The following is a 66,490-nucleotide window of genomic DNA, read 5'->3' as shown; positions in this document are numbered from 1 at the left end:
AAGTCCCTGAAAACAAACACCCCCTTAATCATGTGTCTTTCTGTAACAAAAAAAAATCCAAAAAGGAGGCTGGCCTCCAATATTTCTATTTTACATGATGGAGTGAGTATATGCTCCCGTGATGCTCCATTAGTTAATCATGTTCTATTTTCATGACATAGATTAGCTTAATACTTGTCCGTTGCCAGGTAGTTGTTCCTTTTCGACACAGATTGGCTTAGTATGTTGTTTCATGATGTGTTATGGGTATACATGTTCCCGTACCTGATGCGCTCAGGCAACTAAAATAAAAGGGATTATTCGCATTTAGCACCATGAAAGGTGCAAACGAACACACGGCACGCTTGCATGCATGCACAGTAAGGGCGAGCTTGAGTACTCCACCCAAGCAAGGTTGGGTACTTACGAGACGTCTCCAGCATCGGTGTGTTGCTTGCAAACAATCGATGGGTGTTTCTTTCCCCTCGCCTGGCTCTCACCGCAGATGATGCCTTCACAAAATTTACTTCCATGATGAGTAAACCAAACAATAATACCACTGCTACTTGCATTGTCTGATGTGTCCCGGAGGATCGGAATGCCGGTCAACTTCACCAGCAGCACAGCAGCCGTGCGTGAAGAGACACCTACCATATGCGATGTTGACGTCTGGCGCCACTTCGAGAAAAAAAGTGCTCCTACTTCCTCCGTTCCAAATTACGTGTCTTCGTTTTGTCTAGATACAGAGGTATCTATATCGTGACTGACTTTAGATCGTCTCCCCGGCCGAGGGTGCTTTCGTGATTCGTATGTACGTTGCGTGCGAATGCATAGTACACGATCTATCTCTGTTCATCGTGACTGCCTTTATATCCTCCTGAAAAAGCGCCGGAGAGAATGTCCACTATAGAGCACAGCATTTTTGCTTTGTGCAGCGGCGTATGGGGACGCAGTAGAATGCGTGTAGCCGTGGCCCGAGGGTAAAACCGTCAGCCCCACCGAGAAATAAAGAACGGAGGAAACAACAGCCGTCCTCGTCTGTTGACGCAGACACGGGCGTCTGATCGCGGCCTCGAGAGAGCATTTGACTCCGGCCATTGCCTCGGACACCGTGATATCTTTGCCGTTCCTAGTGTAGTGCTGCCCATGGCCAAAGGCAAAAGTGTTGCTAGAGTAGGCAGGTATACCTGATATTTTTTATTTTTTCCCCAAGCCTTTGGTACTAGCACTCCACCGTATGGTCATTTCTCGTGTCCGTTTCTATGGATTCTAGGCTGTGGATGATGCGTGACGTTTCGAGGAAGGTGGCTCGAAGACTTGTGCACGAGAGAGAGAGACTAGTAACTCATTATTGCTGCCAACGGGTCTGTTTCAAGCTTTGCGATGTGAGGAAAATGTCTGCGAAAAAAGATAGGAGAATTTGGACGTGGAAAGAAGTTTCAAAATGATCGATGGATGGTTGTCCGTGGAAAAGAGACGATTTTTTTCTTTTTGCTGCCTGGTCGACCTGGGCGTTATGTGGAGGCGATATCAAAAATCAATTGGCTCTACTGTACACATCGCCCGTGGAAAAGGATGTGAGAATATATTTCGCCTGTTTTGTTGTACTCGTATGGCTGCGGACAAGTCAGACATGCAAATCACCAGACCGGGACTACACGCCGGCGGTCCATCGACCATCCGTCCATTCAAGCCACGACAACGATTATCAAGCACACGTCAACAAAGTTTTCTCTATCATCGCCTGTACTACTACTATTGTTTGAAGAAGGTGACAATTGTTTGGAGAACAAGGTTACATTATTCAGGAGAAAAAAAAGAGAAGCTAGTTTGACATTGCTAAGAGCAACTCTAGCAGACCCCGTATATCTCGCGAACCCGCATAATTCCGGCGAGTATACGGGCTCGGCCCAATTTTCTGACCAGAACAGAGCCCGTATACTGGCCCGGCCTGTAAATTTTTTTTACCGCGGCCAGCAAACCGCTCCCTCCCCCCGAAGCAGTATATCTACGAGTTTGCGGTACGGGTCGAAACCCTATTCCCATGTCGCCACGTTTCGCCGCAATCCCCCCTCCCCCCCCCTCACATTTCTCGCTGCAGGTGAGCCCCCTTCCGCCTCCAGCCGCCATGTGGGGCCGCATGTGAAACTCCAGCCGCAGCTGCGGTGGCAGCTCTGGCGGTGGTGGCGACCCCGAGCGCGAGCGGCGTGTCCGCTCTGACGGCACGAGGAAGCGCGCGGCGAGGAAGTGGACGAATAAGGGCCTTGAGTCGACGTCGAGGCTCCTCCGTCGCGAGACAGAAGAGGAGGACCGTCGGCACGGGCATACGCCCTCCTCGGCCGCGGGCTCTTCCCACGTCGTGAGCTCTTCCTGTTCTGAGGAGGCGCTTCTCCCCGTAAAGAGGGAGTGATCTGAGGAGCCGGAGGACCGCGAGCTTGTCGCCGTAAAGCAGGAGCCGGATGAGATCGAGCGCCGAGGGGTCGTCAGGCCTGAAGATTTCATGGCCGGTGTCGACGCGGTCGCAGCCGTCATTGCCGAACGGAACTTGTGCGATGAGGCGGAGCGCCGGCGCCACGACGAGGAGATCGAAGACCTCTTGCTCAAGTAGGCGGTCGTGGCGAACCTTGCCGCGAAGGACAAGGACGACAGTGGCGGCGCATCCGCGAGGAGCAGAGGCAGAAGTTCATCGATCTCGTCAGCTCCAACAAGGAGGACTGAGCTCCTCCATGGCGTCATCCTCGGTCGCGAGCTCCTCCATTTTGGTACGTCGACCTCGGCCTCGCCGCCGCGAGATCCCCCACCCCCCTCTAGTAGTAGTAGAAGAACGTAGTATGTATGATCTTGTAGTATGTGATAAACTAGTGTTGTTGCAATTTCTCCCGAGAAAGTTTTTTTCAAATTATACAGTTTCATATACGGGGCCTACTCCGCCGCGCACGATTTCAACCTGCAAAACAGTTCTTCGTTGAACTCTAAACAACTTATGCGGGTCGTTATTATACGGGGTCCGCTAGAGTTGCTCTAAACGCACAGCACATTAACTATGCTGAAAACACCTCTCTCTCTCTCTCCCGAAAAAAATACACCGCTCTCTTTATATGTAACGGTTGATGCTTTCATTGTCTATAGTTTGAGGCAGGTGGCACTCCAATTGAAACCAAACCGGTTTGACCTTGCTAAATACACCTGCACAGCAGCTAAAAAGTTTATTAAAAACAGATAGCAGCCGAGGTTTGATTATATCAAATCTAGCAGGAGGAGGTTCTTCTGCACCCACCCTTCACCATCACTATCACCATCTCAGATAAAAACTGCAAGGAAAAAGCATCAGACATGCTAGAACGCAGCTCCTCGCACCTCCAAGAAACCAAACAAGATGCCTCAAAAAAAAACAAGAGGGAAAAAAGCGAAGGCCAATGATGATGGTGATGATAATGTGGGAGGCGCATGCGAAAGCCATTCCTTGGAAGAAAATGGAACGCGGGGGTGGCGCCTTTCTGCTCACGCCGCAGCAGCAGCGCAGCACGCCCCCTTGCACAACTAGTAGCGCTATTACAAGCCGTGACTAATTTCGTAATTAACCCAAATCCATACAGGCCTCAGGCTGGGTCGACTCGTGTTGATCGAGCCAGCTTTGCATTGCACATGCGCTCGATCGCGAGGTTAAAACAAACAGGCACTTACAAGGAGTATGATTCTGTCAACGTGCACTAACAGTTGTCTTGTTTGGCGGTTTACTTAGTTTTGTCCGGCCAAATCTGCCACCGCTTGTTCGTCTGAGGTGATTTTTATTCAATCTGTTCGTTTTGCTCCGGACAGGCAGGGTCCTGCGTCACGTGCTTAGCTAGCTGGCTGGCCTCACTCTGTCACACACCTCACGTGCGCCCGATCTGTATATAATCCGCACATAATACCACCGGGGAACATGCAATACGCGTCCGTACAAATGTAACAGCAAGGTACGGTCGACGAGCTACAGTGTTTCTACAGTTTGCTTGCTGGTATGTTTCCAGTTTAGGGGTGTGTTTCAACTTTCAACTCTACGGTTCTACAAGCTCCAACGGGAAGCTTCCCGATCTCTCGTTCGCTTTTGATTGATGGCCACTAATCATACTACCTGTTTGTTGTAGGAGGGTTAGCACTCTTAACAGCTGACCTTTCACATCTTGACTTGGTTAGGTGAACAGTGGTATCCCCAATTCACCAGGGTTCGAATCCTGTTGCTCGCATTATTTTTGTATTTATTTCAGGATTTTCGGTGATGCGCTTTCAGTGAGAGGAGACGTTTCCGTCGACGACGAGACGCCTACGGTGACTTCGTAAATCTCAAGATGATATGCCGGCTCAGTTTCTCGGAGGTACTCATAGGGGTAGGGTGTGCGTGTGTGCGTTCATAGGGATGAGTGTATGCGCGTGTATATGAGTGTTTATGTCTGTACTGATGCTAAAAAAAAACAGCTGACCTTCGGCGTCCGTACGGTTAGGAAGCTGACGCGAAGGAGAGGTTGGAGAGACAACATTGTACCATAGATCGATCGAATCGCGTAGGGATTGCATGTATACCTGGCCACTCCTCGTGCCGGGCCGGGCTTCGGGCCGGGCCAACCAAAGCCCGACGCAAAAAACACAGGCCCGAGCCCGGCCCGGCCCGGCAGTCAGGCCTAAAAATCGGGCCCGAGCCTGGCCCATCAAACTAAAAGCCCGTCAGGCCTCAGGTCACGGGCCGGGCCTCTTCCTTAAATGGCGAAATTAACGGGCCCGGGCCTGGCCCGGCCCGGGCTTCAGGCTCAAAACCTAGGCCCGAGCCCGGCCCATAGACAAGGTCGGGGCGGGTCAGGTCGAGCCGACCGGGCCGGGCTGCCCATGGCCAGGTATAATTGCATGCATCTTTCAACAGTCCGGCCTTGAATCACCAGATTACCCGCACCAAAGATCAAAGCTCTAGCATACAAACCAATCTGTAGTATTCCCTCCATTTCAAAATATAGTGTGCTCGCGTTTTCCGAGGTTTAACTTTGATCATAAATTTAACCAACGAGACCGACTGCAATGGGATAAAAAATTGTATAATTGAAAACTTCTTTGGAATACGAATTCACTGACATAATTTTTGCTCCCGCCGCAATCGATCTTGATAGTTAAATTTACGGTCAAAGTTAAAGCACGAGGATAGAGGAAGCGCTACATTATGGAATGGAAAGAGTAGCTGTCTCCTTACATATGTAGAGAACGATACTGACCATGCCTATTACTTAATTACTACACCGTATCAACCAATTTAGATCCACAGATCCACATTAGCTGCTCCATCACATTACCTTTAGCTAATTAATTAACTACTGCTTGGATACACAATGGAAGTCACTTTTGTGTTTTCATCCCATTCGCCTCACGCAGTCACGCTTGCTCAAGTCACATTTGTGCCATCGTTCAATTTTTATCTGCTTACAGTTTGAATCCATTAAGTGATAGCGAAATATGAGACGACAAGCGGTGGGCTAGATACGTCATCGCTTGGGCGGCCAAGCGGTCCGAAGTCTTTTCAGTTAGGAGTGCGTATTGCCTCGCCCTCAACGAACGGCTTATGCCTACTTCAGTGGCAGCGAGCAGGGCACCGGACGGACGGCGTGCCGTCTAGGCACTAATATGGAGGTGCCCTGCTCCTCCGAAGGTTCGTATATTTGCTTGGAAGCTTGCCTCAAATTCTCTGGCTACTTGGGCTAATAAGCATACTAGATCCTTGGAAACTTCTGATATATGCCCACTCTGTGCGATGGAGCGAGAGGACACGTTCCATGTCTTCTGTAGGTGTCCGCGAGTGGTCGCTCTTTGGAAGGCTATGGCGAAACACTGGAAATTGCCGGAAATTGCAGGAGTACGTCCCACGGGCGTGGAGTGGCTATTTGATGTACTGCATGAACTTGGAGATGATGATCGCATGCGTGTGCTAACGATTTTTTGGCGTACTTGGCATGTACGTAATGAGATAGTACATGATAAGCCACCACCACCAGTGGACGCATCATGCCGATTCTTGCAGAGCTATGCACATTCGCTAATTGGCATCAAGTATGGCCCTGCAACCGATCAGTTAAAAGGAAAGACTCCTATTGATGTTGACGGACGCCCACTGGTTTTAATACATGAGAAGGTTGCTACTCAGGCTGCTAGATGGACTCCTCCTGTACATGGCCGGGTGAAGCTAAATGTAGATGGCGCTTACATCAAGGAGACGGGTGAGGCAGGTGCCGGGATGATCCTCCGCGACAGCACCGGTGGGATAGTTTTCTCCGCATGCAGAAATCTCCTGAGCTGTGCGAGTCCATTGCAAGCTGAGTTAGCTCTGTGCCTAGAGGGGCTCAAGTTTGCACTACAATGGTCAGACTTTTCGATCGATGTTGAGATGGATTGTAAAGTCGCGGTAGATTCCATTCAGTCACAGTCCATGGACAGATCGATGAATGCAATGTTGGTGAATGAAGTGAGGAAACTTCTTGGTGAAAGGGATAGCTCAATTTCTCATATTAGTAGGAACCAAAATATTGTAAGTCATAGACTAGCTACTTTTGGTCTTGTTGAAGCCCGTATGGCTTTATGGATTAGTTCGGGCCCTGCTAATGTACCACAACTTTGTATGGAGGACCTCTCTCCTAGTTGAGCAATGAAATCCCTTTAACCCCGCAAAAAAAAAGCGGTGGGCTAGATAGTGTTGGACGATCTGGATTGAGGCGGTGGAGAGCTATAGCCATGAAAGCCTCCTCGTGGCCGTTGAATCACTGTCAAAACTCACCTGTTCTTGGCTTCTTGCATCATCATGTCTCCTAAACTGACCAATTCATTAATAAATTATTGTAAAATAATGCCTTCGGTTCATGTTTCACCGTCTGTACGGCCATCTACGGCACCGTACGATAAAGGCATTAGCTGTCTTTTTTGGTTACATCACATCAATTTTCAAAATTGCTCAGATGTTTCTCCTGCAAGCAACTCGACCAGATAGGACAATGGAACTCACAGGCCATCGCGGCAATAATTTGCCAATACACGCATTCTGCATACTGCTTATTGCCACATGCAGATGGCCACATTGTTACACACTCGAGGTTGGAAGGACGAGACTATTCATCAAATTAGTATGAGAAATGATCCACCACTTCATGTCATGCCTTTCTTGTTTCTTTCTCTAAGGTTAGTACCATTTCTATCTCATTTTTTGTTAGATTTGATTATTATTTTCCGCAAAAAAAATAGGCAACCGTTCGGTGTACAAACTATATATGAGGCTGCCTCTAGAAGAGAGAATGCTTAGAGGCAGCAAATTTCATACGTCGAGGATGCTAGTAGGCTGATTACTCACACAAAAATACCTCGACCAAATCATTCCACTTTGGCCGATTGGTCAGAGGTCCTAGTTAACATTGCACGCTGTTGTCACAATAATCCCCTAACTGCTTCGAAATGGAGAAAAAGGGCTCCATATATGTACTGTTTTTTAGAAATATATACATGTATTTCTCGTTGAAGAAACCAGAAATATATGCATGTGTGTTAATTTGTTATTGGCTCGTGAAGGAACATGGTCCAACATTCAACCGGCTATGTACTTGTGTGCATGTTCTCATAAAAAAAACTTATGTGGATGCAACATCAGAACATGTTTGAACTCTAAAGCTGTAGCGGTAAGCAAAATGTGGTTGGCACAACTTGTTGCTCACGTAAGTAATTTATTGTGTATATTGACAAAGACTCGTCACATCCAAATTGTCCAACTTGTAGTAGCTTTGAAAAGTTAAATTCTTCTAATGGCCATCCAGCTTCACACATTAGTTAGAGTAACTTAAGAGAAAACAGTTCCCGATCCACCTGAGTTTTGCGATGACCATTAACAAGGCACAGGGTCAAACCATCCCAAATGTCGGTATTTACCTTCCAGAACCTGTTTTCTCACATGGCCAACTATATGTTGCATTGTCAAGGGGTGTCTCAAGAAAGACGACACGGATTTTAGCCAAGCCTAACACCGAGGTTGATAAATCTGGGAGAAGCACCAAAAACATTGTCTATAGAGATGTTTTAGAGGGGTGAGGTACATGCAATAGTTCGTGTTTTCTTTGCACCTTTGATTTTGTACCTATATAACTAACTCTGAACCTAACACTTTCTCTTATTTTATTTGCAGGTTTTGATCACATCGCACTACATAATAGGCATGAAACAATAATGATGTATATGTGACCTCCGACTCTTTATGTCAGAGTCGTTTATTAGTGTGATTTATTTGTAAAAATCGTTCACATATCAACTGGGCTGGAAATGAAAAAGTACAGACTTTAAATGTGTCACACTTGTTATTCCATTCATGTTCTGATTACTTGCACCATTCATTTGGGAACGTAGAAATTTCAATTTATTCTGTCAATTCCAAAACATAATATTGCTATACCAGCAAAATGTAAGCTGCTGGGATCATTGACAGAAATATAAATGATAAATTGCAAATTTATGATGGCTGTTTTTTTTGCGGGTGAAAAATAATTTTCATTTATCACCCAGGATCAATCTGCTTCTTACATAAGTCAGGCACCTCACCTGAGACTGAAACCCACCATACAACCTAAATAATTTTCATTTATCACTTAGGATCAATCTCCGTCTTAAATAATTATCATTTATGATGGCTGTTTTCTCTCAGGTGCATATGTGATTGTTAAACCTGTCTCAAATATAACTGGTTGAATTATTTAGCGCACATGAACTAACTAAATAAAACTATCCATCTAACATATAAATGGAAGAAAGAAGTGTCAATTTCAGTCTTGACTGGACGTGGTCATCATGGAATAATAAGTATTCTCCGTCCCTAACACTAACAACCGTCGATAAAATAGTAATGTGTAAACACAAAACTGAAGACAACATAAGCAACAATGAACAAAAGGAGATAAAAGGGCCAAGAAAGCAATCAATTTATCTGACCACAAGTGAGCAGTAATAATAATAAAACATTTGTACGAAACTCACCTTGATGGTTTCTTCATAAAATGGAAACCTGTGATGTCACCACTCCCAATAGCTTTGGGCTGTAGTACAATATTTGCAAGGTTACATGGTTTGATCTTAGGAATAGTGGATTCTGTCGTTTTATCAAGCTCAGTCTTGAAACAACCGAAAGCACTTCCCTGGCCCGTCCTATCGAACACGACCAGTGAGGGCACATTAATTAACTAACTGCGAAGACAAAGGATACAAGAATTATATTTCTGTAGACAATGATGAACTTGCTGTACATATAAAAAGGTAGAAGAGAAAGCACACAAAAAATAGAATAAACGTTCTGATGAGCCGAGCCCAATATTTCTGTATAAACATGTATTACGAAAATAACCCAATTAATTCTATATGCGTGGGATATAAAAAAGAAAAAAAAACATGCGTCCTGAGATAAATCAAAGGAGTTGCCAAAAAAATGATAAATCAAAGGAAAGCATGGGGCCTGAGATAACTATCACGATTCCCTTCCCTAAATCAAAGGAGTTGCCAAAAAAAAGATAAATCAAAGGAAAGCGTGGGGCCTGAGATAACTATCACGATTCCCTTCCCTCCTCACGCTATGGAAGTCCTTTCCGTGATTTCCGCCTTACATATTGCCTACAACGAACGATCTCTCAATCAGGAGCCCATACAAGCAACGTGTTTTGCACCGTAGGGTTTCCTTCATCCTCTCTCGCGAAGGATTGCCGCAGCCTCACACCCCCTCCACCGCGCCGGCCTCCTCCACCACAAGTCTGTCCAGCTTGCTCATGAGTCCATGGTGAACTACCATCATTCCCCCCAATGTCTACGTCACAATCCCCGATGGCCTCTACGGATCAATCTGCTATCACTGTGGTAATAATGATATCTCTCTGTAATTACATCATATTCACAATGGCACATCTACAAGGCAGCATAGTCGCTAGAGGTGATCCAACAAAGTGAATCAACATGCCTTGTGTTACCCTGCAAAGTTACAGAGATGCTGTGTGTGACTTACAAAATTCTTTGGGCAACATCCACCTGATTACTAGAGAGAATAGTCTCGAAAAATTTGACATGCCATTATTATTATTCTTATTCGGGGGGGACAAAACAAGATGTAATCTATAGTATAATAATATCATATCTACGATTCTTTACTCATCTTCATATAATATTTGCTCTTTTGTAAGTACTGGAGAATATTATATTATTGTGTGTTTCAGTTACTAAGCGATGAAGAACCAATAAGTACCGAGTAATATTATATTATGTGTGTTTCAGGTACGAAGCGAGGAAGAATCAAATGGAATAGACAACGGTGATGAAGTACAGGAAAAAAAGAGCACACAGGCCACAGATTGCGAAGTCGCAAAGGCATGCTTCCGTTTCAACTATCCCAAATAGTTCTAATTCTCATTATATTATAATACTACATAGGGATTATACTTTGTAATGTTCCTCTCAGGGATTAACCATCAAGGAAACAAGTGAAGAAATGCAGCCAGCTCAAGACAATGAATTAGCACAAACATTCGACACCGAAGGGGCAGAAACTGTAGGGGACAAGCTTGCAGAACTAAATGGAATACCCAACAAAGATGAAGTGGAGAAAAAGAAGAGCACGCAGTCCACAGATTCCAAGGTGACATAGGCATATCTTCTTTTCCAACTATATGTCCCAAATAGTTCTAATTCTAATTATATTAAACCCTGCATACTGATTGTTCTTTGTAATCTTGCTCTCAGGAATTAACCTTGAACGAAACAAGAGAACAAATGCAGTTAGCTCAGGATGAGGAATTAGCACAAACATTTGGCATCGAAGGGGCAAACACTATAGGGGACACAATGAGAGAATCAAATGAAACAGCCGACAAAGAAGTGGAGAAAATGCAAAGCACGCAGTCAAGTGATTCAGAAGACTCCGAAGTGACAGAGGCATCTTTTCGTTTCCAACTATGTCCCAAATAGGTCTAATTATAAGTATATTGTATCCTGCATACCCATTATTCTTTGCAATGTTGCTTCCAGGAATTAACCTTCAATGAAACAAGTGAACAAATGGATGCAGCTGAGGACAGAGAATTAGAACTAACGTCTGGCATGGAAGGGGCACATGCAGGGAAGCCTATCCGACTGCATAACAAACCTAAGAAGGCACAAGACTATGTGGTGGCTCCAGAAGGCACGGACAAATCCTTCTATGCCCTGCTTTTGCTACATTTGTTTTCTTTGTCATTAATAAATGTTGTTACTTACATCATGATAGATTACGCCTGCACCGGCGATGATTGGTCTGTGATTGAAAATATCATGTCTGAACCAAACGATAAAAGAAATTTAGTGAGCATTGATGACTCACATCTCCAAAGAAAACAATTACAACGTCTATTACTCCCAGAAGAATTTGTTGGCGACGAAGTAAGTATATGTAGCTTTTAGACAAGACGATGCTATTTTAACATTAGTTTCTATTTTCTCCTATGACCAAGGTGTGCACTTGATATTGCAGATCATAGACGCATACATACATTGCATAAGTGCTAAAGAGCATCTACAGATGAGGTCAGGTGGAAGTGTGTTCTTAGAGAGTGCATGCATCTCTAAGATGATAAAGGAATTTAGCTCTATACGGGATGAGGCACCAAGATGGGTATTAAACAGAGCTACAACTTATTTGGAACATGATATGGTGAGTCACAGTTCCATACAAATGTTTGTATAGATGGGACGTAAACTAACAAAAACCCTATTTTCAGATATTCATTCCAGTGAACATTGAACACTTCCATTGGTACCTAGCAGTTATAAATACCGGGCAGCGATGCATCCAGGTGCTCGACTCGCTAGGCCCAGGAATGAGCCGCAAAGACCTTACCGCTATGGTTAGTCATTAGTCACACTACACCATCTTTTGATAAGACGATTTCTGTTATTATTCTGTTGTGATGCTAATACTTTGTCATTTATTCACTCAACAGCTCAAAGGACTGGAAAATGTATTTGAATATGCATCGCTTCAAATGGAACTAAAAACTGATAAGTGGAAAGACTTAAACATCTCAACATGGCGAAGGGAAGAGTGTATTAAGAGCAAACTGCAAAGAGATGGGTATACCTTCTAACTCAAAGGCTCAAAGTAATCAACATCATGTGTTTTTTGTATTTCCCCATTAGTTGCATCAGAAAAGAAGTTTCTGCACAATTAACAAAAAATATGCACATGTCAAATTATACAAGCTGAAAGTATACAGACTAACAGAATCATTCATTAGGGTAAATATGTCTCACCTTCCCAAAACGGCAAATTGTTCCAGTCCCACAGCATACATCAAAAAGTAATGTGTCTAAATTGAGATTGGCACAATCACTAGCAAGGGTGTACAATCTTTCTGCAGCAAGAGTATTAACCTGTGTAATTGTGAGTCAATACCAAAGTTAAAACAAAGCCCAATGGGGCAATTTCGAGACGCTGGTAAAATGCGTAACGTGACGTAATACTATAAGCCAGTGACCCATTGAAAGTGAGAGTGGCATTTTTTTCCAAACAAAAATATCTTTAAATTTCAAAGGGCATGTCCGGTTCACATGCTGCGTGGGTGAGATTTTTGTTCTAATCACTGCTTGTTACAGTCATGATCATTTGATGATTTCAAGAAATAATATGAATCCCTATAGAAATGATAACAATTTATTGAGTATATTTAAGTTTTGTAATCATGCAGGTCATCTTGTGGTCTGTGGATGATAAATTTTATGGAGTACTTCACAGGATATATTTTGTCTGACATTCCTACACAGGTACATTTCACTCTGTATCATTATACTTATTCTATGTTCTATCACTATTTAACTCTTATTACTACTTTAATAGGAACATATGACAGATTTTAGAACAAAACTAGCTGTCATCTTAGTGGACTCGGAATTGAATGATGATAATATAAGAAATCGAGACATGGAAGATGACGAAAACAACACAGATCCCACGGAATGTATGATTCTGGATAGACCTCCTGAGAATTTCAAAACATCAAATACATCTGAAGAAGTCGAGCTCATCTCACAGTCATTTATCCTTTCACCGTATGTCAAAACAACAAACGATGATTTAATAGATGAACTGTGCTTGTTCATCGGTATGGTTGATGATGTCGCTCTACTAGAGTAAGCCATATTTTTTAGTTCATTTTGTATTCCAATAAATTACTTTCATGTCAATATAATTGACAGAATTTCGATTTTACAGGAGCGAATGGGTGAAAAGCTCTGATCCATACCCTATTAGCTTAAATTTGAGACAAATAAAAAACATATTGAACAACGATGAATACATGGATATCCATTGCTTTAATATGGCTGTGCGGATACTAGCGCGGCACGAAGTCCAGCTTCTCAGAGACATTCCATCTCACTATATGGATCTGAACTTTTGTGTAAGTTACTATAATCATGTATTACATTTTTTCTCATTGCACTAATATTTTCTCATTCTTATTTTAGTCGATGTTCCACTATGCACGAGACTCAAGTCATCGTGAGAATATGGAAATTGCTACATTGAGACAGTTGTTTCATAGCTGGCCTGACAGTAATGATTACCATATCTCACAATGTGATGTGGTAAGAGTTTAATTTTTATCTCTAAGAGTGCTTTATTTGGTCTTAATTATTATCCCATGTATTTCTAAACTATTTCATCATTGCAGATTTTATTGCCTTGGTATATGTTTGGACTATTTCTATTGTTTGTGTTGGATCAAAATAAAAAGGTTGTTTCAATTTTCGATCCGTTGCCAATACCTACTCTGGGGAATAATGTACTTAAAATTGTGGCTGAGAACCTAAACCGTGCACTAGAAGTTGCAAACCCTGCATTCAAGGATGATATCTCTAAATGGGAATGCTTAGTTCCTGTTGCTCCAACTAACTCACATTGGTATGAATCTTTTAAACGCATTACAATATTAATTGATTCATTCAACGCACATTATATGTTTATTTCATACATGCAGTGCCCTGTCCGGTTATTTGGTTTTTAATTACATGCACTCATTGTGTGATGGAAAACTATATTTTCCCATACCCAAGGTGAGTATTTACACCATTCTTATTTCTTTCTATACACATTGCACATGCAACTTGTTATAACAATGTTGTATAATGCATATGTAGGATGGATTTCAGCTGAGGAAGCAATTTTTGGTGCATATTTTAAAGTACGAAGAGAATGAAGCTCAAAACAACATCCCATACATTGAACGAAGCATCATTGATCGCATCTATAGATGGACCTTCATTGCTTCAAAAGATGGACCTTCAAGACATGCTTAGTTGGGGTTTTTAAAATATATTTTTTTGTATAAGAACTCACTAAATAAAAATTAGATCCAGAATAGATGTTTTTACTATAGACTATGATGCATGGGTTGGATCAGAAATATGTCACACTTCCTGAAAATACAATTTGAGTGACATGATAACATTGTTTGAAATTTTAACTAATGCGTCCCTCTTCAAACTAGAACACAAAATTCTGCTATGAAAATGATTCCTTCAGATTATATTTCAGGGTGAAACATTTCCCAACAAAAAAGTGTTTGTTACTGCTCGTTTAGGGCAGCAAGCTCCCTTCTGGTTAAAAGGATTTGAGTGCAAGGTTGATTACAATGAATGCAAGCAAGCATGCTTCTAGCCTTCTACTGAGCCTTAGAAGAAGCCAAGGAGTATATTCCAAAACCTCTTTTATATTACTTCAACACAAAAAGTTATGTGATATCCTTCTTTCATGTAGATATCCTATTAGGTGAGAGCATCAACAAGGTTTTGTTGATCTATCATGAACCGGTTTAGAATAAATGTTTTTGATGTACATGCTTGTGGTAAGACATGTAAGAAATATTTGGAGTTGCCGATGAAGGTAATCTAGAACTTTGATTTAGTAAACATATATGCCCGACCATCACATCAAGGAAACGTTCCATAGGCAACCCCAAGGATTTCCCAAATTACAAAAATAATGTGGAATGCAACTCAGAATCAAAACATACCCGTCCATTCAGACTTGTTGCTCATTCCCTTCGGCACCTTCTTCTTCTCCTAAATAAAATTGAACCATTAAGGATCGCATCGTCAACACAGCCACCGATAAGCAGATTCAAGGAATTGCGAGTTTGCGAGTCTAGAATTAACTTATGTTGAGGAATGTCGATAAGAAAAATACAATGCACCAAAATTAAGTACAACAAAACAGATTTACCCTTTCACCGTATCAGTAGGTCTAACCAGTATATCATAAATTATAGCTTGAAAGAAATAAGAACCTAGATCAGCTCAAATCACATAATAAAACACTAAGCTCCTTATTATTGATTTGGCCCAGTCACCTGACTGGCCTTGAAAAAAGTAGCTTAAGCACTTGGTGGAAATTGTTTACTATATTATCTCTTAGCTCTCTCGGCTAACCGAAGTCTGCAATCAAATGATACCGAAGAAACAAACAAAAAATAAAAATATATACCTTTTATCTCAGAATCAAATGATCCGTACTTCTTTTGCCAGGCCTGTTCTTACATAAGGTTCCCGCAGAAGATCAAGTTGGTGAGCCATGTGATGGGAAAAAAAATTGCCGCTGCCGAGATCAATGGCCTAACTAACGAAGCAGACACACAGCTGACTGTATCACAAGGTAATTAGGATCAACTTCATGATATATGGCCCTTTTGCTATTACAGACCTTCTTCGCTTTGCTATTCAGAGCTGAATGTATTTCACGATGGTTTTTAATATTCAAACATTCACTTCATTCGTGTTCCTGGTTTTGTACCCAGAACAGTATACTAATATTTATTGTACCCACAAACGTATTCACCCCAATATTGTGTCAAATAAGAATCATTCAGTGATCAGCAACTAAGAAAGTATACTCCCACTTATCACAAAAAAGAGTGTTGCCTTTGTGATTCAGCCAAAGAAGTAGCACTAATTCTATCTCCACTACTGGTATACATTTTTGTCGCTACAACTGTAATCTAATGTCTACGCACAAAGTGTATACATAAAAGAGTAATCGGAGAAGATTATCTCCATGAAAACATTTCATTGGATATGGGACAGGATTCAATGCTTGTGCTTGTCCAGATTATTTGAGTAATGATGTATGCAATTTGTGCTTGTCCAGTTCTGTTCATGTGCATATTTCATATCTCAGTTGGAACTTTGTACATATCAATTGATCTATCACTTCAGACACATGTTCTTTTCAGAATTGCATCTAGATGTGCATATCAATTGTTTAATTGGAAATCCCAAAAGGTTGACTAAACAGTTAAACAAAGAAATAGATACCGAGAGATTTGCATCCAGTTGTGATGTGCAAAAATAGATGTTATAGCCATCTGATACAAACCTCAAATATCCTCACAAAAGCCTGTGTTTCCACATCCAGCATAGACACAAGATTCTCTAAAGTTGCTGCAAGAAATCCACCAAAACGTGGCTGAAATCTCAGCTGGCTTGAACCTCCCTAGACAGGCATTGCAAGTAAATATAAATCAACAAACTGATGATATGTAAGTGATCTCATTTAAAACCATATGCTGCTTGTGATGGTGACATCTCATTATTTCTAAAAAATATGTGTGGTATCCGCAACAACAAAGCAAAGCTACTGCGATCGACAGAATGTTCAGTAAGCTAAGCTACTGCAGATCGACAGAATGTTCAGTAAGCTAAGCTACTGCAGATCGACATAATGTTTAGTAAAAAATTGAAATTTGTAATTAGTAGAACCAGATCACTGTAACCAACTATAAGTACACCCTCATATCCAGCTGTGGAGGGGGACGCATGCGCTTACCAGCTGCGGCTGTGCTTGCAGCGCGAGTTCTGCGGCGGGCGAAGGCCACGATGAGAGCGACGCCCGCGGTGATCCCCACCGCCAGCCCCGTCCACTTCCCCGTTTCGCCTGCTCTCTGTCTCCTCCCCTACTAGCGCCCACTTCTTTGACTGCTGCCCCTCCGCCGCACGACGCGCATATGGGGGCAGCCACGGACGAAAGCGAAGCGCCCGAACCGCTCCATCTGGTGAGCCGACGGGGCCCGGTCTGTGCTCGGGCAGCGCCGGCGCGGGATGGCCGCCGCCGCGGACCCGTTGGAGATGAATCCCGCGCCTCCGCGGCCGGCTCAGACGGCGCCTTGCGCTGGGTCGGCTGCGAGCATGCGGAGCTCGGGCGCCTCCTGGAGCACGGAGGCGAATGGATTCAACGAGAAGGGCCGTGCGAACCTCGCGTCGGCGGCCTGACGAGGTGGGGAAAGGGGGAGTTGGCGACCAGAAGAATGGGGAACGGCGGCCAGAGTATCTCACGGGGGTGAGTTCGGTGATGGGCTTAACCGAGAGCGAGTGACTGTGTAGCACACCGACACCGTTGTAGTGCTACTCATCAGGGGAGTATTTGTTTATCGGCCGTGTTCAATTCAGCTGGGTAGGTATCTTAAATCTTAATGGAGTCTCCTGATGCACATCAGTGTCGAATTACCTGAGCCCAGGCGGACCCCCGCAGTGATAGGTGAAAAATAGCCGAACGCCCTGACTGACCGGTACCCTCATATCTAATTTAAATATATGACGGATATGAGGCGCGACCAGGTGCTTACACAATGTCGTACTGACGGCCGGGTCCCATATGAAATCACCCAGAAACCCAACAGTCTGAAGGGCGTCTCCTCCGGTGGGGGTGCGAACGTCGCGTGGCGCCTCTCCGGCTCGCTGTCCGAGGCCAAAGTCAGGCTTTTAAGTCGGCGGGCATCCCTAAACCTAGCCACAACTTCCTCCTCTCTCTCGCGCCGTCAGCCCGGACACATTTCTCTCCGTCTCCACTTTCCTCTTCCCTCGCCGTCCGATATGGCCCGGCAGTAGAAGACCACATACGCTATGCTAAAACCGGAGCGCTACTTCCAGATCGAGGAGGAGATCCGGACGCGGTGCGTAGCCCGGATCGCAACAAAGAATTTCCAATCATTTGTATGACTTACAATTGGGAATTATATGCTCTTTGCATGAGATTTCAACTTCTCAAAAAAAATAGGTTCGCGTTATTATAGAATTATTTTTTCATAGTAAAACAAATTTTAGTCGAGACGTGCGTTGCACGTGCATGCTTACTAGTTGTGTATATTGACAAAGACTCGTCACATCCAAATTGTCCAACTTGTAGTAGCTTTGAAAAGTTAAATTCTTCTAATGGCCATCCAGCTTCACACATTAGTTAGAGTATCTCCAGCCGCGACCCCAACATTGCCCCCAAGGCCATTTTTTAGCGCCGGCGCTCAAAAAACGGCCCAGTCGGGGCCTCTGGACCCAATTTTCGCTGGTTAAGGCCGAAACTGGCGCCGACGGACCCAGGCCGAACCCAGCACACTGGGGGCGCCGCGGCAATCATTTTTGGCATGAAAGAACGACGGGCCCGCCGAGTCAGTGACCCCCGCGCCTCGTCGTCCTCGCCGGTGGACGCAGCCCCCCTCTCTCACCGTGCACACACAGCCACCGCCGCGGAACTCTCTTTCCCTCTCTCCCCGTGCACGCACAGACAATGGGCGAAAGGTTCCCCGACGATGGGGCGGTGGCCAATGGCTTCGGCCGCCGCTCTCTGCACGAGTGCGAATCCCATCTCCTCCATGAAGCCAACTACCTAACGCCTCCCAACATGCGTGCGCCGGGGCGGTGGAGGATCAGCGGGGCGTCCCCGCCCCCTGCTGTCCAATGTCGAGCACCCCGACTACTTCCAAGTTGAGATCGACCGTCTGCGGGCGTCTCTGTCGGAGGAGGAGCGAGCCCTCCCAGAGTGCGATGCCGGCAATCACGAGGCGTGGGCGGCATACTTCGAACACCAGCAGGCGGAGCGGCTGGCCTCTATCAACAATGCACCAGTGGTGAGGAGGCGCAACAACAGCGACGGCCGCCGCCTGCGGTGGGGCGCCCCGGGCCGCATACTACACGCCGTCCTCGAGTACCTCGAGGGCGGCAACGATCCGCCACTGACGTACCCAGCCGACCCGGTCCCCCGCCGGAGTTGCGGTCCATGCATGCCGCGGAGGATGTTGGGCGGGTCCTCCTCCTACTCCTCCTCCTCCCGGTCCTCCTCCCACTCCTCTGAGTCGCCGGTGCTCTTCAGGCTCAAGGCCGAGCCCGTGGAAATGCCGCTCGGCCGACGCAACCGCGACGTCGTCATCGACGGTTCCTCGGGTCCAGCCTCCCGCCTCGTCAGGCCGAAGACAGAGCCGGGGCTCGGCCCATGAAGCGCGAGCACGACGACGAGGCCGCCTTCAAAGACGGGCAACCATGAAGTGGGTGCGGGATGTCTGGGCGCGGATGGAGATGGAGCGCCAGCACTGCGCCCTGGAGGAGATCACCGCTCGGCGCCGTGGCCGCGACGAGGGAGGCGTCGTCGTTCTCGACGATAGCGACGACGAGGCGCCGCTGCCGGCCAAACCAGTCATTCCGCCAGGGGGACCCCGGGCAGGGGTCCAGCAGGGACGGCCGTTTTTCTTCTTCTTTTTAGTAGACTTATTATTATGTTTTTATATGTAAAAAAACTATGAGCCGTCTAAATATCACCGAATGTACGTCGTGTTTGTTGAAATTTGCCCAACTATGTTTTTAAAAATATTAAAAAAATGAGCGTTTGGGGCCGACCTGAGGCGGCGGCTGGGAAGCCGATCGTCCCCATGCAGAAAATATCGCCGGTTCGCCCCAAGCGGCACCTTTTTCTAGCTCTGGGGGAACCAACGGGTGGAGATGCTCTTAGATGTGTGGTCTTCTATATACCGATGATCGAGTGACTTGACATACAAATTCTACGTGAATTTCAGCTGACCAACTGCAGACAAATACTATTTCCAGTGGTAAAATTAGTGTTAGTAAATGGACGTATCTTTGACCATTTCTCCGTATCCCACAACCAATATACGTAAACAAGTTAAAAAGAAATTGGTGGTCCACGGGATTAGTTAAGCTAGACATAACCTGTCACATCTCCCAGTTGGATTAATAAACTGCTTCTAGCAGTCCATTATCATGTTAATAACACTAGTTTTAGCAGACTTGATGTAGGATCATATGGGGATCCGAAAGGAAAAGAGCCTCTCGGAACTTTCCAGGAAGCAGCGGCCCATGTTCTCACTTCTAAACTAATCACGCCTGATTGGGAACCGCACCAGACTAATGTTAACGCTCCTGTTATATACTAAGGTTTTTTAATAAGAAAATTCCATATACTTAATCATGTTTCCTTTTATGAAATGATTTCCATAAAGGAAGCCGGCCCCGCGAGCATTTATCTTTTACGTGGGTGGAATATATGCTCCAGTGATGCTTCATTAGTCAATCATGGTTTCTTTTAATATAGACCACATAGTAGTTGTCCATCGGAAGGTACTCGCTCGGTAAACTAATATAATATCATTTAGGTAATTAAAATAGTGGCCTAAATGTTCTTATATTAATTTATACAGGGAGTGTTGTTTCATGACGGATTATATGAGCTAGCCATGCTCAATTAATACAAAAAATCTCTCTAATATACTCCCTCCTTTCGGAATTACTTGTCGGATAAATGAATGTATTTTAGATATATTTTAGTTTTCAATGCATTCATTTTTATTCCTTTTCCGACAAGTATTTTCGGACGGAGGAAGTAGCTTTTAGGGCATATGCTAGAAATGCTTTACGATTTTTAATCAGAAAATTATACTTCCCAGCCCCCCAAAAAACATTATACTTAATCATGTTTCTGTAACAAATAAATGTTCAGAAAGGAGTCTGCCGTCCGATATTTCTATTTTGCATAGATGGAGTGCGTATATGCTCCACTGATGCTCCATTAGTTAATCATTTTTCATTTTCCTGGCATGAATAAGCTTAGTACTTGTCCGTTGCTAGGTGGTTGTTCCTTGTTGACACAGACTGGCTTTAGCATGTTGTTTCATGATGTATTATGGGGTATATGCTCCCGTACCTGATGCACTGAGGCAATTAGAATACAAGGGATTATTCGCAATTAACAGCATGAAAGGTGCAAACAAACACACGGGCACGCATGCATGCACTACCTACGTTGCAGTGGGGGCGAGGTTGAGTGGAGCCGAAGCGAGGTACTCCCTCCGTTCCAAATTACTCGTCGCAGAAATGAATGTATTTAAAATTAAAATACTTCTAGATACATTCATACCTGAGGCAAGTAATTCGAAACGGAGGGAGTACTACACTGTACGAGACGTCTCAATCATCGGTGCGTTGCTTGCAAACAGTCGATCGGTCAGTGTTTCTTTCCTCCTCGCTCGGCTCTCACCGCCGATGATGCCTTCACAAAATTTGCTTCCACGATGAGTTAACCAAACAATAATAATACTTACATTGTCCCGGAGGATCGGAATGCTCGTCAACTTCATCCGCAGCACAGCAGCCGTGCGTGAAGCGACACCTACTACTATATGCGATGTTGATCGTCTCCCCGGCCGAGGGTGCTTTTGTGATTCGTCGGTTGCGAGCGATGCATCAGTACACGATCCATCGTGACTGACTTTATATCTCCCGAAAATGCGCCCGAGAGAATGTCTACTGTGGAGCACAGCATTCTGCTTTGTGCAGCGGTCGTATGGGCAAAGCAGTAGAATACGTGTAGCCGCGGCAATAGGGTAGAACTGTCAGCCCCACCGAAAAATAAAGAACGGACGGAACAAAGCCGTCCGTCGTCGTTGACCCTGGCCCTCGCCTCGCACGTCAACTTCAGAAGAGTCTGCCTGTACACAAATGGTGCAACAATCAGAAGCCTCGTCACGGTTTCAAAGTCAGTCCAGCCACAAATGGGTCCTCAGTCTCGCCATCGGTCAGTCAATTTTGTTTCTCTATACCAAAGAGCAAACAAGAAGTCTGGGCGTTATGTGGAGGCCAAGAAACAAAAAACAAAATCAATGGCGGCACACATTGCCCGTGGAAAGTGATGTGAAGAAGAATATATTTCGACTGGTTTGTAGTACTCGCGTGGCTGCGGACAAGTCAGACATGAAGATCACCAGGCCATGACTCCACGTCGCGATCCATCGACCTTCCGTCCATTTGGGTCACGACAACGATGATCAAGCAGAGGTCAACAAAGCCTCTAAATCAATTTTTTCTGTAGCACCATTGTTTGATGGAGAAGGTGACATTATTCATCAAGCTGAAAAAAAAGCTGTTTTGACAATGTAAATGCACACGAGCACATCGAGTATGCCGAAAAGATCCCTCTCCCAACTCAAAAAAAGAAAAAAAGAAAATGAATAATTCTACACCTACGAAAGGTCCTACGTAGGCTTACTTAACCTTCCATACAATTCTCTCCTCCACCTGATTTTAATTGGGGTGGGCCCCAGCTGCTAATCCTGACCCAATTAACAACCCCCACATCATCATTTACGTAAAACCTGAACGTAAGTTTACATATGTGTAGTATTGCCCCCCACCATTTATAACGGTTGATGTTTTCATCAGAGAGAAAAAAGAAGATCCATATATAGTTTGAGGCAGGTAGCATTCTGATTGAAGACGTCCCTCAATTATTCCAAAGCCAAACCGGTTTGACCTTGCTAAATACACCCGCACAACCACTTATTAAAGTTTAAGAAGAGATAGCAGCCGAGGCTCGATTATATCAAATCTAGCAGGAGCAGGTTCTGCTGCACCCACCCTTCACCGTCACCATCATCACCACCCAATAAAATTTGCAAGAAGAAGGCATCAAACATGCTAGTAGAAAAGCCATTTAAAAACATTCTAAGGACCATGTTTATCTTGGTACTCATACTAAAATGGTCGTATATATCCCTAGTTGGTGCAGTGGCCGGGGAAGTAAAATTCTCCCCCATTTTTAAAAGGGAACACCTGCCAATGCGGATCTCCACCCGCCGGCGCCTGACCTTAGCGCCGGGGTGGTCCGCTCCGGTGCCGGCCGGATCTGGATCGCGATTTTCTTGCCTCCGTGCAGATGACGGAGGTGAGGACTCCTCGACAGCCGAGACCTCCGAGGCATCGCGCCGGCGTAAGACTGGCGAGGAGCTGGCCGCCGAGTTTTGGGCCGACATTGGGTATCCTACATCAGCCTCACGAGTATGGGAGAGACCGTCTTCTAGGCGAGGATCTGCTCGGAAGGATGGTGCACAAGAGGTAAACGGTTCTCCGACCTCGCCGGCAATTCATTCGCGGGGGTCGCCGCCGGCTGCATGCCGGCACGTGAGGGCTCCGGCTATATCTAGGCCTATGGTACGGCCCTGGATCGGACCTCTCCCTGCCCCTAGAGTCTCTCCCTCTCGTACTCTGGGAGATGCCATGCCCTCGGCCGGCTTGGCAAGGACGGCGGTGATCACGCCGACGGCGCCTCCGATGTTTCCTGCGACGGGCGTTTCGCCGGATGAGTCGGGGCGGTCGATAGGCCTGGGCCCTCACCCGATCTCAGGTGCGTCACATCCGAATCGTTCTTTACGCATGGTTAATCTCAACCGTTGGTTGTTTCATATGTGGAACAGGGACACTCCTAGCAGAAACCCTAATCTTCCTCGATCCTTTGTGGCTGCCGTCTGCTCGGGGATGGGTCGCGACGCGTCCGCGCCGCCGGGCTCTGGGCAGGTCCGACCTGCAGCCGCCGCGCCGATGCCCTCGGACGCCTCCTCGTCTGGTGGTGCCCCTGGCTTCGCACCTGGCGTGTTCCCCCCGGTGATCCCTTCTTCCTCCGCTCAAAGTGTCATGCCGAACCTTCCCCAACAGACTCCAGCACCGGGGCAGCAGCAACAACAGATGTATCAAATGCAGCAGCAGTTCTTTCAGCAGCAACCGATGTATCATGCGCCGCCGGGGTACATGCAGCAAATGGCGCCGGTGTACCCATATCAACCAGCCGTCCCTTTCTTGCAACAGAGCCATGGTCACCCCACTGTTGTCCAGCCAATGGCCTTTAACGCTGGTCTGGCAAACCCGGCGGCCGGAGTTCAGACAGGGAATATCCGTCCTAGGAAAACGAAGGGAGGAAAAGGAAATCGGCCTAAGAACCGTGCGGGAAACGCCCCGATCATCGCTACTCCACCCACCTTGCCTTATCATGGCGTACAAGGTGCTCCGGCTTTTGTCTCGGGGCCTCTTGTGACTGCTGCTCCTCTTATGGCACCGGCTCAACAACAACATGATGTGGCTCAGGCGGCACCTGCTCCCGGGGTGAACACGGTAATGACCAAGTTGTGGTGTACCAAGTGTCATTCGGCCGGACATATGGCTTCAGATTGTGAAACACAGCAATATTGTTTCATCTGTAACAAGGCGAACCATCCGATGACTACTCGGCGGTGTCCAGCTCTCAAGATGCCGAAGCCGGCGGCGATGCTTTGTGGCTATGGGACTGAGAGCATGGCCTTCTTTCAGATGCTTGACAATGTTTGCAGGGCAGACCTCGCACCACAATCCTCCCCAACGGCTCTTGTTACGATCTCGGGAGGCTCTATCTCGTCGAGCATAGTGGAGGCGGAGGTTGCTAAGATCGCTCAATATCAGCAACAGTGGACGTGGGAGGCTATCCCTCATGGCCAGAATGCTTTTATCATGTCTTTTCCCAATGACGAGGTGCTCCTGAGAGTTACAGGTTTCACGGTCTTCATCAAATCGGATAATGTCACTTTGGAGTTCAAGGCTTGTCATTCCGAGGAGATTCCGAATCGTTTTGAGCTTATTCCAGTTTGGGTGCATGTGCACGGAGTTCCTCACGCTCTCCGGCATTTCTTGGGTCTCTGGGCAGTTGGCTCTGTTATTGGCGCCACGCTTGACGTCGACCTCCTTTGCTTGCCCCGCCGTGGTATTGTGAGGATTCAGGTTGGCGTGCTTAATCTTGATGCTTTTAAGATGAGCCCTGTCAACTCCCTCTCGTCGGATGTGGTTGTTTAGAAGAAGGGCTATGAATTCCGGTACACTCTGGAAGATGATGATTTCCGTGCGGACGCTAATTTTGTGCCTCGCGTTTGGGAGCATGGCGATGATACGGAAGGGGACAAGGAGCATGATCGAGAGGACACTTCAAGGGCTGATGACAAGAGCAAGAGGCCGAAAGCGTCTTCGTCGTCAGCTAACACGGCGGCATCATCTTCCTCGGGAGGAGTGGTTCCGATGCAAATCACCTCTTTCACGACCGTTCCTGCCAGTACACATCCATGCTTGGCATCGCGGCCTTTCTCGGGGGACCCGCCAGCGGCAACGGAGCTCGTGCCTCCCCAGAACCCTCCCTCGCTTGCCATCTCTGCACCGCCTCCACCACCTCAACCGGATGCTTCGCCCATGTCAGCCATTCGGACATGGGTTGATGGGTCTGCGGTGCCCTTGGGGATGGGATCACCGTCGGAGGCTGCTTTGGAGCATCTGACGACACCGACATCGGCTTCTTCTCGGTCTTCTGGTCGTCGGGGTGTGATTTTCTCCCCGGCGGTGCGTGCAGATCATGACATGGCCTTGGCGACGCTTCGGGCGCTGTCTCCTGCGCCGCCGTCGCAGTACGAGGAGGTTGCTCCTACGAACGCTGTCATGGAGGATCAGCTGCAGCTTTCACGGTCTCCCGCCGCGTCGCCGGGGCCGGCGCTGTCCCCTGTGTCACCGCCGCGGGACATGGAGGCTGCTCCTTGTATCGCTGTTATGGAGGATGAGCTGCAGTGTTCTAGGTCTCCCGCTGCTACGCCGGAGCCGTCTACACCACCTTTTCGGCCCTCTGGGATGCGGGTTGCTTCGGAGTTTACTACTTCACCGCCTAGACGTAGCGGCCGCCATGTTGTGGGGGCTGATGGGGCCTCTGCCACTGATGAGGATTCCATGCAGAGGGCCATGCATAGAACGGCATCGCGGAACCTCGACTTTGATGGTACGTCTCCTTGCAAATCTTTTCTATCTTTTGATAAAGCCAAAATGTCTTCAAATATTGCTAGCCTTGGTATTTCATTAGGTAGAAATGACGCAGTAGTTGATTTCTCAGTTAAAGCTCTTAAGCAAATGGAGTTCGACCGGCTTACGGTTGCTCCTAGAATGCTTCTGACGGCGGATCCACTAGTATCAGATGAGGAGGATGAGGAGTCCGATGCCAACCATGAAGGCAGACTCCTTTCTCATCTGGTCAATGATACTACAGAGGTAGACTTTGAAGATACCATGCATGATACGATGCTTTGTGAGCTCGTTGCATCGGTACGTAAGAACAAGTCTAACTCTGGTAGTAAAAAGGGTCGCCCTAAGAAGAAGACCAAAGTATCCAAACATAATAAAGTTTCTCCATGGAAGGAATGTTTTGGAATAGCAGAGGTCTTGATGACTTGGCTAAGTACAAACATATTTCCGATAGTGTTAGGGATCATGCCCTCGACTTCGTGGCAATCTCTGAGTGTAGTAAGCGTGACTTTCCAACGCGTGATTTGGACCATTTTTCATGTGGCAAAGATTACGAATGGCATATCCTGCCGCCTTCAGGGAGGTCCGGAGGTATTCTTTTAGGAATACACTCCACTTACTTGGAACTTCTTTCAACTTCAAAGGGGGAGTATCATATTAAATTCCACCTTAGAAACAAGTCCGATAATTTCATTTGGAGCTTGGTTGCCGTATATGGTGCTGCTCAAGATGAATTTAAAGCGGTTTTCCTCAAAGAACTTGTCAATACCTGTAGAGAAAATCCTCACCCCATGCTACTTGGGGGGGACTTCAATATTTTGCGATACCAGCGAGATAAAAACAATGATAGGTTCGACACTCGATGGCCGTTTCTTTTTAATGCTGTCATTGACAGTCTTGATTTGCGGGAACTCTCTCTCTCGGGGCGCCAATTTACCTGGGCCAATAATAGATCTATCCCGACATTCGAAAAACTTGATCGGGTGCTAGTCACCACAGACTGGGAATTTAAATATCCATTAGCATCAGTGCGGGCTTTGGAGAGAATTAAGGCCTTATCGGATCATGCTCCATTGCTTACTGATTTTGGTCAAGCAGCACCCACTTCGAACCGCCATCAGTTTAAATTTGAACTGGGGTGGCTCACTAGAGAGGGTTTCCCTGAATTGGTTAAAAAGGTGTGGCAACGCCCAACACGGGGTGATACACCAATTCAACGTTGGAATAATCGCATTCGTGCGTTGCGCCAATTCCTCCGCGGATGGGCTAAACACACCGCTGGGATTTATAAGAAAGAGAAGTTGCGACTATCTGTCATGATTGACTCCTTAGATAAGATCGCGGAGGTGAGGCTTCTATCTGCGGCTGAGATCGAGCAAAAAAGTCATCTCAATGAGCAGCTAGCCCGTCTCTTACGCGAAGAGGAAATCAAATGGTACCAACGGTGCAAGAGCGTCTCGTTGGTACTTGGGGATGATAACACGAAGTATTTTCAAATGTTAGACAATTGCAGACATAGAAAGAAACGAATATTCACCCTTGATCAGGACGAGGGTCGCATTGAGGGGGACGCTCCGCTCAAGGACTTTATTACAAAATACTATAAAGACTTATTTGGTCCTTCCTTGGAAACTACGCTGGAGATGGATGAGTCTATTTGTCATGCCATCCAGCAGGTTTCCGCTGCGGAAAATGAATTCCTAACCTCTGCTTTCACCGAGGAGGAAATACGGACTGCGATTTTTCAAATGCAACACAACAAATCTCCGGGACCGGATGGTTTTCCGGCGGAGTTTTATCAATTTTTTTGGGATATGTTAAAGTCTGACCTGGTTCAATTGTTTAATGAACTGCATGCTCATAGACTAGACATCTCCAGACTCAATTTTGGTGAAATTATCCTTTTACCAAAGATAAAGGATGCCAATCGGATTCAACAATATAGACCGATTTGCTTATTAAACGTGAGCTTCAAAATTTTCACCAAGGTCGCGACTAACCGCCTGAATGGGGTCGCAGACCATGTAGTCAAACCAACACAAACAGCTTTCATGCAAGGACGGAACATCTTAGACGGTGTTGCTGTCCTACATGAAACTGTTCATGAGCTCCACCATAAAAAGTTGAATGGGGTCATCTTTAAGATTGACTTCGAGAAAGCTTATGATAAGGTGAAGTGGCCTTTTTTGCTTCAAACTCTTCGTATGAAAGGGTTTTCCGATACTTGGTGCCGATGGGTTGAGAACTTTGTGTCTGGAGGTAGCGTGGCTATCAAGGTGAACGATGACGTAGGCAATTATTTCCAGACTAGGAAGGGGCTACGCCAAGGCGACCCCGTATCACCTATCCTTTTCAACATCGTGGCTGATATGCTAGTTACTCTCATTGAGAGGGCCAAGCTAGCTGGTCAAATCACCGGGGTCATTCCCCATCTAGTAGAAGGAGGCCTGTCAATCTTACAGTATGCGGATGACACCATTTTGTTTTTGAATCACGACCTAGAAAAGGCCAGAAACCTTGTTATTATGTGCTTTTGAGGATCTTTCTGGCCTTAAGATAAACTTTCATAAGAGTGAACTTTTCTGCTTTGGCGAAGCCGCAGAAACTTCACAAGAATATGCTGATATATTTGGATGCCAACTAGGCCAATTTCCGATTCGATATCTAGGTATTCCTATTCATTATTGGCGTTTGACAATCGCTGAATGGAAACATGTTGAAGAGAGACTGGAGAAATGATTGGCGAGCTGGAAGGCCAAACTCTTGCCCTATGGGGGCCGACTAGTTCTGATCAGCTCGGTTCTTACCAACATCGTCCTTTACATGCTATCTTTTTTTCATCTGCCAAAAGGTGTTCTCCAACGCCTTGATTATTTTAGATCAAGGTTTTTTTGGCAGAGTGACAATGAAAAAAAGAAATATCGCTTGGCTAGGTGGAATATATTATGTCGTCCTAAAAGCCAAGGGGGACTCGGAATCCAGGATCTTGAGATAAAAAACATTGCATTGCTCAGCAAATGGGTATACGGATTACTCATTGAGGATGGTGTTTGGCAGGAGATCATTCGTAATAAATACGTTGGGTCCAAAGCAATCTCCCAGGTCTACTGGAAACCAGGTGACTCATTTTTGGAGTGGGGTTATGAAAGCTAAAGAATTCTTTTTCCAATTTGGCACTTTCTCGGTTAGGGACGGCTCCCAGATTCGATTCTGGGAAGACACCTGGCTCGGGACTACTCCTCTAGATGTGCAATACCCAAGTTTATATCGGATAGTTAGACATAAGTTTATCACGATTAAGCAGGTATTGGGACAAGAACACCCGAATATTTCTTTTCGCAGAACGATTTCCGGATCTCGTCTGACTGCATGGAACGATTTGCTGACTCGTTTGGGAGCTGTCCAACTGTCGGCTGAATCGGACATCTTTAAATGGAACCTGCATCTGAATGGAAGATTTTCGGTTAAATCCATGTATGATGCATTGGTTCATAACGAGGTTCCATCTGATAATAGAAAATTGTGGAAGCTTAAGATTCCTCTAAAAGTGAAAATTTTCCTATGGTTTCTCAACAAAGGAGTTATCTTAACTAGGGACAATCTAGCTCGACGAAACTGGCAAGGCTGCAAAAAATGTGTTTTTTGCAATCATAATGAATCCATTAAACACCTATTTTTTGATTGCAAGTTTGCTAGATAGGTATGGGCAATAGTCCAAATTGCTTCGAATCTATATCCTCCACGCAGCGTACGGAATATGTTCGGCAATTGGTTGAGGGGAATAGATAAACAATTGTCTAAGCACATTCTTGCGGGGGCAGCTGCCTTATGTTGGGCGTTGTGGCTCACCAGGAATGATATTGTTTTTAATCATAAAAGTATTTCATCTCCTATGCAGGTAATTCATATATGCTCGCGATGGCTCCGTATGTGGTCTATCCTGCAGAGGCCGAAGGACAGAGACTTTTTTATGATGGCTTCTACCCGGTTGGAGTGCTCGGCCAGGGACATTTTTTACCCTCATGGATGGCGGTGTGACCTTCGGATTGGACCGGCATCACCTTAGGCCTCTTTTATCTTTTTTCGCTACTGCTGGCGTTTTTTGCCTTTTTATTTTGGCTTCTAGTACTTTGTGACTTTGGCTGTGTGCATCTAGCTATGCAGAGGCCGGGTGATCTTTGATACGGTTGTATCAACTCGATATTTCAATTCAATGAAAAGCCCTTTATCGAAAAAAAGTAGAAAAGCAACTCCTGGCACCTCCAAGAAACGAAACAACGGGGAAAAAAGCGAAGGCCAATGATGATGGTGATGATAATGTGGGAGGCGCATGCGAAAGCCATTCCTTGGAAGAAAATGGAACGCGGGGGTGGCGCCTTTCTGCTCACGCCGCAGCAGCAGCGCAGCACGCCCCCTTGCACAACTAGTAGCGCTATTACAAGCCGTGACTAATTTCGTAATTAACCCAAATCCATACAGGCCTCAGGCTGGGTCGATGCATTGCACATGCGCTCGATCGCGTGGTTAAAACAAACAGGCACTTACAAGGAGCATGATTCTGTCAACTTGCACTGATAGTTGTCTTGTCTGGCGGTTCACATAGTTTTGCCCGGCCAAATCTGTTCATCAGTGTGATTTTTATTCCATCTGTTGGTTTCGGTCCGGACATGCAGGGCCCTGCGACGCGTGCTTCGCTAGCTGGCTGGCCTTGTTCCGTCGTCCACATCACGTGCGCGCGATCTGTGCATATATAGTCCGCACATAATTAAGTGCAACTAGAGCGTACGTCCGTACGCATGCAATGCACGTCCGTACATATGTTAATGCAAGGGACGATCGACGAGCTACAGTGTTCCTTCGGTTTCCTGGTCTCTTTCCGGTTTAGCAGTGTGTTTCAACTCTACGGTTCTACAAGCTTCCCGATCTCTCGTCCGCTTATGAGTTATGATTGATTGATGGTCACTTCTATGAGCACCAAGAGAGAGAAACCCACCTGCTAATCATACTACTCTAGTTATAGGAGGGTTAGCACTCTAACACCCGACCTTCGGCGTCCGTACGGATAGGAAGCTGACGCGAAGGAGAGGTTGGAGAGACAGCATCGAACCAGAGATCGATCGAATCATTCTAGCCTCCTGCGTACAGATCGCATGCACTTTCATTAGCCTGGCCTTTAATCACCAGATTACCCGCACTCAAGATCAAATCTCTAGCACACAGACCAATCTGTAGTAGCTGTCTCCGTACATCTGTAGAGAACAATACTCACCATGCCTCACCGCACCAACCAATTTAGGGCCAGTTCTTTTCGCCCTATAATTCTGAAGAACTACGATTCTAGAAACTGCCTACAGAATCGTCTGTCCATAGAATTGTCTGTCCAGTTTTTTTCTGTAATTCTAACCTGTAATTGTTGTATGAGGTTGCTCGGTCGAGCTTGTCCAGTGACATATTGGCTGTAATTTGAGTCACCAATAGGGGTAGTAGTTCAAACCGAACAGTTTTCTTTTGACGGCCCGGCTAGAATTGCCAGAATTGCCAAGTTTCCGCGATTCTCAAATACACTAGCGGTTCTGATAATTCTCAGATGATTCCTGGGGAAGAAACGAGTTCTTTTGCGGTTGTGATTCTCCGGGCGGTAATTCTTTAGAATTGAGCCAAAAGAACTGGGCCTTAGATCCACAGATCCACATTAGTTATTCCATCTCATTACCTAACTACTTAACTACTGCTTGGATGCACAATGGACGTCACCTTTATGTTTTCACCCTCATTCGCCTCATGCAGTCACGCTTGCTCAAGTCACATTTGCGGTGCTTGATGACTTTTTATCTTCTTATAGTTTGGATCCATTAAGTGATAGCGAAATATGAAACAACGTGCAGTGTGCTAGCTAGTGTTGGACGATCTGGATTGAGGCGGCGGATAGCTGTAGCCATGAAAGCCCCCTCGTGGACATTGGATCGCCGTCAAAACTCACCTGCTCTTGGCTTCTTGCATCATCATGTCTCCTAAACTGACCAGTTTATGGATAAATTAATGTAAAATAATGCCTTCGGTTCATGTTCCACTGTCTGTACGGCCGCCTACGGCTCCGTACGATAAAGGCATTAGCTGCCTTTTTTGGTTACATCACATCGGTTTCCAAAATTGCTCAGATATTTCTCCTACAAGCAACTCGATGAGATAGGACAATGGAACTCAGAGGCCATCGCGGCAATAATTTGCCAATGCACGCATTTTGCATACTACTTCTTCCAGGTAGAAAGTGATTGCCACATGCACATGGCCACATTCTTGCACACTCGAGGTTGGAAGGACAGGACTAATCATCAAACTAGTATCAGAAATTGATCCACCACTTCATGCCTTGCCTTTCTTCTTTCTTCCTCTAAGGTTAGTGGTGTTTCTATCGCTTTTTTTGTTAGATTTGAATTTTTCCGCAAAAAAAGAGGCAACCATTGCGGCGTACAGAGTACAGACTATAAAGGCTGCCTCTAGAAGGAGAGATAATGCTTAGAGGCAGCAAATTTCATACATTGTGGACGCTAGTAGGCTGATTACTCGCACAAAAATACCTCGACCAAATCATTCCACTTGGGCCGATTGGCCAGAGGTCCTATTTAACATTACACGTTGTTGTGACAATAATCCTCTAATTGCTTCAAAATGGAGTATGTATGTACTATTTTTTAGAAATATATGCGGTGAAGAAACCAGAATATATGTGTGTGTGTTAATTTGTTGTTGGCTCGTGAAGGAACGTGGTTCAACATTCAACCGCCTATATACTTGTGTGAATGTTGTCGAAAAAACTTATGTGAAAGCAACATCAAGTCTGAACTCTAAAGCTTTAGCAGTAAGGGCATCTCCAGTCGTTGGCCCCTCAGGAGGGGCAAAAAATCGTCCCCTGGGAGCGCACCGGCGCTAAACCGCGCACTGGGGGCGTGATGCCCTTCAGTCGCGGCCCCCACGGGTTTTTAAAATATTCAAATTCGGCGCAAACACAATGCAAACACGGGCGAGTTCATTCAAATTTAAACATATTTTACAAAAAAAGAATAAAACTACCGCGGGCTACCCCGCCGTCTCCCTCGCCGCCCGCCCACGCGGTTCTCCATGCCGAGGAGGCTGTAGAACCGCGTGTAGTCACCGCCGTCATCGTCGTCGTCGTCGTTGTCCGCGCCTCCGCCTCCGCCGTCCCTGCTGCATCCCTCCCTCGGTTGGCGCGGCGGGTTGGACGGTCCGGGGGCGTCGTCGTCGTCGCTATCGAGGACGACGACGCCGTCCTCGTCCTCGCGCCCACGTTTGCGGGCGGCGATCTCCTTCAGGGCCCGGCGCTGCCGGACCATCTCCTCGCGCACGTAGTCGTCGCGCGACCACCGCATGGCGTCCTCGTCGGAGAAGCCGCGCCGGGCTATCTCCTCGTAATCCGGGGGGAGGCTGGACTCCACCTTGGGCTCGACGAGGGTGCTGGAGCTGCGGGTACGCGTGCTGATAGGCGTGTCCTGGGGCTCCGGCTTGACGGGGCGGAGGTGGAGGCAGGGAGAGCCGCCGGACGAGGAGGAGGACACCCCGGTCTCCATGCGCCTAGGCGTCCAGGAGCTTCCCCGGCGGCGTGAGAAGGACGGGGGAGCGGGGTACTCGAGGCGCGACGTGTTTCCGCCCTCGATGTACTCGAGGACGGACTCCAACGTGCGCCCGGACACGCCCCACCACCGACGCCGGCCGGCGGCGTTGAACCTGCCGGAGGGCACGACGCCGTTGGTGGCCTCGAGCTGCTCGTCGTGCCGGCGGCGGAAGTACGGCTCCCAGATTGGGCTGTCGGGGACGTACCGGGGCCCCTCCCTCGCCGCACGCGGCAGGGACGAGCGGATGCGTGCGATCACCGCACGCCGCGCCACGCCGGTGGGTACCGGGAGCACCGGCACGTCGCCGGCGCTGATCCTCCATGCCCCGGGCACCCGCATGTTCGGCGGGACCGGGTACTCGGCCTCGAAAAGGAGGCGAGCCTCGTCCTCGTGCAGATGACGGCGCCCGAATCCGTTCGCCGCCGCGCCGTCGCCTGGGAAACGCTCGGCCATGCTTTCTCAACTGGTGACGGCGAGAGGAGGAAAGGGGGAGAAATGAGCGCGTCGTCGGTGGATGATCGGGGTGAGTCTCTCCGGCGCGCTTGCAGTCGGCTTTTATAGGCGGAGACGCTGCGTGGTAGGCTTGGCCGGCGCGTTACGCGTGGCGTGATTGCGTGGCGGCCGAGGGACGCGTCGCCCAGCCTTCACTGCGCCGCCCGTGAGGCATCAATGGAGGCTGACCGGCGCGGCAGCGCGCGGCAGCTTTGGCATTGGTTCGCGGCGGAAAACGAGGCGATGAGGACGACGAAGGGGCGAGAAGAGAGTAGAGTCGCTGACGCGGCGGGCCCGCGGCTCTTCGCGCCAAAAACGATTCGCCCGGCACCCCCGAGCGACCCCCAGCGCGCCGGGTTCGGGGTGGGTCCGCCGGCGCCAATTTCGGCCCGAGCCGGCGAAAACTGGGCTCTTGGAGGCGCTTTCGGCCCGAGCCGGCGAAAACTGGGCTCTTGGAGGCGCGACTGGGCCGATTTTTTGGTGCCGGCGGACGAAAAAACGCCTGGGGGGCCTTCTTGGGGGCGCGGCTGGAAATGCTCTAAGCAAAATGTGGTTGGCACAACTTGTTGCTCATGTAAATAATTTATTGTGTATGTTGACAAAGACTTGTAACATCCAAATTGTCCAACTAGTAGTAGCTTCGAAAAGTTAAATTCCTGTAATGGCCATCCAGCTTCACACATTAGTTAGATGTGTGATCTTACCGATAATCGAGTGACTTGACATACAAATTCTATGTGAATTTCAGCTGACCGATTGCAGACAAATATATTTCCAGTGGTAAAATTAGTATCAGTAAATGGACGTATCTTTGACCATTAATTTTCCGGTATCCCACAAACAATATACATAGACAACAATAATAAAAGTAAAACAAGTTAAAAAATTGGTGGTCCACGGGGTTAGTTAAGCTAGACAGAGCCTGCAGTCACATCTCTCAGTTGGATTAATAAACTGCTTCTAGCAGCTCATTATCATGTTAATAACACTAGATTTAGCAGACTTGTTGTAGAATCATGTGGGGATCCGAAAAGAAAAGAGGATCCCTGAACTTTCACGGAAGCAGCGGACCATGTTCTCATTTCTAAACTGATCACACCTGATTGGGAACCGCACTAGGCTAATGTTAATACTCCTGTTATGTACTAAGAATTTTAGTGAGGAAATTCCTTATACATAATCATATTATTTTTTATGAAATGATTTTCATAAAGGAAACTGGCCCCGTGAATATTTCTCTTGTATATGGATGGAGTATATGCTTCAGTGATGCTTCATTAGTTAACCACAGTTTCTTTTCAAATAGACTTCATTATTATATATAGAGTCATTTTATAGTGCATCCGGACGATATGGACCGTCCGTTGGAGCGAAATCGACGGTCCAGATCTGATGCAATACACTGATGTCACGTGTATTATATCAGACCCCGAGGGGCATTTTCGGGAGAAAAAATATTTCGAACTGATCTGTTTTTCCCTTCCAAATATTTCGAGGGTATTCTCGGTATGAATTTGAGGGCTATTTTCGGTTTGATATTTATCCCGTTCGCTAGGGTTTATTCCTCGCCGCCGCTACGGTTTTGGTCCTTGTCGGCAGGATCTAGCCGCTCGTCGCGGCCCCTCCCTCCCTCGTCGCCGGCAGGATCTAGCCGCTCGTCGCGGCCCCTCCCTCCCTCATAGCCGGTAGGATCTAGCCGCGCGTCGCGGCCCTTCCCTTCCTCCACCCTAATTCACTCGCTATCTCGCACCGCATTTTCAACGAACACGAGAGGAGGCCCACTGCCCTCCCCGCGGCGGCCGCCGGCGAAGAGTCGGCGCCATCCCACCTCCCAGTTCTCCATGCGGGTGCCTATAGCCACAAGGTTATAGGCAACTTCTTTCCCACACCCTAATTGGCTGTTTGCGTCCTCTACATATTATTTCTCAGCCATGGCCGCAGCTTCTATCTGGCCATGCATCTCGTCCGATGGCAAGGTGGTTGGGTATGGATCATGTTCTGCGGGACTAGATGAAGTCGGTCGCTGGCCTCGACGGCCAGCACCATTCGTCCACCCCCGACTGCTTGATCTACGAACGTTCAATCGTTGCATTCAACATGTATTCTTTCAATTTGGCTGATAGGTGAGATTTGGAGATCAATGGAGATGATAAGCTATTAATTTTAGAATGTACTATAAACAATTCATAGCTTATGTTGCTCAATATTTATGATGCTCGCTTCTTCTTGTGCAATTGCTGGGCTAAGATCAACAGACTTGGCATGTGCTTTATATGAAAAATTAGATTCACATGGGATATCCACCTTTTCAAGATTGCTGTTAAGTCTTATTATGATGTTTTAGCCTTGTTAAAGGGAGAGTAATGGTCCTCGCAAAAAGCAAAGACAAAGGAATGAGCATTCGATTCTTCCATATGTTGCATTTCATTCTTCCGTGTTTAGTTATGTCCAACATTTGTTACATGCACACACTTGACAAGGTTAGTACAAGTAGTAATTTTTTCTCTGTTTTGCAGGGCTATGGTAGAACATGCTATGTGATTCCCTGAGGCAGGATGGATGTACCATGTCCACACCACTGTGCTCCTGAAGGTGATCGCTTCAATTCAGCGTTGCAGCACCTGCAGAGGCCCCCTATGGTTAATATTGCGTACTGGCCATTGCGTCACGTTAATGTCTTTCCATGCATTGCTTTCAATCCCATTGACTCGCATCGCTGCTCTCAGATGTGCTTCCATCCCACGTACCTGCAAGTCCAATGGGATGAGAAGTTTCCTATGACTAATACTTACATACGATGTTAAATCATTTCTTATAGTTAAATATGTTGAAATTCTCACCACGTTATTTACTTCTTTGGGTATCATACAGTGGAAAAGTGAATCAAGAACCTGAATCTCCTTCCTTATGGGGTTTACGACCACAAGAAACCAGTGGGTGTATAAACTCTTCGTAGGTAGGAAAACCTGGAGTGCACAGATAATTACATCAACGTGCATAGTAATAAAAAATATGTTCTACGTCAGCTTAATATACCATATCATGTTTCAGGTAGGTGGTTCCTTGTGTTGTTCCAGGAATGCCTGCCAAAGCTTCATCGTAGCACTCCTCTATCCTACCATCTCTTTCGAGCTTAGCGACGCCGGCCACCCTCTCAATGTAAACCAGTTGGCCGTCTCTTGTGTCAATTGGTTGATCATTACGCATGAGCTGGATCGCAGCATCAATCACCTACAACAATAATCAAGTTAATTGTATTGTACAAAAATAAAACTTCATAAACAAATTTGTGAAATACTATCTTACTTCGTCACCCAACCATACGCAATCTTCAGATTCATCTTTATGGGTGAGGCATTGCAAATGCTTTGATAGCACGACAATGTCATCAACTAACAGCATTTGTTTTTCATGATTTGTAGTGTTGATCAGTGACGCCACGAAATCCTGTCGAACCACGTCTAGCTGGTCCCTCTGGGTTTCAGGAACTTCTGACCTCTTTTTTAAGTTGCTAGAGCCGATTTTCCTCTTTTTACTGTTCGTGTCCTCGGAATCATTTGTACATTCTAATGGAGTCTCTTTTTTCCTTTTTTTCTTCTCAGTGTCGTACGAAGCATACTCGTCATCCTTAAATAATTGTAATACCACCCTTTTCTTTTCGCCCCCATGATTTGGTGGTGTCAATCCAACCACACTTACTTGTTGCTGCTTTTCAAAGGATTCATCATGGCTGTCATCATCTGTGAAGGCACGGGGCTCTTCAGGATCTCGCGATCTCGTAGCATTCACAGAGTGTGCTTACTCCGTCTGTTGAACGGATTTTGTCAGACGAAATAAACCGTGTGTTAGCCTTTAGCAGATTCTTGCTCAATTATAGGTAAAATGTACATCACTTGGAAATCTTCAAGGCTTGTGGTGGCTTTGGAATGCATTTGGTTATCAAAAGTAGGAGCTCCTTGGATATCATCCACCTCTTTCAAAAGCTTATGAATACCACTGAGATCCTGTTTGATATTTGCAGCAGCTCTTTTGAATGCTTCATCCTGTACGTGGAAGATCAAATGTTATTTCTGAAACGACAATGATTGTTTCATAATTAAGTTAACATGCGTACGTCAAAATCTTATCAAGGTTCTTCATGGAGGGCTCCATGTCATCATTTTTTATTCCCTGCTTACAATCGTGCTTAGCATCGACCTCCGTGATATCCTTTTGTTTTCCCTGGTCAGAAGCCTGCTCAGCATTCTCAACAGAGGTCTCCATTGGATGTGAAGGTGCCCCGAGGTCAGATAGATGTATGTCATCCACTCTTGGAAATATTCCATCGTGTTTTTCTTTAAAAAATACATGTTAGTCTGGGGTGTTTTGATAGTAAACTAAATTAGAAAAAAATTTGTACACGTAAATTTCCAATTATATATACTAATCTCATAATTCTAGACTTACCTTCAATTCTTTGATGAGGTCTTCTGTGAGCTTGCCATTTATACGGGTACGCCTAAGGCACTCATCCATTTTCTTTTCAAGGGTGCACATCCTATGGTTTTGTTCTGTACCGGACTCCCGCACGAGGGAGGCAACTTCTTGCAAATCAGTCAATACACGTCCGACGAGTACCTTAATATGAGACTTTGAAACAGTTAGAATCATATAACTTCATACTAGTTGGAATGTTACAATATATATTTGTGCCTTATGTAACTCATTTACCTGAGCGCTAGTCTTAGCTTTGGCCAGCGTACCATCTTGTGCTGGAATGAAAGGCCTCATTAGGTCCTCAACATACCGCAGTTTAGTGTCGTTAGTATGATTTAGAAAATATATATGTTACACAATCCAGGCAATGTGCTGACATTTTACCTCTCCAACTCCCAGATAATTATTCTGAATTATATTGTCAACCTTTTTTGCCTTCTCCTCGCTCCAGTTCTGGATCAGCGGCCTTAACCTTGATTCATACGAGATGCTAGAGTCCAATTGGTGCACTCTGAACTTCTCGTAGTACCATGTCTGCATGACAACAAAAGCAGTTTACAAACATTCCCGTACATTATGTAATGTATGTTAGGTAACTAATAATTGTACTACTACGAATTACCTGCAGCAGTGGTAGATTCCCCTCCAGAATTGCCTCACCATTTACAAAATTCTTCACGCTATCCATAAGATAGTCAAGCGTTAGCTGTCCATGATTTGTGCCCTTTATCGTCTCAACGATTCTAACAATCCCAATATATTTGTTATCCACATACTCCTCTTCCATTCGGCATACATATTTGCCTATGGTGTACAACACAAATGGCCTTACAAAATTTGGTGTGCTGTCGACTTTCATCTTGGCTAGCAATCCTTTGAAAGTTATTTTGGTGTCATTGCGGTCTTTCAGTTTCTTCCACAACTCCATATTATCATCAAGATTTGAAGGGACGTGCTTCTTCCCATGGCAGAGCATGCCTGTTATATGCGCTACATATTTTAGTGTGATCCTACATGGTCTCCCATTGATGATAAAGGCATCCTGCTCTGCATCATATGAATTAGCGATGGCCAGGCAGAGTACACGTCTAATTTTGATGCTAGGTGTCTTGAGAAGTCCACCCAGTCCTATCAACTGGATGTACATCCTTTGCTGCGTGTTTAATCCATTTATGAACTCCTCATATGGCGACAAAGAAGCATCCTGGGTTCAATGGATGTGCAAGTGTGATTAGCGTTAGCATGGTATACAATTTAAACACTCATACAGACGAATACAGCTTATATTTACCAACATAAAAATTGTGCTCTACGCTACTGCATGAGGTACAAACATGCCGAGTTCCATGTATGTGCAAATACTATCATGTGATTCAGCTTGGTTACGTTTGAACGGTCATCTAAGGTAATCTCCATTGCAAGGCACTTATCTGAAATAAAATAAATATTGGAAAAAATAAAACTATCCAAACGTGGTCTCCTCAACTTTAGGCGCTAATCATGGTCAGTAGTATGTAATTAAAACATGGGCCATTGATGCCTTCCATGACTCGTGCGAAAGGAAAAAAGAAGGCAAACGCCCGCTGCACTAATTGGCATCGACAAGACCAGACGCTAAGATTTAACCCGGAATTAATCAATGAACTGCCAATCTGGTAGGAAACAAATCCTAGCGCCCTCCCCTAACGCCCCCAACTTAATTTGTTTAAAAACATGTGGAGTTACATGAATATGCAAACAATGAGTGGGGTCGCAACAAGAGATCATGCGAGGAAGATCGTGGCACGAAAAATAGCAGTGGCTGAGATCGTGGGGAGTTACCAGTGGATCCATGTTTGGCTCCGTCGTTCGGTCTTGCTGGATTCCTGGGTTGCTCCGTCCTTATGTCTTGCTGGTTTGGGCGGCGCAGAAGGACGAACTATGATCTACGAGGTTTCAAAGGATCCCTATTTATAGGGATCGTAACAACCCGAACATATATCTACGTATAGATTTCTTTGGTTGGAGGAAATCAAGGGAGGGGACCCACCTGGTTGAATATTAGGGGGGCGTGGAGAGTTTAGCAAAGGTAAGTTATGGTTTAAAAAATAGGTAAGTTGCGTAACAACACATAGGTCTCCTGAGAATCACGATCATCAAAAAGATATCGTTCCTGTTTCTTTGAAAATCAACCAAAATATTTCAGCCTCACTGAATTTCGGCCAAAATATTTCAACACTCGCTAAAATTTTTTCTGAAACTTCTAACTAGCGATGTTAAAAAATCTGAACCTTCTAACTAGCGATGCCAAAATATTTCAGCACTCGCTGAAATTTTTGTGAAACTTCTAACTAGCGATGTTAAAAGAATTCCGAAACTTCTACCTAGCGATGTTTAAAAAATTCTGAAACTTCTAACTAGAGATGTAATTGTTCTGAATCTTGTCCAGACTCCGACGACACTTAAATATAAATTTAAGAATTCAATTAACCTTCCTAAGCTTCAAAAGTTCTGGTTGAAAAAAACAAATATATGTTTCAGCGTCTCACATGGAGACCAAATTTATTTCAAGAATAGTATTTGGAACCAGTACTATGAAATATTACAACTTGATTAATCCGCACTGAACTATGAACATGGCTAGGAAACCTTCTTCAAGAATAGTATTTGGCTCTCTTGTGAAGTTATTTTATTGCCCACCCGATCTTGCATGTTCAAAATCATACCTTTTTTCCTCGTATCTGTGAGACCAAATTTTGTTAATAACGCTGAATCATTTCTGTTGCTGCTCAAGATGGCACGACACCATGGTTTTCACTTCGGTGAGATTTCGATGAAATAACTGAACTCCATTCATTTAAGCACTCACTGCAATAGTTGCCTTTCAGCCAAAATATTTCAGCACTAACTGAAATTTTTCTGAAACTTCTAACTAGCAATGTTAAAAAAAGCTTCAAAAGTTCTGGTTGTAAAAAGCAAATATATGTTTCAGTGTCTCCCATGCAGACCAAATTTATTTCAAGAACAGTATTTGGAACCAGTACTGTGAAATATTACTGTTGGAAATATGCCCTAGAGGCAATAATAAAAGTATTATTATTATATTTCCTTGTTCATGATAATTGTCTTTTATTCATGCTATAACTGTATTATCCGGAAATCGTAATACACGTGTGAATACATAGACCACAATATGTCCCTAGTGAGCCTCTAGTTGACTAGCTCGTTGTGATCAACAGATAGTCATGGTTTCCTGGCTATGGACATTGGATGTCGTTGATAACAGGATCACATCATTAGGAGAATGACGTGATGGACAAGACCCAATCCTAAGACTAGCACAAAAGATCGTGTAGTTCATTTGCTAGAGCTTTGCCAATGTCAAGTATCTCTTCCTTCGACCATGAGAGCGTGTAACTCCTGGATACCGTAGGAGTGCTTTGGGTGTATCAAACGTCACAATGTAACTGGGTGACTATAAAGGTGCACTACAGGTATCTCCGAAAGTATCTATTGTTTTATGCGGATCGAGACTGGGATTTGTCACTCCGTGTAAACGGAGAGGTATCTCTGGGCCCACTCGGTAGGACATCATCATATGCGCAATGTGACCAAGGAGTTGATCACGGGATGATGTGTTACGGAACGAGTAAAGTGACTTGCCGGTAACGAGATTGAACAAGGTATTGGATACCGACGATCGAATCTCGGGCAAGTAACATACCGATAGACAAAGGGAATTGAATACGGGATTGATTAAGTCCTTGACATCGTGGTTCATCCGATGAGATCATTGTGGAACTTGTGGGAGCCATCATGGGTATCCAGATCCCGCTGTTGGTTATTGACCGGAGAACGTCTCGGTCATGTCTACATGTCTCCCGAACCCGTAGGGTCTACACACTTAAGGTTCGATGACGCTAGGGTTATAAAGGAAGTTTGTATGTGGTTACCGAATGTTGTTCGGAGTCCCGGATGAGATCCCGGACGTCACGAGGAGTTCCGGAATGGTCCGGAGGTAAAGATTTATATATGGGAAGTCCTATTTTGGCCACCGGAAAATGTTCGGGATTTTTCGGTATTGTAGCGGGAAGGTTCTAGAAGGTTCCAGAGTGGGGCCCACCTGCATGGGGGGACCCACATGGACGTGGGTAGTGGGGGCAAGGCCCCACACCCCTGGTCAAGGCGCACCAAGATCCCCCCTTAGAAGGAATAAGATCATATCCCGAAGGGATAAGATCAAGATCCCTAAAAAGGGGGGATAACAATCGGTGGGGAAGGAAATAATGAGATTTCTTTCCTCCCACCTTGGCCAACGCCCCAATGGACTTGGAGGGCAAGAAACCAGCCCCTCCACCCCTATATATAGTGGGGAGGCGCATGGGAGCTATACACGAAGTTCTGGCACAGCCCTACCTCTCTCCCTACTCCTCCTCTCCCATGGTGCTTGGCGAAGCCCTGTTGGATTGCCACGCTCCTCCACCACCACCACGCCGTTGTGCTGCTGTTGGATGGAGTCTTCCTCAACATCTCCCTCTCTCCTTGCTGGATCAAGGCGTGGGAGACGTCACCGGGCTGTACGTGTGTTGAACGCGGAGGTGCCGTCCGTTCGGCACTAGGATCATCGGTGATTTGAATCACGACGAGTACGACTCCATCAACCCCGTTCACTTGAACGCTTCCGCTTAGCGATCTACAAGGGTATGTAGATGCACTCTCTTTCTACTCGTTGCTGGTCTCTCCATAGATAGATCTTGGTGACACGTAGGAAAATTTTGAATTTCTGCTACGTTCCCCAACAGTGGCATCATGAGCTAGGTCTATTGCGTAGATTCTTTGCACGAGTAGAACACAAAGTAGTTGTGGGCGTTGATGTTGTTCAATATGCTTACCGTTACTAGTCCAATCTTGTTTCGACGGTATTGTGGGATGAAGCGGCCCGGACCGACCTTACACGTACTCTTACGTGAGACAGGTTCCACCGATTGACATGCACTTGGTGCATAAGCTGGCTAGCGGGTGCCAGTCTCTCCCACTTTAGTCGGAACGGATTCGATGAAAAGGGTCCTTATGAAGGGTAAATAGCAATTGGCATATCACGTTGTGGTCTTGCGTAGGTAAGAAACGTTCTTGCTAGAAACCCATAGCAGCCACGTAAAACATGCAACAACAATTAGAGGACGTCTAACTTGTTTTTGCAGGGTATGCTATGTGATGTGATATGGCCAAGAAGAATGTGATGAATGATATGTGATGTATGAGATTGATCATGTTCTTGTAATAGGATTCACGACTTGCATGTCAATGAGTATGACAACCGGCAGGAGCCATAGGAGTTGTCTTTATTTATTGTATGACCTGCATGTCATTGAAGAACGCCATGTAAACTACTTTACTTTATTGCTAAACGCGTTAGTCATAGAAGTAGAAGTAGTTGTTGGCGTGACAACTTCATGAAGACACGATGATGGAGATCATGATGATGGAGATCATGGTGTCGTGCCGGTGACGATGATGATCATGGAGCCCCGAAGATGAAGATCAAAAGGAGCAAAATGATATTGGCCATATCATGTCACTATTTGATTGCATGTGATGTTTATCATGTTTATGCATCTTGTTTGCTTAGGACGACGGTAGTAAATAAGATGATCCCTTACAAAATTTCAAGAAGTGTTCTCCCCTAACTGTGCACCGTTGCTACAGTTCGTCGCTTCTAAGCACCACGTGATGATCGGGTGTGATGGATTCTTACGTTCACATACAACGGGTGTAAGACAGTTTTACACAGCGAAAACACTTAGGGTTAACTTGACGAGCCTAGCATGTGCAGACGTGGCCTCGGAACACGGAGACCGAAAGGTCGAGCATGAGTCGTATGGTAGATACGATCAACATGAAGATGTTCACCGATGATGACTAGTCCGTCTCACGTGATGATCGGACACGTCCTAGTTGACTCGGATCATGTGATCACTTAGATGACCAGAGGGATGTCTATCTAAGTGGGAGTTCATAAGATGAACTTAATTATCCTGAACATAGTCAAAAGACCTTTTGCAAATTATGTCGTAAGCTCGCGCTTTAGTTCCACTGTTTAGATATGTTCATAGAGAAAATATAGTTGAAAGTTGATAGTAGCGATTATGCGATCAGTAGAAAGCTTATGTCCTTAATGCACCGCTCAGTGTGCTGAACCCCAACGTTGTTTGTCGATGTTGCGAACATCGGACATACACGTTTTGATAACTACGTGATAGTTCAATTAAATGGTTTAAGTAGAGGCACCAAAGACGTTTTCGAAACGTCGTGGAACATATGAGATGTTTCGAGGGCTGAAATTGGGATTTCAGGCTCGTGCCCACGTCAAGAGGTATAAGACCTCCGACGATTTTCTTAGCCTGCAAACTAAGGGAGAAAAGCTCAATCGTTGAGCTTGTGCTCAGATTGTCTGAGCACAACAATCACTTGAATCGAGTGGGAGTTGATCCTCCAGATGAGATAGTGATGTTTCGCCAAAGTCATTGCCACCAAGCTGCTAGAGCTTCGTGATTAACTATAACATATCAGGGATAGATATGATGATCCTTGAAATATTCATGATGTTTGACACCGCGAAAGTAGAAATCAAGAAGGAGCATCAATTGTTGATGGTTGGTGAAACCACTAGTTTCAAGAAGGGCAAGGGAACAAAGGGATACTTCATGAAACGGCAATTCAGCTGCTGCTCTAGTGAAGAAACCCAAGGTTGAACCCAAACCCGAGACTAAGTGCTTCTGTAATAAGGGGAACAACCACTGGAGCAGCATTACCCTAGATACTTGGTAGATGAGAAGGCTGGCAAGGTCGATAGAAGTATATTGGATATACATTATGTTAATGTGTACTTTACTAGTACTCCTAGTAGCACCAGGGTATTGGATACCGGTTCGGTTGCTAAGTGTTAGTAACTCGAAATAAAAGCTACGGAATAAATGGAGACTAGCTAAAGGTGAGCTGACGATATATGTTGGAAGTGTTTCCAAGGTTGATATGATCAAGCATCGCACGCTCCCTCTACCACCGAGATTGGTGTTTGCGTTGAGCATAGACATGATTGGATTATGTCTATCGCAATACGGTTATTCATTTAAGGAGAATAATGGTTACTCTATTTTTCAATAATACCTTCAATGGTCTTGCACCTAAAGGAATGGTTTATTGAATCTCGGTCGTAGTGATACACATTTTCATGCCAAAAGATATAAGATAGTAATGATAGTACCACTTACTTGTGGCACTGCCATGTAAGTCATAATGGTATAAAACGCATGAAGAAGCTCCATGTTGATGGATCTTTGGACTCACTCGTTTTTGAAAAGTTTGAGACATGCGAACCATGTCTATTGGTGTATATGCATGAAGAAACTCCATGCAAATGGATCGTTCGGACTCACTTGATTTTGAATCACTTGAGATATGCAAATCATACCACATGGGCAAGATGACTGAAAAGCCTCATTTTCAGTAAGATGGAACAAGATAGCAACTTGTTGGAAGTAACACATTTTGATGTGTGCAGTCGAATGAGTGCTGAGGCATGCAGTGAATATCATTATGTTCTTACTTCACAGATGATTCGAGTAAATGTTGAGTATATTTACTTGATGAAACACAAGTCTGAATTATTGAATGGTTCAAGTAATTTCAGAGTGAAGTAGCAGATCATTGTGACAAGAGGATAAAATGTCTATGATATGATCATAGAGATGAATATCTGAGTTACGAGTTTTGGCACACAATTAAGACATTGTGGAAATTGTTTCGCAATTAATACCGCCTGGAAAACCATAATGTGATGGTGTGTCTGAACATCATAGTTGCACCCTATTGGATATGGTGCGTACCATGATGTCTCTTATCGAATTACCACTATCGTTCATGGGTTAGGCATTAGAGACAACCACATTCACTTTAAATAGGGCACCATGTAATTCCGATGAGATGACACCGTATGAATTATGGTTTAGAGAAACCTAAGTTGTCGTTTCTTAAAAGTTTGGGGCTGCGACGCTTATATGAAAAAGTTTCAGGTTGATAAGCTCGAACCCAAAGCGGATAAAATGCATCTTCATAGGAAACCCAAAACAGTTGGGTATACCTCCTAATTCAGATCCGAAAGCAATATGGATTGTTTCTAGAATCGGGTCCTTTCTCGAGGAAAAGTTTCTCTCGAAAGAATTGAGTGGGAGGATGGTGGAGACTTGATGAGGTTATTGAACCGTCTCTTCAACTAGTGTGTGACAGGGCATAGGGAGTTGTTCCTGTGGCACCTACACCAATTGAAGTGGAAGCTTATGATATTGATCATGAAACTTCGATCAAGTCACTCCCAAACCTCGTAGGATGACAAGGATGCATACTACTTTAGAGTGGTACGTAATCCTGTCTTGAAGGTCATGTTGCTAGACAACAATGAACCTACGAGCTATGGAGAAGCGATGGTGGGCCCGGATTCCGATAAATGGCTTGAGGCCATAAAATCCGAGAGAGGATCCATGTATGAAAACAAAGTGTAGACTTTGGCAGAACGGCTCGATGGTCGTAAGGCTAATGAGTACAGATGGATTTCAAAAGGAAGACGGACAATGATGGTAAATGTCACCATTAAGAAAGCTCGACTTGTCGTTAAGATGTTTTCCGACAAGTTCAAGGAGTTGACTACGATGAGATTTTCTCACTCGTAGCGATGCTAAGAGTCTGTTGGAATTATATTAGCGATTACTGCATTATTTATGAAATCTTGCAGATAGGATGTCAAAACATTGTTTCCTCGATGATTTTAATGAGGAAAGGTTGTATGTGATACAACCGGAAGGTTTTGTCAATCCCGAAGGATGCTAATAAGTATGCAAAGCTCCAGCAATCCTTCTAAGGACTGGAGTGAGCATCTCGGAGTTGGAATGTATGCTTTGATGATGATCAAAATTTTTGGGTTTGTACAAAGTTTATGAGAAACTTGTATTTCCAAAGAAGTGAGTGGGAGCACTATAGAATTTCTGATGAGTATATGTTGTTGACATATTGTTGATCAGAAATGACGTAGAATTTCTGGAAAGCATATAGGGTTATTTTGGAAGTGTTTTTCAATGGAAAGCCTGGATTAAGCTACTTGAACATTGAGCATCAAGATCTATAAGGATAGATCAAAATGCTTAATAATACTTTCAAATGAGCACATACCTTGACATGATCTTGAAGGTGTGCAAGATGGACCAGTCAAAGAAGGAGTTCTTGCCTGAGTTGTAAGGTACGAAGTTAAGACTTAAAGCTCGACCACGGCAGAATAGAGAGAAAGGACGAAGGTCGTCCCCTATGCTTAAGACGTAGGCTCTTCAGTATGCTATGCTGTGTACCGCACCTGAAGTGTGCCTTGCCATGAGTCAGTCAAGGGGTACAAGAGTGATCCAAGAATGGCTCACAGGACAGCGGCCAAAGTTATCCTTAGTAACTAGTGGACTAAGGAATTTTCTCGATTATGGAGGTGGTAAAAGAGTTCGTCGTAAAGGTTACGACGATGCAAGCTTGACACCTATTCGGATAGCTCTGAGTAGAGAGACCGGATACATATAATGGAGCAATAATTTAGAATAGCTCCAAGTAGAACAGTTGTTTGGAATAGCTCCAAATAGAGCGTGGTAGCTGCGTCTAGGATATGACATAGAGATTTGTAAAGCACACACGGATCTGAAAGGTTCAGACCCGTTGACTAAAACCTCTCTCACAAGCAACATGATCAAACATAAAACTCATTGAGTGTTAATCACATAGTGATGTGAACTAGACTACTGACTCTAGTAAACTCTTGGGTATTAGTCACATGGCGATGTGACCTGTGAGTGTTAATCACATGGCGATGTGAACTAGATTATTGACTCTAGTGCAAGTGGGAGACTGTTGGAAATATGCCCTAGAGGCAATAATAAAAGTATTATTATTATATTTCCTTGTTCATGATAATTGTCTTTTATTCATGCTATAACTATATTATCCGGAAATCGTAATACACGTGTGAATACATAGACCACAATATGTCCCTAGTGAGCCTCTAGTTGACTAGCTCGTTGTGATCAACAGATAGTCATGGTTTCCTGGCTATGGAAATTGGATGTCGTTGATAACGGGATCACATCATTAGGAGAATGATGTGATGGACAAGACCCAATCCTAAGACTAGCACAAAAGATCGTGTAGTTCATTTGCTAGAGCTTTGCCAATGTCAAGTATCTCTTCCTTCGACCATGAGAGCGTGTAACTCCTGGATACCGTAGGAGTGCTTTGGGTGTATCAAACGTCACAACGTAACTGGGTGACTATAAAGGTGCACTACAGGTATCTCCGAAAGTATCTATTGTTTTATGCGGATCGAGACTGGGATTTGTCACTCCGTGTAAACGGAGAGGTATCTCTGGGCCCACTCGGTAGGACATCATCATATGCGCAATGTGACCAAGGAGTTGATCACGGGATGATGTGTTACGGAACGAGTAAAGTGACTTGCCAGTAACGAGATTGAACAAGGTATTGGATACCGACGATCGAATCTCGGGCAAGTAACATACCGATAGACAAAGGGAATTGAATACGGGATTGATTAAGTCCTTGACATTGTGGTTCATCCAATGAGATCATCGTGGAACATGTGGGAGCCATCATGGGTATCCAGATCCCGCTGTTGGTTATTGACCGGAGAACGTCTCGGTCATGTCTACATGTCTCCCGAACCCGTAGGGTCTACACACTTAAGGTTCGATGACGCTAGGGTTATAAAGGAAGTTTGTATGTGGTTACCGAATGTTGTTCGGAGTCCCGGATGAGATCCCGGACGTCACGAGGAGTTCCGCAATGGTCCGGAGGTAAAGCTTTATATATGGGAAGTCCTATTTTGGCCACCGGAAAATGTTCGGGATTTTTCGGTATTGTACCGGGAAGGTTCTAGAAGGTTCCGGAGTGGGGCCCACCTGCATGGGGGGACCCACATGGACGTGGGTAGTGGGGGCAAGGCCCCACACCCCTGGTCAAGGCGCACCAAGATCCCCCCTTAGAAGGAATAAGATCATATCCCGAAGGGATAAGATCAAGATCCCTAAAAAGGGGGGATAACAATCGGTGGGGAAGGAAATAATGAGATTTCTTTCCTCCCACCTTGGCCAACGCCCCAATGGACTTGGAGGGCAAGAAACCAGCCCCTCCACCCCTATATATAGTGGGGAGGCGCATGGGAGCTATACACGAAGTTCTGGCACAGCCCTACCTCTCTCCCTACTCCTCCTCTCCCATGGTGCTTGGCGAAGCCCTGCTGGATTGCCACGCTCGTCCACCACCACCACGCCGTTGTGCTGCTGTTGGATGGAGTCTTCCTCAACCTCTCCCTCTCTCCTTGCTGAATCAAGGCGTGGGAGACGTCACCGGGCTGTACGTGTGTTGAACGCGGAGGTGCCGTCCGTTCGGCACTAGGATCATCGGTGATTTGAATCACGACGAGTACGACTCCATCAACCCCGTTCACTTGAACGCTTCCGCTTAGCGATCTACAAGGGTATGTAGATGCACTCTCTTTCTACTCGTTGCTGGTCTCTCCATAGATAGATCTTGGTGACACGTAGGAAAATTTTGAATTTCTGCTACGTTCCCCAACAATTACAACTTGATTAATCCGCACTGGACTATGAACATGGCTAGGAAACCTTCTTCGGGACTAAAACCAAACCACACCCTACTCTACCGCTTCATAACCAAGTGTACACTCCAGCTCTAAGAATCAACCACTGCTGGACTAACTGCTTGCATCTTCATGATCTTCAATCGCAGCTGCATCCGATAGGCTAGCAATGTACGTCTTCAGCCTTTTCATGGACTTCAATTTGTTGTAGGGTGAAGTAAGAAGGGAAACAGGCAGCTCTCTTCTATAATCGTCAATGTATGCCTGCATGGGAGGATATGTTAGTATCGTTCCATATGTTTACAAAATTGATAGAATTTTAGGTGTTACTCTACGTACTTGGTCATAACGCAGTGTAAGATCTTCTCTCGTAAAGAATTCGATGTTCTTCAGCATGTAGAGTGCACAAGAAGAACTACAACAATTAATTTTTTTAGCACCATTTCACGTATTAAAAAATCAAAACATATTGAGAAGCTAATATTGTTGACTGACTTGTCATCTTGTCTTGGCACAGGAACATGCTTTACTGTCCATTGGGTCACGTTAATGTCTTGCCATGCATGGCTTTGTGGTCCATTGATTCGCAGCGATGCTCTCAGATGTGCTTCCACCCCACGTATCTGCCAAAGTCCATGGTATGAGAAGTTGCTCACGGTTCAAGGTTAGGTATGATGCTAAATGCTGTGTTATATTGAAAGACGTTTAAAATCTCACCACGTGAACCACTTGTGTTACTACGTAGTTGAAAAGTGAATCAAGAATCTGAATCTCCCTCCTTCTGGGGTTTACGACCACAAGGAACCAGTGGGTGTTTGCCATGTTCGTAGGTAGAAAAACCTGGACAGCAAAGATGATTACATCAACATGCATAATGATTACAAAAATAAATGTGTTTATGTCATGGTTAGATGGTACCAGATCATGTCTGAGGTAGTTGTCTCCTTCTGTTGTTCCATGACTGCCCACCAAAGCGGCCTCGTGGCAGTTCTCTACCTTACCATCTCTTTCGAGCATAGCGACGCCGGCCACCCTCTCAATGTAAACCAGTTGCCCGTCCCTTATGTCCTCAGGATGATCATGACGCATGATCTGAATCACAGCATCAACCAACTAAAACAAAATTCAAGTTAATTATATTGTGCAAAAGAAAATTCATAAAATAATTTGGCAAATATCTTACTTCGTCACCCAACCATTTGTCATCTAAAACTCCATCTGTCATGGTGAGGCATTGCAAATGCTTCTGTAGCAGAACAATGTCATCAATTACCACCAATTGTTTATCAAGATCTGAGGTGTTGACAATTTCGGCCACGTGATTCTGTCGAAACTTGTCAAGGTCGGTCTCCAGCCTCGAAGCACCTGTGTCTGTATCTTTAAAAATGCTTGCATGGTTTTTCCTCTTTGTATTCTTTGTGTCCTTGGAATCGTTGGTAGACTCCGATGGAGTGCTGTTTCTCTTTCCTTCTTATCACTATCGTACAGAACATAATCTTCATTGCGCAATAATGAATATGCCACTCTTTTCCGGATGCTCGTACGAGTTGGTAGCATGGAATCAACCACGCTATCTTGTCGCTGCTTTGCTAAAGAATCATCATAGTTGTCCTCATCAACTGGGAAGACATGTGTCTCTTCCGGCTCCCTTATTGCCTTATCCTTGGCAGACCGGTGTTTGCTTCTGGTACCTGCCTCTCCCCCCACCTCAATACTGACATCTTCATCATCTTGATCTCTTCTTTCTTCAGCCTTTCGCACATTCTCATTGTGCCTCAAATTCAGAGGATCCTGTGATTCGAAATAAAGCACTTGTTAGCTACTAATCTTCATTAACTTAAAACAAAATCAGTTAGATGTGAAATGTGTATCACCATGAAAGCTTCAAGGCTTGTGGTGGTTTTTGAATGCTTTCGCGATTGCAAACTAGGAGCAGGCTGCAAATCTTCAGCTACGTTCTTCATGGGGGCGTCCATGTTATATTTTTGTATTCCCTTAGCAGAAATGCCTTTGGCAATGACCTCCGTGTCTTTTTTTGTTTTTGCTGGTGAGTAGTATTCTCTCCTGGGACCTCCATTGGGTCCGCAGGTACTCCCAGGTCAGATAGTTGTATGTCCTCTACTCCTGGGCGATCAACATCAAATATTCCATAGCGGTGGTTCTTTAAAACAAATGTGTTAGTGTGGAGAGTATTGATAGTAAAAATATTTATAGAAACTCGTAATGGTATACTTACATTGAATTCTGTGATGAGGTCGTCCGTGCGTCTGCCGTTCGCAAGTGTACGCCTAAGGCACTCATCCATTTTTTTTCAAGGGTGCTCATCCTATCAAATTGTTGTGCACTGGCTTCCCGCACAATGGAGACAACTTCTTTCAAATCAGCCAATACACGGCCCATGAGTGCCTTATCTTGCAAATTACAAGCAATTAGAAGCATATGACTTTGATTGTACTTGCAAAGTTACAATATATATTTGTGTCTGATGTTCATCATTTACCTGACCGTCAGTCTTTGGTTTGACCGGCTTCCCAACTAGTGGCGGATTGAAAGGCCGCAGCAGGTCATCGACATACTGTATGTTAGTGTCGTTAGTATCATTCAAAACATATGGTAGATAATCCAGGCACACAGTTCTAACACTTTACCTCTCCAACCCCTATATAATTTTTTTTGATTATGTTGTCAACCTTCTGTGCCTTCTCGTCACTCTAGTTTTGGATCAGCGGCCTTAACCTTGATGCATACGAGATGGTAGAGTCCAATTGGTGCACCCTCCACTTCTCGTAGTACCACGTTTGCATTACAACAAAAACAGCTTAGAAATTTTTCCATAAAATTAAATGTATTGTATGTTAATAATGATTGTATTACTTGCAGCAATGGTAGGTTGCCCTCCAGATTTGCTCCACCATTTACAAATTTCCTGACGCTAGTCATAAGATGGTCAAGTGTAAGCTGTCCAAAATTGATGCTCTTTATTGTCTCAACGTTTCTAACAACCTCAAGGTATCTGTTGTCCACATACTGCTGTGTTGTCGGGCTTTACATATTTGCCTATGGTGTACAAGACAAATGGCCTGACAAAATTAGGTGTGTTGTTGCCTTTCATCTTGGCTAGCAATCCTTTCAAAGTTACTTTTGTGTCATTGGGGTCTTTTAGTTCCTTCCACAACTCCAAAGTATCGTTGTGATTTGAAGAGACATGATTCTTCCCCATGCAGGGCAGGCCTGTTATATGCTCCACATCTTTTAGTGTGATCCTACATGGTCTCCCATTAATTATAAAGGCATCCTGCTTTGCATCATATCAATAAGTGATGGCCTGGCACAGTAGACGTCTCATTCTCATGCCAGGAGTCTTGAGAAGTTCACCCAGTCCAATCAACTTGATGTACGTCAGTTGTTGTGCATTTAAATCTTTTATGAACTTCTCGTATTGCAGCAATGAAGCAACCTGAGTTCCCTGAATGTACAAATAGTGTGATTAGATTCTGTATGGTATTCATTTAAACACACATAGAACCGACTAGATGTAATCTATGTCAATATCAAAATTATGCTCTACATTGCTGCATGAAATTATAGAGCTTCTAGGCCATATAATGAACACCAGACATAGAAAAACAAGCTATCTCTGTCCGCAAATTGACTGATAATAGTATAGATTTTTAGTACAAAGAGCAGACTTTGTTCTATGTACACTACCAAAGTTTCAGGCGTCACGCTTACGAAAATAATTGCATACATGATCACAAGATCAATAGTTTATAGATAATCACCATACTAGGAATGTAACATGTGATCCTACTGTCCATCTTTCTCTTTAGTTTTCTCCTTTATTTCTCATGAACCTAAAATTTAATATAGTACATACATTTGATGTTCTCAATGCCAAATAAGTGAGGCATGCAACTTACGTACAAAACTACTTTGTATTCTGTCTACTGCATATTTGATCAGGAATTTAGGAGTACTACGATTATTTTGTTGATTCGGTTGCTGGTTTTAAACAAAGTTGAATTACTAGTCCTTCCTTTCCATATCGTTGCATGTAGAACTTTCCAGTACGAAAATTAGCGCAAGTTTCATTACAGAGAGAGGCATTCACGACTAAAAACTAAGAGAGGAAGGTATCCACGATCTCCCTTAAGTTTTGCTAAAGCACATGTAGATGTGCTCTAAGTATTGCTTATCTAAGTCCTATGTCATTGATTTTATGCTAAGATTCATGCAAGCCTTTCTAGACACACCAATCTCCCTTCGGTAAAATAGGGATAGTTCGTTATGGCTGTAACTAAACGAGATCAAGAAGAAGTGTGCCGTAAATAATGGGATTGCATGCAGACTTGGGAAGGAGGGTGTATACACAATACAAGGATCTCGATCGTTACCGGAGGATTCTCTCGATGGCGACCGGCTCCATTGCCGTTCGCTTTCATCTTTTGATTCGCCGGCTTCTCCGACGTGCCCTTCTCTTTCGTTGGCTTCTCTGACGTGCCCTTGTCTTTCATCTCAGGATTCACCGACGCAGGCTTTGAAGATGATGGCTCCGTCGGCTTCACCGACCTGGGTGCTACTTTGGGCGGCGTGGGGTGGTAATTCGGTGTAGTCATGGAAGGCTAGGTATGGGCGGCGTGGGGTGGGAGGCGTGGGGTGGAAGTATACGATCTATGCCGTGAAAAGCTTCATATTTATAGGGGATTCTCTACCAACCGATCACAAGGAAATATTGGGAATTTAGGATCTCACGAAGAGGTAGTTTTAGATCATGTAATGTTTATGTATAGGGGATTCTCTAACAACCCACCACAAGGAAATATTGGGAATTTGGGATCTCACGAAGAGGTAGTTTTAGATCACGTAAAGTTTCTTTAGCTATATTTTTATTTTGAGAATTTTCTAGGAAGTTTAGATCAGTAATCTCAACTGTGAAGCGTTTGGGCTTCTTGTGCTTTCTTATACGGGCCTATGGGTGAGCCCATTTTAAATGTGAACATGACAAAGGAAGCGAGGACTCCAGCAGGCGGGACGAGCCCCGTCCCAATTATTTAGGACGGGCATGCGCGAGGGCGCTTCGTCCTCACTGCCACGGTTCTCCAGAAACGGTTCCTCTGCCTCTGCGTCCTCTCGATTCCCTCTTCTTCTGCGTCGCCCACTCTCCCAACAATCTGGCTTCTAGAACGGTGAGTTCTCCTTCCTGTCAATTTTGTTAGTAGTTCTCCAGTAGCAGCACATATGATGGCCTTCTTTTTGTCAATTTCTTGTTCTCCTGCTTCTTTATTTTGTGCGCACAGATTCATCTGCCTGCAACATGTAGTCCGTTGCGTTATGAGAATTTTGCACACAGATTCATCTGCATGCAACATATAGTCCGTTGTCTTGTCAATTTCTTGTTTTTCTCCTGCTTCTTTAGTTTGTACACACAATTTCATCTGCATGGGTGATGAACAATTCATAGATACATGTTTATTCTTGATTGTTGATGCAGTTGTTTAGATAAATATTTCAAGAGCGTAAATTTATATTGTTAATTCACATATACTCCCTCTGCAAGGAAATATAACAACTTTTGGTTCACTGCTTTAGTGATTTCTTTACAGAGGGAGTACTTGTTTAGTTTAAATTGTTCATGCACTTGTTTACATAAAATTTCAATAGCACCAGAATTCCTATAATATCTGCTGTCATATTCATCTCGGCTTATTGTTATTATGTTATTGTCATGCTTCATGTCTTATACTGGTTTCATCAATTACAGTCCTTCGGCATGGCGTTCGAGAACGATTATGATGCTAGGGAAGATGGAAATACCGAAATTTGTGTGAAGTACACGAACAAGGCTAGCTGTGTTGAGTACTGTATTGGCAGATTCAAATACTGGCTGCGGAACGACGACCAGAAGATAGTTGCACTTGATGTGGAGTATACCTGGCCTCGTTGTCCGACACAGATGGCGGCCGTGGTCCAGTTATGCGTTGGCATCTACGTCCTCGTGTACCACATAAGCGTTGCTGATGAGCACTGCGGCCTGCTTGCCACCTTCCTGCTCGACGAGGAGTACACCTTTGTTGGGGTGGACATCGAGAATGACAAGAAAAAACTCAAGCATGTTGTTCTGGTGGTACAAAACTTTGTGGATATCCAGAATATGTGGAGAGTGCCTGATCCAGTGACGATTAAGCCAAAGTATGGCTTGGCTGACTACGTTGGTTGCATCATCCACCACATCTACAACAAGATGAAGGATGTTCTCACAGAAGATGACCACCATATATGGGGAGAAGCGCCCTTGCCCTTGAAGAACATCTATTATGCTTCCATGGACGTGTATGCCACCTACGATGTATACAGGCGGTTGGTGAACTTCCAGAAGGGGTTCGAGAGTCAGCGCCAGCATCTCGCCAAACCATCCAGGCGGTCAAAGAATTTCGGAAGGAAGAATGAATCAACATAAAATGTTTCTTCTATTTATCTAGATGATAGTCTCTAAACTTTATTATACTGCTAGTAAGTCGTAAGTTCAAATTTCCTGCGAGTTGAATCATCCTTTATTCTAGTTGTCTTGCCTAATTTGATCCACGTTCATGAGATATTATACTTAAGACGTTTATTTTGTTTCGGTTTCGCTAGCTATGATACAGAATGCGATAGCCATTTTTACCAAAAAATTATTTCAGATTTATAATGAATACACAGAATGCGATAGCCATTTTTTCCAAAAGATTATTTCAGATTTATAATGAATACTGTTCTCAACTCGGTTTGAATAGAGAAATTTTATTTTTTAATTGCATAGAGAAAGTTCATTTTTTTAATCAAAAGAAGGGTCGCCCCCTCTGATTTTCCATTAACAGAAAACACATGGTCTTTCAAGCCGCTGATACAAACTATAGCTAGAAACTAAAGTAATCAACTAGCAGCACAAATCATACATGGTAGCAATCCCAGCCAGACTTAACATGAAGGTCCAAAAAATAAAACTACGACAGAGATGCGCAGGCGACACCGCAGTACCCTGTGACTCCACATTTGCGATGAACTGTACAATTCACCTGCTGCATGCTCTAGCGTGCGCATATAGACCATCAACACCTCTTTGTTTACCACCTTCATCTGCAATATAGACCATCCCATGATCCATAAGCCAATTAGCTAAACAAGAATCATAAGATCACTATACCATTTATTTTGTAATCTCACATTATTCCTGCATTGCCAAAGAGTCAAGAACACAACTAATGCCCTTCCCGCATCTCCTACGCGAACACTCATAGGTAGTTCTACCATCTTAACTCCATGATTTAAAATATTAATAAAAACCCCTTAACGATTCCATTTGGATTACCATCGTTCATGATTATAGCCAGGGAAACAGCAGCCAATAAAGCAACCACCTGTGGAAGACTTATTTTGAGTCCTGAATAGGGCCGAATCCTAGCATTTACTCTAACTGCAACATCTCCTCCTCTCATAGTCATCATCCCAAGACATAATGAAGACATAACCCCATAGATGCATAACTGCTATCAAAATAGTTTTCGCACTATACCTAGTGTAAAGGACACTCTTGCGTTGTCGTGCTACATTTGTGGCTCCTCGGTCAGCATGTTCATAACCACCTCGATCTGAAGATCTTCACGGGTGGTGGTTTTGAAACCGAAAAGAACGGCTTTATGAACCTTAAGCTCTTCACTGTCAACAAAATCACTCCATCCCTTGCCAAAGATGATGTGGCCATCATCACACTTGTGGTACTTGACCGGCATCAAACTGTCCTTACATAGCCGAATGCCAGCAAGCCCATCTCCCGGTATCTCCCCATCTCCTGGGGTCTTCAGGGCGTCGACAACTTTCACCGGTAATCTCTGTGTGCACCGTCATAGGAAGAAAAATTATCAAATATGTGAAGGAGCAGTAAACAAAAGGATCTTCAGGTACATCTACATATATTACATAAGGATTTTCAGTTATGGGAAACAAAAGGATATGCAAAAACACACATCAGTGTATTCACTGGTTTCAGCTACAATAGCATATCATTAAACTTTCTCTCCATGAAAAAACAAAGAAAATTGCATACAAAATAGAAAATACTAGTACACCAAAACATACCATCGTCTTTCCTCCTATGTTCGACTTGGTGAAGCGGTGGACAAAAAATGCACCTATATAACCTTTCTTCATCGCCAAAAGGTCATGTAGGTTACGCTCCTCTTGCTTTGTAAGATTAATTCCCTTCGTTATGGCAGCTAATTCTAGAGGATCTTTACGCTCTTCGTTTTGATCGCATGTCTTCGGCAGGTTGCAGTAGTACACCATAGGAATGTCTTCAGTCAAATCAAAGAAGACAAGGTCACCTTCTCGCAGGTCGAAGTCTTCAACAAACATGCACCAGTTTTCACCATAGATGATCGCCCTTGAATTCCCTTTGTACACGCCAAAATCATACATGCGGCTCCCTCTCCCTTGAAAAAGCAATGAACTGTCTGGGATGGCGCTGAACTGGTGCCTTGCGTAGCATGGCACGATCTGTAGATGTAGAATTTAATTGCTATTTATTTCCTACATATTGTTAATCTTCAAAGTAGAGGGGAATAAACACAGTACAAGTAAAATTGACATGATTATTTATACCAGAGCTGAAGTGTCCCCATCTAGCCTGATGGTAAATGTCAAGCCATCTTCATTCGGCCTGTTGCAGTCCTGTCGACAGGTTATGCACACCACCTGTGTAAACAAAATAAAATGAAGAAAAGCAAAGAATGAGAATTTAAGAAAAGGGCTTATGCATGTAAACACACTAGGCAATAATCATACAGTATAATCAACGAAGGTACTGCATCAGTAATCAACAATCATACACTTGAACTGAGCGGGTGGCTCACCCTCCACTCCTCATAACCCCGCAACGCAGCGCGTCCCGCCGCACCACAGCTTGTTCAGACATGTCCTTCTCTTCATCCTCGACCGGCAGCATGGGCTCACCCCGAGCGTCAACGCACGGCATTGGCCCCTCCTCCTCTGCAGCACAACTGAGGTAGTTTCTGAGACTGAGCAATAATCTCTGAGAAAAGTCCTATGAAAACATAAATCCTACTACTTCTGTTACTCGGCCCACCCGAATGTACACACGCACACCTTCAACATACAGCCCATCTACATACATCCGCATCCAACAATATGGTCCTTGAAAAAGAAAAGAAAATCTGTTCTGGACGGACGAAGGATCGTCAGGGTAACCAACTCAATTAGCCACTTGTCTGTCATGTTGGAGAAAATGAACTTACTTCACTCTTTCCTGGTACTACATAAGCACACAAAATAAAGACTAAAATAATTCCTAAAAACTTTGATATATTGTACGCCCTCACATTTATAATCTTTAAAATATGAACTAATTTGGGCAACAGAATTAAGAGTTTATTGTTATTTCCCTCCAAAGATACAAATATTTGGATCAAAATTTCATATTCTGCAAAAAAACACTGCAGTAAGTATTATTCTAAGAAATGTTTAGTTGACTTGCAATCTAGGACTACAGGTTAATGGCTGCCTTACTAAACCCAACCTAATTTCGGCCTAAAAAGGAATTTAATCCACTAGCCCAGCTTATAAGTTTTGAGCCCACCCTCTGGTTTCTTCCTGGATTCGCTACTGCACAAGGCCAATGTTTTTTAAAGTTTTTAAAGGACTGTTTGCTGAAATTTGCTGCTATTGTGTTACGCATCTGCACTTGTTCATTGTTATGAAAACCCTGGAATACCGAAACCCTAAAAAAATACCCAGCTAGCCACCGATGTAGAAAACTTCCTTCAATTTCTGCATTGCCTTCCACCTAACCTCCGATTTAGAAGTCCTAACTATCTAATCTCTGACTTTGAAAACCATATCCAACTCCCGAAACAGCAACACAACAAGGAACAAAGAAGTCGAAGATTACAAGTTAGGGTTTGTCACTTCAACTAGTCGCCGGTAGTCGCTAGGTGCTTGCTGACTGCCTCCTAATCTCACTCCGCGCTCTTTTGCTCCAACCGTCGAGAGCGGCCAGGCGAGTAGGCGGCGGGGTCGCGGCAGGGTGGTTTGTGGGGAGGGTGGGGGTCAGGGGGCGGGTGTGTGTGGGCGATGGGCGTGATGACACAGACCCTATCCGTGTCAAGCACAGAAAATAACGGCCCGTGGGTCCAGCTCGTAAAGAAACAACCAAACAGGCCCACAGGCCGCTTACCAGTCACAAAGTAAAACCCTATGTTACTAATACAAAAAACACAAAGCAAAATCCTTTTGTCTTAAAAACAAAAACAAAGGAAAATCGTAAAAAAGAGGGAAATCCATTTTGGGTGAGTTCAACGTGAAGGTGATGGTGAGAGGCTCAAGGAGGAGTTTTGTGCGTTTACAACACCTTTGTTTTAGAGAAAAAAATGCACCTTACAATGTGAAATTATAAAATCGTTATTAATAAGTGCTGAAAATTCCTTATTTATAAAAAATTGTTTCTTTCCAGAAAAAACAAACTTCAATAATGGGGGTAGGTAATTGCGTTGCCTTTCTCTCCCCCCTCGCATATTCGGGCCATTTACCGCATTCCGTTAGCTTAGCACTCGATCGTTTAGTATGTTGCTATTGCTTTCTTCATGGCTTATACATGTTCCTATGACTATGAGATTATGCAACTCCTGTTTACTGGAGGAACATTTTGTGTGCTACCAAACATCACAACATAGCTGGGTGATTATAAAGGAGATCTACAGGTGTCTCCAAAGGTACATGTTGGGTTGGCGTATTTCGAGATTAGGATTTGTCACTCCGATTGTCGGAGAGGTATCTCTGGGCCCTCTCAGTAATGCACATCACATAAGCCTTGCAAGCATTGCAACTAATGAGTTAGTTGCGAGATGATGTATTACGAAACGAGTAAAGAGACTTGCCGGTAACGAGATTGAACTAGGTATTGAGATACCGACGATCGAATCTCGGGCAAGTAACATACCGATGACAAAGGGAACAACGTATGTTGTTATGCGGTCTGACCGATAAAGATCTTCATAGAATATGTAGGAGCCAATATGAGCATCCATGTTCCGCTATTGGTTATTGACCGGAGACATGTCTCGGTCATGTCTACATTGTTCTCGAACCCGTAGGGTCCGCACGCTTAACGTTACGATGATAGTTTCATTATGAGTTTATATATTTTGATATAACGAAGTTTGTTCGGAGTCCCGGATGTGATCACGGACATGACGAGGAGTCTCGAAATGGTCAAGACATAAAGATTGATATATTGGAAGCCTATGTTTGGACATCGGAAGTGTTCCGGGTGAAATCGGCATTTTACCGGAATAGCGGGAGGTTACCGTAACCCCCCGGTAACCTAATGGGCCTTAATGGGCCTAGTGGAGGAAGAGGAGAGGAGGCCTAGGGGCTGCCGCGCGCCCCTTCCCCCCCCCCCCCATGTCTGAATTGGACAAGGAGGGGGGGCGGCGCGCCCCCTTTCCTTTCTTCCCTTTCGTCCTTCCTCCCAAGTCCTAATCTAACTAGGAAAGGGGGAATCCTACTCCCAGTGGGAGTAGGACTCCCCTAGGGCGCGCCATAGAGAGGGCCGGCCCTCCCCTCCTCCACTCCTTTATATACGGGGGTAGGGGCACCCCATAGACACACAAGTTGATCTTCGTGATCGTTCTCTTAGCCGTGTGCGATGCCGCCTTCCACCATACTCCTCGATAATATTGTAGCTGTGCTTAGGCGAAGCCCTGCGACGGTAGAACATCAAGATCGTCACCACGCCGTCGTGCTAACAGAACTCTTCCCCGACACTTTGCTGGATCGGAGTCCGGGGATTGTCATCGAGCTGAACGTGTGCTAGAACTCGGAGGTGCCGTAGTTTCGGTGCTTGATCGGTCGGGCCGTGAAGACGTACGACTACATCAACCGCGTTGTCATAACGCTTCCTCTGTCGGTCTACGAGGGTACGTAGACAACACTCTCCCCTCTTGTTGCTATACATCACCATGATCTTGCGTGTGCGTAGGTTTTTTTTGAAATTACTACGTTCCCCAACAGTGGTATCAGAGCCAGGTTTTATGTGTTGATGTTATATGCACGAGTAGAACACAAGTGAGTTGTGTGCGATATAAGTCATACTGCTTACCAGCATGTCATACTTTGGTTCGGCGGTATTGTTGGATGAAGCGGCCCGGACCGACATTACGCGTACGCTTACGCGACACTGGGTCTACCGACGTGCTTTGCACACAGGTGGCTGGCGGGTGTCAGTTTCTCCAACTTTAGTTGAACCAAGTGTGGCTACGCCCGGTCCTTGCGAAGGTTAAAACAACACCAACTTGACAAATTATCGTTGTGGTTTTGATGCGTAGGTAAGATTGGTTCTTGCCAAGCCCGTAGCAGCCACGTAAAACTTGCAACAACAAAGTAGAGGACGTCTAACTTGTTTTTGCAGGCCATGTTGTGATGTGATATGGTCAAGACATGATGAGATATAAGTTGTTGTATGAGATGATCATGTTTTGTTGAAGTTATCGGCAACTGACAAAATCCTTATGGTTGTGTCTCTATTGCATAAGATGCAAGCGCCAAATAATTGCTTTACTTTATCGCTATGCGATAGCAATAGTTGCAAGAGCAATTGTTGGCGAGACGACCATGTAACGACACATTGATATAGATCAAGATGATGGAGATCATGGTGTCATGCCGGTGACGATAGAGATCATGACAGTACTTTGGAGATGGAGATCAAAGGCGAAAGATGATTGTCGGTGGGAACGACACCTATGGGATCACAAGAATCCCTACTACGGTTGCGGGGCGCGGGCTCGTGAGAAGAGCGGATCAAACAGATAGCACACGGTTCGTTTATCCAGGTTTGGGCTGCGAGGATGCGTAAAACCCTACTCCTGCTTTGGTGGATTGTATATCTGTGTTCTTGAGCTAGCTATGGGGCGTGAGGAGCTCCAAAAAGCCGAATCCTCTTCCTGGTCACCTCGGGCCTCCTTTTATAGGAAAGGGGTTGCCACAGTGGCACACAGGAGGTGGAAAGGGTACAGTGATGTGAGGTTATCCCTTGCATTACATGAAAAGGCGCATTTAATGCGTCTTGCCCAGGTGTCCCTGCTTTATCGGGGACGGGGGAGAGCCATGTCTTGTCCGTCACCGCTCCCTCTCGTGTCGACACGCGCCCTGGCCAGCGGCGCCCGCGGTGCCATGTAGGCAGGCAGGCAGCTGAGGTGGCGCAGTGGTGGGTCTCCACGAAGATCCGCATGCCGCCACGCAGGTGCCTGCCCAGCTGGTTGGGTTGGCAGCTGCATGCGAACGGCGGTGGAGGTTTGACTGGCATGGGCCTGATGGTGGCCCTACGGGTGTTCTTGGCAAGGGCCTTGCCGGGGCCCCGGCAAGGGTCTTGCTGTGGCGCCTGCTGTCATCCCCGGCAAGGCTCTTGCCGGGGGCCTTGTGGTCCTCCTTGGCTGGGATCCCGCCAAGGATCATCATCTTTTAAAGGGTGTATATGATCTTGAATGTCTTCACAAAGATCTGCATGCCACCACGGGGATGTCTCCCGAATCCTTGCCCCATGGGGGCAGTGGACTCAAGGGTGACTCACTCCGTAGGTGTGGGGCGAGCTGCCACGGCAAGGGTCTTGCTGGGTTTGCTAAAACCGCCTCCCGGCAAGGATCTTGCTGGGAGGGGTCCGCTTCGTCCCCTTTGCTCTTTGTGGTCTTGGTCTTGGCGTCGTTCTGCTTCTCCTGAGCTTCGGCCTTACCTTGGCTCACCTCCCTTGCCTTGCTCAGTGTGGTGGTGCCCGTGGCTCAGACTGCCCGTGCACAGTTATAGGGGTACAAAAAAGTGTACCCCTCTTTTTGTACACCGACAGGAGCCCCCGGGCCTGGGCCACACGTAAGCGCAGTCGCGTCGTTAGGCTAGGCCCAAAAACGGTGCGCGGGCAGGCGGGGCGGTTTTTACCGCGGTAAGTCTCTTCGCGTGCTGCGCTTCCCATGCTTCCCGCGTGTGGTGCGGCGTGGGGAGGCGTGTGTGACATGAGCGGCATGGGTGGGGCTGAGCTCTGCATGCATGCGTCACGTCGTAGTAAAGGGGGCGGTTCGTGCCTTCCCCATAAACGGAGGGAGGCGTGGAGGCGCGGCCCATTTACTAAACAGAGCCGAGGCATGGTCTTCAAGGCGTCCACTCCCCACGATCACGGGGTGGGGAGAGGTCGCCTCACCTATTGCCTCGGTCCTGCACGCCTGCCATGTGGCTCTCAAGCGCTTGGGTGGCGAATGGTGGAGGCGGGAAACCGGGCCGCCGCAGGCTGGGGCGGCGAGTCGGTCCTAGTTCCCTGCGCCTTCCGCATCTTGATTGGCTGAGCGGGGCGGCCGAGCCCCCACCCCGTTCCTTTATAAAGAGCGGGAGGGGGGGATGGCGTCCCGCATTCCTTCATCTCCTCCTCCCTTCAGCTTCTGCTCCCCCCTTCCATCCGCCATGGAGAGAGGGAATCCTGGTCCTTCAACGGTGGCGGCGAGGGTCGCCACTCGACAATGCGTCCCTCCTTCTCCTGCACCCGCGGTGACAGAGCCAGCCGCGAGGGGAAGGGGGAGGGGCGAGGCCATGGGCGAGGCCATGGGCGAGGCCGAGGCGCTCGGGGAAGAGGAGAACGGGGCGGCGCGCCGGCCTCGCCTCCGCCAGCAGTTCCTCCCCCCATGGAGGGCCACATTGGGGATGACCCTTGCGAGTTCTTCGTCAGGCTGCGCCGGCCGCCTCGCCGTCGTCTTCGTCTCCCGACTCCATTCGCGCGGGAGATGGAGCTGGATCCGCCCGAGTCGTTGTGGCTGCAAATGAGGGGCTGCGGGATCAGTGGCACGCGGGCCCGTGTCGACTTCCCCGCCCCTCACGTGATGTATCTCCGTCGGGGATGGAAGACATTTGCCCATATCCACCGCTTGACGGAGGGGCTCACTCTCCATTTTAAGCTGATGGAGGGTGGCCTTCTCTCCGTCAAGGTCTTCAGGTGCTTTGGGACCCGTGCACGGTGCTGCGTGGAGAGCTCTTCTGATAGTGAAGACTCCTCCTCGGGCGGGAGTGACGAGGAGGACAGCGGCAGCGATGACGAGGGTAGTAGGCGGCAGGATGACGGGTCCGATTAGGTGTCGGGTGCCGCTCCGTGCGGCACCGGCGACCCCATCATTCGCGTCGCCGGCTCCCTGAACTTCTCGGGGTTGTCTCCTTGGGCGGCTGGCGTTGGGAGGCTGCGGAAGAGGAAGAGGGCGGGCGGCAGGTCTCAAGTCGGAGTACGCGGGCACCGACGCCATCGACGCGTGCTGATGTCCTGCCGCCTCGTCTTCGAGCTCTGCTTCCGGCGCCGCCATCACCATCCAGCCTTCGGACAGCCACCGAGATGTTCTCTTGGTGTCTTCTGCCACCCGTAGCTCGCCTAGGCGCCCCTTTTGCCCTTTTCGCCTCCTTGACCTGCCTCCTGAGGAGAGGGACAAGAAAGGGATTATGGGCACCTTATCTCTTTTTAGTTTGTAAGCTTTCGGGCCTTAGTTGAATTTAAAACTTTTAATCCCATCATTCATGTTTTTCATTCCCTATGGACTGTACCTGAGTGGAATGTTTTTAATGAAAAAGGGATGCTTGCCGGGTCATTTGTTTGCGGGTGGAACCCACGACAAGGAGTAAATCCTTGATATCTTCAAGATAAACATTTCCTTGCCCGGCAACAGGCCTTGCCGTCTCCCCACTTCGCTCGACCTTCCTCACGCCTTCGGCGGAGGCAAGGATGAGGCCGGTTCTGGCTCCTTGTTTCATCCTTTCGCTGCCGCGACTACGACCAAACTTGGCCCCAGGAACGAGCCCTAGGGCCTAGAGTTATGGGAGCACGGTAGCTTAGGGGAAAACGAGGTTTCACATACCTCAGTCCATAATGGAATGCATGATAATGGATGAAGAACTTATCTGAAGATGCAGCCCCCGGCAACCATGGTTCGTCATGGGTGAATCTTTGCTCTTGCATCCCCCAGCAATGCTGGCTTGCCGGGGGCTAGATGCTGGTCTGTTCATCTTCTTTTCCTCCCCAAGTGGTTCGGCATGGATATCCGTGTGTCCTGTGAACCAAAGAAGACAAAAGAAAGACAAAAAGACACACACTCGACCTCTAAGCTAGGGGTCAGTCGCCGCTAAGCACTATCAATCCTAACCAAGAACGAGACTCGACGTAGCATGCATGCTATAACTTAGGGCGCCAGCGCTTCATTTATTT

At 45.7% G+C, this 66,490-nt stretch overlaps 1 protein-coding gene across 2 annotated transcripts; it reads left to right on the top strand.

The window, feature by feature from the left end:
* Positions 1–9,636: 9,636 nt before the first annotated feature.
* LOC123187960 (uncharacterized) lies at positions 9,637–14,502 on the top strand. 2 transcript variants are annotated; one of them, XM_044599984.1, is made up of 16 exons: positions 9,637–9,867; positions 10,279–10,371; positions 10,463–10,639; positions 10,744–10,935; positions 11,029–11,182; positions 11,267–11,418; positions 11,510–11,689; positions 11,757–11,882; positions 11,979–12,109; positions 12,723–12,798; positions 12,872–13,164; positions 13,247–13,433; positions 13,501–13,620; positions 13,707–13,936; positions 14,013–14,088; positions 14,173–14,502. In XM_044599984.1, the coding sequence occupies exons 1-16, from the start codon at positions 9,814–9,816 to the stop codon at positions 14,329–14,331; spliced, it is 2,400 nt and encodes a 799-aa protein (XP_044455919.1). In that variant the 5' UTR covers positions 9,637–9,813; the 3' UTR covers positions 14,332–14,502. The 2 variants fall into 2 exon arrangements, with proteins under 2 accessions (XP_044455919.1, XP_044455910.1); XM_044599975.1 differs by having other exon boundaries at positions 11,029–11,418.
* The last annotated feature ends 51,988 nt before the right edge of the window (positions 14,503–66,490 follow it).

This window comes from Triticum aestivum, chromosome 1A (assembly GCF_018294505.1).
Source record: "Triticum aestivum cultivar Chinese Spring chromosome 1A, IWGSC CS RefSeq v2.1, whole genome shotgun sequence".
In the NCBI taxonomy this organism is placed as follows: domain Eukaryota; kingdom Viridiplantae; phylum Streptophyta; class Magnoliopsida; order Poales; family Poaceae; genus Triticum; species Triticum aestivum.
Note: the sequence above shows the minus strand (reverse complement) of the source record. Positions and strands in the feature narration are given on the sequence as shown.

Bases quoted from the DNA above. Each gene is read 5' to 3' on its own strand.
- LOC123187960 (XM_044599975.1), top strand. From the start codon at position 9,814: ATGTCTACGTCACAATCCCCGATGGCCTCTACGGATCAATCTGCTATC. The intron at 9,868-10,278 runs GTAATAATGATA...TGTGTGTTTCAG, and splicing joins ATCAATCTGCTATCACTGTG to GTACGAAGCGAGGAAGAATC. The intron at 10,640-10,743 runs GTGACATAGGCA...TCTTGCTCTCAG, and splicing joins CGCAGTCCACAGATTCCAAG to GAATTAACCTTGAACGAAAC.